At 44.6% G+C, this 72,089-nt stretch overlaps 1 protein-coding gene across 2 annotated transcripts; it reads left to right on the forward strand.

Annotated features, from left to right (window-relative positions):
• The first annotated feature begins 46,502 nt into the window (after positions 1–46,502).
• Positions 46,503–56,369, forward strand: LOC123399179 (WD repeat-containing protein 48). 2 transcript variants are annotated; one of them, XM_045093612.1, is made up of 18 exons: positions 46,503–46,937; positions 47,685–47,817; positions 47,929–48,087; positions 49,368–49,430; positions 49,658–49,747; positions 49,835–50,128; positions 50,225–50,322; positions 51,370–51,405; positions 51,611–51,731; positions 51,809–52,045; positions 53,248–53,343; positions 53,425–53,490; positions 53,670–53,708; positions 53,791–53,925; positions 54,177–54,529; positions 55,218–55,311; positions 55,684–55,860; positions 55,956–56,369. In XM_045093612.1, the coding sequence occupies exons 2-18, from the start codon at positions 47,719–47,721 to the stop codon at positions 56,055–56,057; spliced, it is 2,259 nt and encodes a 752-aa protein (XP_044949547.1). In that variant the 5' UTR covers positions 46,503–46,937; positions 47,685–47,718; the 3' UTR covers positions 56,058–56,369. The 2 variants fall into 2 exon arrangements, with proteins under 2 accessions (XP_044949547.1, XP_044949548.1); XM_045093613.1 differs by having other exon boundaries at positions 46,545–46,937; positions 55,959–56,369.
• Positions 56,370–72,089: the final 15,720 nt, after the last annotated feature.

Here is a 72,089-nt window from a genome sequence, read left to right on the forward strand (position 1 = left end):
ATGTGGTGGTGTATGGGCTTGTGTGTGTGCATGTGTAGGTGTAGGTGTTGCTACATATGCTTTATCCACATGTGATAATGTCTTATATGATCATATAGGATTCTAGGTTGTTCTTCAAGCTAGCTTTGTGCCTACCTGTTACATGCAAGTACCCATGTATTATATATGCTTTTGAGGTAGAATCATCCCAGGAATCCACTGGTGCAATCAGATTTCACTTTAGAGCAACTTCATAAACTGTCATTTTTCTATCATGATGCCATGTTTAGAGCTTAGTATTATATAGTGCTTTGACCCTATGAGGATGAACCCTTGATGTAGTAGTAGTGGGTGAACCCCTCTACAGCATGGGGTCTTTGTTTTGTTCATAGGAATTTGTATGGACCTTTTGTGCCTTGTCAAAGTTGACACTTGGCTGAAACTGACAGCTTTGTGAAAATCTGTGATTTTCAAGTCTGAGAATCTGCTGTTAGTTTCTTCCCTTGTTGTTTCGGTTGCAAAAGCTCATGTGTTGGGAATCAGCCCATGCAACAAACTAAAGTTTGTGTGATTTTGTGTTTTTCTAGCTCCATGTTAAATTTCATGCTTATTCACTTCTGTAGATATCATTTTCGAGGCTGCCAAAATGCTTCTGAGAATAAGCACCTGGTGAAAATCTGAGATTTTCACTAAGTCCAAGAATCTGTAATTTTTTGTCCATTTTAGTGCGTGTAGATCTGCTCATGTGTGACTCCTTTGTATTAACTTCTTGCACGGGGTTGTATAGATTTTGAATGGCTTTTGCCTAATATCTTGTTTGGCTCATTTGGGTGGATGTAGGTACTTTAAATGTTGTAGACAAACTGTTATGATGCTGTTAAAAACATATTGCATGTTTTAGTTGATTTGAAGCTTGTGTGGGCATTTTTGTTGGTGTGGTGTGTTTCCATGCACCACCCCAATTATAGTTGATTGTTTAATCATGTGGAAACCTCATAACACCAGGAGAGTGCCATTGGAGTGTGCTTGTGGTGGATTTGGACCGTAGGTCTCCATATCTTGTTTCGTAGTTTCCTGTTGATCCGTAGCTCTGTTCTCTATGTTCTTTATATGTTTTTGCATCGTTTTATTGTGATGCACATGTTCATGCCATCATCATGCATGTCAAGATAACTTAATATGAAGTTCTGTCCAGAATTCTATTAACCCAACTAATGCATATGAAAGTGACTAGAATAGTGATGCATGCTTCCTTCTCTACTCATGCATAATATTGTTTGTTGCATCATGTTGTGTTGGTGTTCATTGGCTGTTATTTTATCTTGGGTAGCATCGGGATCGGAGGGCGAGTACGTGGATTCTGGAGAGTACGTGCAGGAAGATCAAGAGCAGTTCCAAGCTGAAGAATTCACAGGCAAGATGACCGTGACCTTGATACCGTATCTATCCTTGTTATGCTTAGAATCACATTTCCTTCGATATATGCTCGTTGCCTACCACTTGATAAAAATGACACATGTCATTACCATGCAACCCAAACACTTTCCTCTCCTAGCTAATGTTGTTTGGCTAAGTAGGCTTTCTCAACCTCTAATGAGTAGCTTTGCTAGTTGCAGGTGCCTGCTGTCTCATGTGATAACATGAGTATTTTGGTATCATTGTGTTTAAACTGTTATTTAATTAATGCACCTATATACTTGGTAAATGACAGAAGGCCTAGCCTTTTGCTGGGTGATTTGTTCCGTTATTGTCGCCTTAGTTTCGGTTACTGGTGTTTGATTCCATAACTGATCGCTCCTAACACGTTCGGGGTTGTTATGGGGACCCCTTGATAAATCGTGTAGTGTTAAGGCTTGTCTGGCAGGACCCAACATTAGTTTTAATTTGCTAATCGCCTAATAATAATTTAAATAGGGAATAGCTACCTCGAGGATTTAATCAACAACCCGGGCCAGTGCTCCTCATGAGTGTTGGTCCAAACTAGAGTCGTGTACGGGGCCAACTCGGGAGATTTCTATCAAGCCACTGTAGGCTGCACTCATCCAACCTTTCCTGAGAATGAGATACGCGGCTCCTATCGGGTTCGTCGACACGTCGGGAGGTCTTGCCAGATTTGTCTTACCTTAGCGATATAGCTTGCGTATAGGAATCCCGGTGAAATTTGGGTCTCCTCAAAGTCGAGGTTTTCCTCTAAGGAATCCGACGAGATCACGAGATTCGTGATAGAGGATTACTTTGCGGCCCGTGGCAGTTTGTGATGGACTAGTTGGAGCACCCCTGCAGGGTTTAATCTTTCGGAAAGCTGTGCCCGCGGTTATGTGGCAAACATGGATAATTTGTTAACATCTTGTTCTAGACAACTTAAAGTAACTCTAATAAAACTGCCAACTGTGTGCGTAACCGTGACGGTCTCCTTCGAAGACCTATCTTCGGTCGGGAACACGGTGGGGTTATGTTTGACATAAGTATGTGTTCAGGATGACTTAGTGATCATCTAGTCTTCGACCGCTCGCGTAGACCACCATATCAATTACTCTGATCATCGTAAGTTAGCCACCATATATGCTTAGGTTGCTGCAAACCTATACACCAAACCTTCCTCACCGAATAACTTGACTAGATTCGATACCAAGGTCATCCGATTGCTGAGTCCCCGTGGCTCATAGTTTACTACAAAACCCCAACAGGTACAAGTACGCCCGACGCAGGAGATCCTGATAGCACCCAGCTGACGTGGCAGTACGATGAGGAGTCTGACCGACTGTATGAGAATGATCCGGAGGACTGAGGCCGTGGTCGTGATCGTGGGCCAGCATGCGGGATGTCATAGTTCTTTTACTTGTTTCATGTTGTCCGTAGCGGGGCTAAACTTTGCTCTGAATAATTGTGTGGATGTAAACCTTGTGTTATACTATGTCAGATGGCAAGTGTATGCCCTACTTGTCATTCTTCAGTTATGTAATGTTATGATTATCTCGCTTGTGAAACGTTTAGATGCGCCTCTTTCCCTTTTGGGGCATCGCCCCCAAAATAGGAAAGGGTCGCATCTTAGTCGTTACAAGTTGGTAATCAGAGCCTTACGACCATAGGATCCTTTGTGTGATCAAACTTGGCCGAGTCGAGTCTAGTAAAATGTTTTGAGTCTTTGTTATATCGGAGAGTAGGTTTCTTTTTTCTCCTCTTCTATGGTCTGGTGAGGTTCTTGACCTAGGAAATCTTAATTCTACTCCTCTTCTCGCTCAAAAAAAAATTAGGATCACGCGGGTATTTTGAAATCTATATGATATCGATGTGACGGAGTTCTGTCTTGGTGCCTCCTGTCTGACTTGATTTCTTCCGGGGAGTTGAGCTCCAGGGGATTCTTGTGCACATCGCCATCATTCAGATTTCTTAGTATCTTAGGTTGGAGGATGTCCGTAATTGCTTGAATACTAGTTGTGGAGAGAGGAGTCTGACTTCCCCAGTACTGGTGCAGAGAGTTCCGGACGTATCGCCACACTTTGTATCGTTGTGATCATGAGGGTTTGTAGTAGATGAAGGTCCGAGATTCTGGTTATGTGTTGACGGATGTGATACACTGGACGGGTTAGCATAGGAGTTGTGTGAAATATTACTCCTTGTATCCGTATACCAGATTGCATGACCAGATATTTCGGGAATTCATAGGTGGGATATCAAGTAGTGACTTATAGGACAATCTTCCTATAGATGCATGATGTGAGGTTGGGATTCGACATTCAGTGGGTACGTTTGTTCACGGTCGTCTTATAGCGGTTCTCGTTGTGTCTTAAAGTGTCCTTGTAGCTTGCTACGACTCGGGGATGCTTCATAAGTCGTGTGCACTGCCTTTCACAGGATGGCTACTATAAATTTGAGCCCGTGCGATCATATCCACGAACATATCGGATGGAATCTCTGTCATACATTTGTTTCGAGCAGTTCTAGCTCATACTTGGTTTGCAAGTGGTCTTTAATCAGATTTTGTCGACAATCACTTTGAGGAAGCATTCTTACTATTTCCTTCGAGTGCAATTGCTAATATTCTTGTTCAGATATTCCTGCCTTTTGATTCAGCTTTACCTTAAATTTTATTCTCTGGTCTAATGTGTTGTCCGTCTTCAGGATGGCTCCACCAACTCGTCAGAATCCGGGTCGTGAGGGTGCTGAAATTCCGCCAGCACCCCCTCCGCCTCCTCCTCCGCCGCCTCCTCCTCCTATAAAGGCTTGGCAAGCGGTGATGGCTGCAACAAATGCTAACACTCAGATGTTAATCCAGCTATTGCAAGAGAGGACAAATCAGCAGAAGGGCAATTTCAAGCATGGTGGTAATCAGTTTGCATCTTTGAGTCAATTCCTCGCAAACCAGCCGAAGACCTTCACATCGTGTGATCAGCCGTTTGACGTTGAGGACTCGATTCGGGACATGAACAAACACTTTGAGTGCAGAAATGTCCGTCCAGAGGACTTCATCAAGTTTGCAACCTTTCAGCTCAAGGGGCAGGCAGCAGTTTGGTGGCAGCAGTTGAAGGACTCCACGGGTGGCAGATTGATCAGTTGGGATGCGTTCTGCAGAGATTTCAGGTCCCACTATATCCCGTCTAGCTTTGTGGAGGAGATGCGTGAGAAGTTCAGACGCTTGAAGCAAGGTGGTTCCTCCGTGTACAAGTACAACGTCGAGTTCCACGAGCTGGCCCGATATGCCTTGTAGGACATTCCAGATCAGAAGAGCAAGATCTATCAGTTCAAAGGTGGTCTGAAAGAGGACTTGCAGCTGGCCCTCACCTTGCACGATCCTGATGAGTTTGATAAGTTCTATAACTTGGCTCTCAGGGCTGAGGCAGCTTTGCTCAAGGTGGACAATTCGAAGAAGCGTTTCACAGAGTCCAGTTCGTCTCCCTCAACTCAGGTGGTTCTGAAGCAGCAGAAATACTGGGTGTCTCCTCCTCCTCCTCGGCACACTGAGCAGTTCAAGCAAGCAGGTGGTCATGGTTCTTCCCACCCACCCAACCCAGCTTTTCAGCGGAGGTTTCAGCAGCAGAAGCAAGGGAATCCTCAGACGCAGTTCTGTCAGCCAGCAGATGTTACTTGTCACAAGTGCGGGCAGAAGGGTCACTATGCCAACAAGTGCACCTCTCAGCTGCGTCTTCCGCCTCCTCCTCCACGGAAGCCTCCAGGCAATGCTATAGCGAAGTTCAACCCCACGTCTGCGAGAGTCAATATGGTGAATGCAGCTGAAGCACACAACTCCTCAGACGTGATTATGGGTAATCTCCTCGTTAATGATTCTCCTGCAAAAGTCTTGTTTGATTCTGATGCTTCGCATTGCTTTATGTCAAAGTCATTTTTCGTCAAGCATGAGTTTGATTATCAAGATTTGCCTAAGCCAATGTCGGTGGTCTCTCCTGGTTTGATTTTGAATTCTAGTCGCATAGTCACTGATGTCTTTGTCAAGATGGGTAATTATGCTTTTCTGGCTTCTCCTATTGTCCTTGGCAACTCTGATATTGATTTGAACCTTGGGATGGATTGGTTGGCTATGAACAAGGCGTTTATTGATTGTGAAGCTAAAGAAGTGAAGCTAACTCATTCTTCGGAGGACGTGATTATCTTTTCAGCGTGTGATGACACGGTCCGTCTGTTTTCCTTGAATGAGAAGGGTGAGATCTCTCCAATTTCGCAAGTCCCAGTGGTCTGTGAATATGAAGATGTTTTTCCGGAAGAAATGCCAGGAATGCCTCCGCATCGAGCAGTTGAGTTCGTAATTGAGCTTGAACCGGGTACTGAGTCTGTGTGCAAATGGCCGTACAAACTGGGTCCAGAAGAGCTGAAGGAGCTGAAGAAACAACTTGATGAGCAAGAGCGTCTGGGCCTTATCAGACCAAGCTCATCTCCTTGGGGTTGTAGAGTTCTTTTTGTCAAGAAGAAGGATGGTACGGAACGACTCTGTGTCGATTACCGCCCATTGAATAAGAAGACGATTAAAAACAAGTATCCACTTCCTAACATCAATGAGTTGTTCGAGCAATTTAAAGGGGCTAAAATCTTCTCGAAGCTTGATCTCAGGATGGGTTATCATCAGATTCGCATTCGCGAAGAGGACATTCCAAAGACTGCTTTCAGAACAAGCTTTGGCTCGTATGAGTATACAGTGATGTCTTTCGGTCTGGCAAATGCTCCACTGACCTTCTGTCGTATGATGAATTATATATTCTCCCCATTCAAGAATGAATTCTTCTTGTTGTATCTGGATGATATTCTGGTCTTTTCGGAAACTGAGGAAGAGCATGAAGACCATCTCAGGCTTGTGCTTGATAAGCTAAGAGAGCATAAGTTCTATGCTAAGTTTTCCAAATGTGAGTTCTGGTTGAAAGAAGTTGTCTACTTGGGCACATCATCTCTGCCAAGGGCATCAAAGTTGATCTATCGAAGGTGCAGGCAATTGTTGAGTGGGAGCCTCCGCAAAATGTGAAGCAGCTTCGAAGCTTTCTCGGGCTTGCAAGCTATTGCAGAAGATTCGTTGAGAATTTCTCCAAGATTGCTAAACCTCTCTCAAGTCTTCTTCAGAAGGGTGTGAAGTATGTCTAGTCTCCAGAGTGTCAATTGTCTTTCGACACACTCAAAGAGAAGCTCACTTCTACTCCAGTCTTGGTTCCTCCTGATGACTCCAAACCTTATCAAGTGTTCTACGACGCCTCTCTTCAAGGTCTTGGTGCAGTGTTGATGCAAGACAAGAAAGTGGTAGCTTATACCTCGAGGCAGTTGAAGCCAAGTGAGAAGAATTACCCCACTCATGATCTTGATTGGAGGCAGTGGTACATGCTATGATGACTTGGAGACACCTCTTGTTGGAAAGAAAGGTTGAAGTGTTCACCGATCACAAGAGTCTCAAGTACATATTCACCCAGCCTAACCTCAATCTTTGGCAAACTCGTTGGGTGAAATGCTCCAAGATTTTAATCCGAGCGTTGAGTACACTCCAGGCAAAGCTAATGTCATGGCAGATGCTTTGAGCAGGAAGGCTTACTGCAACAGTCTCATTCTGAAGCCTCTCCAGCCTGACCTTTGTGAATCTTTCATAAAGCTCAACCTTCAGTTAGTACCTCAGGGATTTCTTGCTAATCTTCAGATTTCTCCTACCTTGGAAGACCAGGTCCGACAAGCTCAACTTCTTGATGCAATGGTGAAGAAATTTAAGATTGACTTGGCAAAGGGAGTTCCCAAATATAAGTGCTTCAGTGTTGATGCCAGAGATACATTATTCTTTGAGGATCGTCTTGTCGTTCCAAAAGGGGATCTCATAAAGGTTATCATGGAAGAAGCTCATAACTCTCTTCTCTCCATGCATCCAGGAAGTTCCAAGATGTATCAGGATTTGAAATAGACCTTCTGGTGGACTCGCATGAAGCGTGAGATTGCTAAGTTCGTAAATGAATGTGATGTATGTCGAAGGGTGAAAGCAGAGCATCAACGTCCAGCAGGTCTTTTGCATCCATTGCCCATTCCCAAGTGGAAGTTTGACCATATTGAGATGGATTTCGTCACCGGGTTTCCGAAGTCCAAGAAGGGTAACGATGCCATCTTCGTCGTCATCGACAAGTTGAGCAAAGTAGCTCATTTCCTTCCAGTCAAGGAGTCTATCTCGGCAGCTCAGCTTGCAGAGTTGTACACTTCGAGGATAGTCTCTTTGCATGGCGTTCCAATGCTGATTTCTTCGGATCGCGGAAGCATCTTCCCTTCCAAGTTCTGGGACTCATTTCAGTCTGTGATGGGTACTAAGAATCGATTAAGCACAACCTTTCATCCTCATACTTGTGGGCAAGTTGAGAGAGTCAATCAGGTCCTCGAGGATATGCTAAGAGCCTGTGTCATTTCCTTTGGCGTGAAGTGGGAAGACTGCCTACCTTTTGCTGAGTTTTCTTACAACAACACCTATCAGGCAAGTTCAGGCAAAGCTCCGTTTGAGATTCTCTATGGAAGGAAGTGTCGTACCCCGCTCAACTCGTCAGAGACTGGCGAGCGTCAGATTCTTGGGAATGACTTGATCGGAGAAGCAGAAGAGATGTGTCGTGTCATTCGGGATAATCTCAGAGCAGCGCAGTCCCGTCAGAAGAGCTACTATGATAGCAAGCAACGTGACATGTCTTATGAGCTCGATGACTTCGTCTATCTCAAAGTGTCTCCTATGAAGGGCACTCAGCATTTTGGCATCAAAGGCAAGCTTGCTCCTCATTTTGTTGGGCCTTTCAGAATTGTTGGCAAGAGAGGCAACCTTGCTTATCAACTAGAGCTCCCTTCAAACTTCGCAAATGTGCGTGACGTGTTCCATGTCTCTCAGCTCCGGAGATGCTTCAAGACTCCCGAGCGCATAGTTGATCTTCAGGATATCGACCTTCAACCCGACCTATCCTACCGTGAGCATCTAGTTGCAGTTCTTGAGACGACTGAGCGCAAGACCCGCAATAAGTCAATCAAGCTTCTCAAGGTGCAGTGGTCACATCATTCCGATAAAGAGGCCACTTGGGAGTGCGAGGATCACCTCCGTTTCGAATTTCCAGATTTCTTTCAGTCCTAGATCTCGGGTCGAGATCTTCTTGTAGTGTGGGAGAGTTTGTAATGCCCCAGATGTAACCCTTGCCCTATTTGGAACCCTTTCCTAATTTGGATCATGATTTCAATACTTTGGAGTTATCATTTCATGTGGTCATTTCATGTCATCACCTTTGCATCATGCCATTCATTGCATTCATGTTTTTTCCTTTGTGTTGTTTTTGTTGTTTGATCCATGAGGAGTGCAAGTGTGTTGTGTTGGTATGAGGATGTGGTGATTGCAAAACTTTGGTTTCAAACTATGATTGTTTTCAAACTAGGTTCCAAAAACCCCTTCTTCTTTATTTATTTGAGCTCATGTTTAACATGCTCAAAACCTGTTTTAAAAATCTTATTCATTTTGTAGTTTTACCTTGTGATTGAGGCGTATTGTGGTTGGGGTTTTAAAACTCAAACCATATTGTGTTTTATTAACAAAACATTATATTAATTCTGTTTTGGGATTTAATTTAAATACTCCAAAAATTAGTTTTATATTTTATTTAAGTAGGGCATAATTCTCTTATGCCCTAGGCATTTTTATTTTTGTTTTCTTCAAACCCCTGGGAGGCTGTGGTATTTTTTAATAGCAGGTGATATTTAAAAATGTGAAAACCCTTTTTTATTTTAGACATAGAAGCCACATGGGCTGGCTCCCTCCTTCCCCTCGCCCATCTTCTCTTTTCCTCGCGAGCGCAGCCCATCTCCCTATCCTCTCTTCTCCCTGACACCGTGGCTTTCTCCTCTTCCGTGAGTGTAGCTTCACAGAGAGAGTCGCGTCGATGCCGTGATTACACGGAAGCCGGGGGCTATCTAGCCTCGGCGTGCGTGCCCCTTACTCCTAGGGTTCCTCTCTTCCCTCTCCTCCGCCTCCAGCGCATTCTCCCCCTCCTTTCTTCCTCTCCTTAGGTAAGATTCAGAGAGAACACCGTCGGGTTCAGAGAGAGAGAGCGCCCCGTCGCCGGCGTCCCCTCCATCTCCTCGTTGCCGACAGCATCCCCCGCGGCGTCCGAGACGTCCGCGAGGATGCACGTGGAGCCCGTGTTCCGTTCCCGCTGCTAGGGAAGGCCGGGACCTTCCGTGGTGTCGCCTCCATCATCGTCGTCGTCGGTGCGGGAGCGCCCAGTTGCAGAGCCGCCCTGCTACTACAACAAAAGACCTTCCAACGGCGCCAGAAATAGGCACGTCGTGGGAGAATACTTGGCTTGATCTTTTTGGTGCGGCTACGCCTTAAGGGACTTCCTAAGCAAGTGTGCAAAGCATTTCCCCCGTGGCCTTAGAGCCTTGCGTTGGTGTTCCCTCGAAGCGGAAAGGGTGATGTAGCGTAGCGGTGGTAAGTATTTCCCTCATTTGAGAACCAAGGTATCAATCCAGTGGAGGAGTATCTCAAGATCCTGCACAAACACAAAAGCTTGCTCCCAACGCTATGAAGGGGTTGTCAATCCCTTATAGATTGGTTGCCAAGTGAGAACTGAAAGCAACAAAGTAACAAAGCAAAGTAAAAGCGGAGATGTAAACGATGGATGTGAATAGACCCGGGGGCCGTAGTGTTTACTAGTGGCTTCTCTCATGAAAGCAAGTAGACGGTGGGTGAACAAATTACTGTCGAGCAATTGATAGAACCGCGCAAAGTCGTGACGATATCTATGCAATTATTATTTCTATAGGCATCACGTCCAAAACAAGTAGACCGATACTGTCTGCATCTACTACTATTACTCCACACGTCGACCGCTATCCAGCATGCATCTAGTGTATTAAGTCCATAAGAACAGAGTAACGCCTTAAGCAAGATGACATGATGTAGAGGGGTAATCTCAAACCAATGATAAAAACCCCATCTTTTTACCCTTGATGGCAACTACTTGATGTGTGCCTTGCTGCCCCTACTGTCACTGGGAACGGTCACCACATGGCAGAACCCAAAACCAAGCACTTCTCCCATTGGAAGAATCATAGATCTAGTTGGCCAAACAAAACCCAAGACTCGGAGAGACTTACAAGGATATCAAATCATGCATATAAGAAATCAGCAAAGACTCAAATATATATCATAGATAATCTGATCACAAATACACAATTCATTGGATCTCGACAAACACACCGCCAAAAAAGATTACACCGGATAGATCTCCATGAAGATCATGGAGAACTTTGTATTGAAGATCCAAGAGAGAGAAGAAACCATCTAGCTACTAACTACGGACCCGTAGGTCTGAAGTGAACTACTCACGAGTCATTGGAGGGGCGATGATGATGATGATGAAGCACTCCAACTCCAAAGTCCCCTCCGGCAGGGCGCCGGGAAGGGTCTCCAGATGAGATCTCGCGAAAACGGAAGCTAGCGGCGGCGGAAAAGTATTTTAGAGGCTCCCCTGATTTTTTTGCGGAATATTTGGGAATTTATAGGCCAAAGATCTAGGTCAGGGGGCGGCCAGGGAGGCCACAAGCCTGCCCACCGCCACCTCCTCCCTGGTGGCGGAGTGGGGGCTTGTGGGCTCCCTGGAGCCCACCTGGCTTGGCCCAAAGGCCCCCTGATCTTCTTCCGTTCGGGAAAAAATCATTTCGGGGTTTTTCTTCCGTTTGGACTCCGTTCCAAAATCAGATCTGAAAAGAGTCAAAAACACGGAAAAAACAGGAACTCGCACTTGGCACTGAATTAATAAGTTAGTCCCAAAAAAAAGATATAAAAGGTACATAAAACAACCAAAGAAGACAAGATAACAGCGTGAAACCATCAAAAATTATAGATACGTTTGAGACGTATCAAGCATCCCCAATCTTAACTCCTGCTCGTCCTCGAGTAGGGAAGTGATAAGAATGAATTTTTTATGCTTTCATGCTACCTAGCATAGGTGTCCTTTGTAAGTCCTCTTATGTGACGTGAATGTTCAGATCCATTAGATTCAAAACAATAGTTTGCTATTGATGTGGAAACAATAATAATTCAAGCAAACTAGCAAAGTAATCATGAAATTTCAAAATAACAAGGCCAAAAGAAAGTTATCCCTACAAAAGCATATAGTCTGGCTATGCTATATCATCATTGCACAATGAATTTAAATCATGCACAACCCCGGTATTGGCCAAGTAATTGTTTCACACCTTTACTTTCTCAAACCTTTTCAACTCTGATGCAATACATGAGCATGAGCCATGGTTATAGCACTATAGATGGTGTGGAATGTAGTGGAGGTTGCAAGACAAAAAGGAGAAGATAGTCACATTAACTAGGCATATCAATGAGCTATGGAGATGCTCATCAATAGATATCAATGTGAATGAGTAGGGATTGCCATACAATTGATGCACTAGAGCTATGAGTATGTGAAAGCTCTTAAAGAAAACTAGTGGGTGTGCATCCAACTTGCTTGCTCACGAAGACCTAAGGCAATTTTGAGGAAGCCTATCATAGGAATATACAAGCCAAGTTATATAATGAAAATTTCCCAGTAGCTATATGTGACAGCCCGAGACCGACGTTCCAGAAGATTCCCCTCTCTTTCCGTTTTCGTTGTGTGTCTATTTTCTTTTGTTGCATCATCACCGCATCATGCGCATCATCAGCATTGCATCGGCATTCCGTTGCCGCCCGTTTTCAAAACATGCATCCATTAGTAGTTGCCGGATTTCGTCGTTGTCTTTTCTGAGCCCGATCTCACTCACACGCGCCCGCGGCATCGTTCGAAACCCTGTTTTTAAAGTGTGCGTAAAACTTTCTCTGATTGGGTTGAGATTTGACGTGCGGTGATATTTTAATATAGCCAGGCCGCCTATCGAATTTCGTCGCGATCGGAGACCGTCTGGTACCCGAACTGTCACGCCCAAGATGCGACCCTATCCTCAATTTGGCACGAGGGCCTCGTCAGGGATAGAAGCGCATCTCGTCGTGTCGCACGAATGGATATCGTTACAAGTACATGTACTGAAAAGAACAGATATATAAAGAGTTGGCTTACACTCGCCACAAGCTACATCAGAGTCACATCAGTACATTACATAATCATCAAGAGTAAGAGCAGGGTCCGACTACGGACGAAAACAAACGACAAAAGAAGAACGACGTCCATCCTTGCTATCCCAGGCTGTCGGCCTGGAACCCATCCTAGATCGATGAAGAAGAAGAAGAAGAAGCAACTCCAAATGAACAATCAACGAGCTCGCGTCAAGTAACCTTTACATGTACCTGCAACTGGTGTTGTAGTAATCTGTGAGCCACAGGGGACTCAGCAATCTCATTTCGAAAGGTATCAAGACTAGCAAAGCTTAATGGGTGAGGTATGGTTAAGTGGTGAGGTTGCAGCAGCGGTTAAGCATATTTGGTGGCTAACTTACGAGTACAAGAAATAAGAGGGGGAAGATCTACGCATTACGGACGTGAGCTACTGATGATCAAATGAATGATCCTGAACACCTACCTACGTCAGACATAACCCCACCGTGTCCTCGATCGGAGAAGGAACTCACGAAAGAGACAGTCACGGTTACGCACACAGTTGGCATGTTTTAATTAAGTTACTTCAAGTTATCTAGAACCAGTGTTAAACAAAGTTTCCACGTTGCCACATAACCGCGGGCACAGCTTTCCGAAAGATTTAACCCTGCAGGGGTGCTCCAACTGGTCCATCACAAATTACCACAAGCCACATAGAAATCCTCAATCACGAAGCTCGCGATCTCGTCGGATTCCCTAGTGGAAAACCTCAACTCTGAGATTACCCAAAGCATCACCGGAATCCCGATGCACAAGATATCTCGTCAAAGGTAAAACTAATCCAGCAAGGCCGCCGGACGTGTCGACGATCCCGATAGGAGTCGCGTACCTCGTTCTCAGGACACGGAGGATGAGCTAGACGTCGGGATCTCTAAACCTCCGGGTGACCAGAGGGGCGCCGGACATCGCTCACGTGGGACCAACACTCATGAGGAGCACTGGCCCGGGGGTTGATTAAATTATCCTCGGGGTCCGGAAAGTCCCTATGCAATTTTATTAGGTGATTAGGCAAATGTAGTACCAAAGTTGGGCCTTGCCAGACCAGCTTTAATCTAAAACGAATTATCAAGGGGGTCCCCATAACAACCCCGATCGTGTTAGGATCGCTCAATTATGGAACATAACACCGGTAGCCGAAACTAAGGGGGCAAAGGTGGAACAAAACACCAGGCTAGAAAGGCTGAGCCTTCCACATTTTACCAAGTATATAGGTGCATTAAATTAAATAGCATTAAGTATGGTGATAAGACAAGGAACCCATGTTATCACATGGAAGCATCTGCACCTGCAACTAGCAATGCTAACACAGGGTTAGGCAAGCGGTAACATAGCCAATCAGTGGTTTGCTAGGTTGAACAGGTTGAAGGTTATCATGGCAATGTTGAGAGGCTGATATTTAACATGTGGTAGGCAACGAGACATAACGATAGAAACGGTAAAACTGGCATGGCAATGATAGTAATGGTATCTGGGGAAATGATCATCTTGCCTGAGATCCCGCTTGGAAGAAGAATGCCTCCGTGAAGCAGACGAACCGACGTAGTCGAAAGGATCCTCACTTTTCGACACGCTTGCGGAACTCTATCGAGACGGAGGAAACCGGAAACACAAATCAACACACGGAATTCACCACACGATGCACAACACCAATGATGCATGAGCAGCTGAATACATGCAAGTCACGGCATGACAATTCACACAAACAGACACTACACATTAAGTGAAGTTCAGTATGCAACGAGTTGCATATTGACAAAACTCCACGTTAGTTATTTAGCTCTATCCCGATTAGGTACTCGGCAATATTAAAAGGTTGTTAACATGGCAAGGGGGTGAAGCACAAATTAATCTACCTAGCTAGGCATTTTAAATGAGGCCGGAAACGACATATAGCATCTCCGAAATGACCCCATGTGTTAAATTCTAATTCTGTCCAGATTTGTCCTAATCACATTTTAAGTTTGTTAAACAGCAAAACAAAGTGGTTCATGTGATGCTACACGACGTGCTGGTCCATTTGCATATATGGCACAACTCCAACGGAGCTACGGACAAATAGTTATCACCTAAATCGTTTTCAACACGTCGACACGCAAACCGATGTAAACAACATCTTGAACACTTCTAATTATGCATGAGAGTTGGAAATTATTACTCTACACAAAATTCTAGTCAAGCTACAAATTTAAATCACTCTGATCCGATGCACGGTTTAGAAACTACGCTCGTTTGAAAAACAAAGTTTTTCCTGAAATTAACAAAATCCGTGAGAATTGGAAAAATCACACGACGTTTTAAAAAAACATAATGGGCCGAATTGCACCATAGTGCAGTGGCCCAGGGCTGAAATCGGCCCAAGATAGCTATGTGCAAGAGAGAAAAAAATCACAGCCAGCAAAAGATTAAAGGCACTCATGGGATTTGATCCCACGACCTCCTGGACCAGGGAAAAATAGTCCAACCACTACGCTGTGTTGAGGCTTTGGGACAAGGTGGATATATAACTCATATACATCACAGCATCACAGCAAGGCTCTAATCTAAATAACACAAAACAAAAATAGGCTTGGCTCGAATTCGAACCCCAGACCTCATGGTCCAGGCGCGGATCGGCTACCAGCTAGGCTAGCAACAAGCTTGTGAAATAAAACAACACCGAGTCTTTCTATTAGTAATCCTTCGGACGTTCTACAGGAAACCCAAAAAATGCAGGAACAACCTGCAGAGACAGCACGATGCGGGGCTTCAGTTCGTGAGGAACGAGTTGGTGGCAGCGCGGGCGACTGGAGGGGCGGCTCTGACGGGGCTCTTCGCCGGCGGGTCGGGTAGATCCGGTCGAGGGGGTCCCATATTCGAGCTTGATGATGACTCCGGTCACCGGTAGCGGCACATCGAGGCACATGTTGAAGGACCTCGGTGCCTCCATGGCTGCTCCAGATTGCAACGGGGGAGAGAGAGATATTTAGACAAGTTGTAAGGAGGAGGAGGAAGGAAATGGAAGATGGGGAAGGAGGATGACCTGCTGGGCACCGGTGACGCGGGGGGTCCGGCGAAGGCGCGGCCTAGCCATGCCCCGTTGCGCTCCTGTAGCTGCAAAAACCAGAGAGAGAGAGACAGCTCTGAGAGGGGATAACAGGGGGAGAGGGAAACAAGGTGAAGGGGACCGGAGGGACGCGGGGTCCTGGCCTGCTGGAGATGGGGTCGAGGCCGAGGGGAAGGTCCCGTGCAGGGAGACGGGGCTCCATGGCAGGAGCTCGACGCTGGAGCTCATGGACGCGACGCGTCTACACAGCGGGGAGATGGGGAACTGGACACGTCTGGATGATGCTACGGCGAGCTAATCCACTATCCAAGAGGATGGAGTTGGTCGGCTGCGGGATTCGATCCCAAGGAAGGAGGAGACCATAAGTGGGTGGCGGCGCCGATTGGACAGGGGGGAATTTCTAGGGATTTGTCTAGGGTTAGACTAGGTGGTCAATATATAGCGAAACAGATTAGGGTTAGGATCCTTAGATTAAATTGGACGGTCGGGATAAATAGGTTAGGAAGTTCAATGGACAAACCGATGATGGTTTGCGGTAAAATGGGGTTGATCCGGACCCAACGGTCACGAGCACCCGGTTCGGGTTCCGAGAGGTTTTCGAACTAGGCTGCGCGTACGGTCGGTGCACTGTGTAGAGGGGCTCAGCAGGGATGAGAGGGAAAATGGGCGGCGCGGCAACGTGATTTAAAACACCAATATAACCGTCCGACGGTAGAACGAATACGGTGCCGCTATGGTCGACCGTTCGGGTACCAGACGGACTCCGATTGCGACGAAACTTGACAGGCGGCCTACCTATATTAAAATAACACCGCACGTCAAATCTCAACCCAATCAGAGAAAGTTTTACGCACACTTTTTAAACAGGGTTTCGACGGTGCTGCGGGGGCGTGCGTGTGTGAACGGGCTCAGAACGAACAACGATGAGAACCGGCAACTAACAACGGATGCAAGTTTTGAAAACTGGCGGCAACGGAGATGCCGATGCAATGCAGATGATGCGCATGATGCGATGAGGATGCGACAAATAAAAATAGACACACGACGAAAACGGAAAGAGAGGGGAATCTTCTGGAACGCCGGCATCAGGCTGTCACAACTCTCCTACACTACAAGAGGATCTCGCCCCGAGATCCAAGAATGAAAGGGGGGAGAGGATAAGAAGGACAAGAGGTAAAACTTCGTCGCTTCTTGACAAACGAGTGAAACCAACAATCCTTGAAGGTTGGAAAGAGATGAGGAATGATATGAGAAACAAGCAAGAATTCACGGAAAATTTCGGCAGCACTTCGGTAGGAAAATGGGACAAAAAATTCGATAAGATGGGGAAAATAGACAATATTCATAACAAACAACTAAATAGAGCAAGGGAACACCATGATCTTGGTAGAACAACATAATAGACCCAAAAGAGCAACATCACAATGCCTCCGGAACAATAGAATAGGAACTAGCTCATACGGAAGAAGAGAATGAAGGGAGAATGACAACTACTAACTCCAATGAACTTGGCAAGCATCCTTGCAAGGAGAATTGAACGGAGTTGTTGGAAAAACAACAATGAAAAGAACAAGACAGTAGTGGGCTTATGAAAATCATCTCAACATATATGAGGTGACAACCAACCACTAAAAGAAACAAGGATTGATTGGGAGAAACAAGATATGAACAATTTCTTACACCAAGAGGATACATTGAGAACTAGGATCAATGATAAGCACCATAATAGCAACATCCTTAGACAAGCTTTAGGTGAAATCTAAACCAAGATACCTCAATGAAGAAATCATGGGTTAAGAATATCTCACGATCATAGAATTGATGGATTTAATTATCTCATTCTTGAAAGGAAAACTCTTCGAGGCTCCTACACTAACAAGAATTATATAATACCACCTCAAAGGATAAAGGAAGAACAATTGCACATATAAATGCAGGAGAAATGATACTTGAGGTTCTCCAACAAGAATCTTGAAGAACACTTGAGAATGAATTGATATCATGACAAACCACCATGAAGGACCTCCGTATACAAATGAATGATGCAAAGATATGAAGGATGAAAGAATAAGATTGAAGCCTTGCAAAGTCTTCGATGAAGCTTCACGAAGAGAAACTTGGGAAAACTTGGAACTCCGGAAAAGAAAAGATAAGAACACTTGAGAAAAAAGGAATTGATATCATGAGCCACTCCGGACGAAGAATTCAGATTACTATGAACAAGAATAAGAATTATGTTATGCTTATCCTTCATCACGTTTAAATGATGACAGGCAACGGATTTAGCATACCACTTATTCTTCTTTAAATGATTAAGGAGAGATATGAGCACAACTAGAATAAATCTTGAAAGGGGCACCGGATAATCGAGAGACGAATGAAGAGACAACACTGGAGAAGAATTGAGGATGAAAGCTGAAAGCTGAGAACGAAGAATCTTCTGAAATGATGGCCTTCGGAGGAACGAGAATGAAAACAACTCAGAAATGCACCGGATAGCAAGAAATTAATCACTCATGATTGGAACAATTCCAGATGATAACACAGGCTGAAATGATGAATATCCAAGAGAATGAACCAAGATTCGAGAAAACACTCCTTCGAATTGCAAGCTGAGAATGATGTCGAGAGCAACACCAAGAATTAATGAGACACTCCGGAATAAAGAAGGATGCAAGGTTGAGCCAAATAAGAGAATTAATTCAAATAGAACTTGAAGAAGGGATATGACTGATGAAATTCATACTTACGTCATAGTTGAAAGAATTGGAGATCTCCGAGAAGGAATTAAAAGAGCCGGGAAAGATCCTGGGAAAGAACCTGTGGGTTATGGGCCCACTCAAAGAAACCACCGTTAAAAAAGATTGCTAGAAAGAGGGATATTGCACCAGTATGAAGAGAACTAGATGAGGTTGGGAACCTCGAAATAATTAAAACAATTGAAAACACGAAACTTCCGAGATATCTTCAACACTCCGGATAGAAAAGATATGAATGCATAACAGGATAAGCTGATAAGAATCTCCAACATAGGGAAGAATTACAAGGAAGAAAAGGATATGATGACAGGGGCAACTGAATTAAATTCACCGGGTAAGAGAGAAAGAACAGGCAGCGGAAGCACAATGAAAAGAAAACTCTTGGAAGAAAATTGAATCACTGAAGAAAAGGGTGGGAGGGCGGGGAAAAACAAAGACAAGTTGGGACAGATGAGATGAACTCTGGAATAACATGAGGGAATGATCTTGCAAAATTAAAGAGGATTGAATTCACTGAAGAGAAGCACACCAGATGAAAAGGAATTAACATGACGACTCCGGTTAACAAGAATTGACACGACAACTGATTAAGCAAAAGAATTGGCATTCACATAAAAATATGAGAACGCCTCTTGGAAAATATCTGAAATCACCACTTGACATCGAAGCAACTTGAATTACAAACAAAGGGTGTGGCTTACGAAACAAGCCAGAACAAACTCATGAGAAAGATTTCGTCCGATATTTTCGTGGACGGGATCGCACGGGCTCGATTTTACAGTAGCCATCAAGTGCAAGGCAGTGCACCCGACATACGAAGTGTCCCTGAGTCGTAGCAAGCTACAAGGACTCTTTAAGACACAACGTGTACCGCTGTAAGTCGATCGTGAACAAACGAATCCACTAGATGTCGAACCCCAACCTAACATCATGCATTTGTTGGAAGACTGTCCTATAAGCAACTACTTGAATTCCCACCTATGAATTCCCAAAATATCTGGTCATGCAATCTGGTACACGGATACAAGGAGTATTTCAAACAACTCCTAAACTAACCTGTCACCTGTATCACATCCGTCAACACACAACCAGAATCTCGGACCTTCATCTACAACAGACCCTCGTGATCACAACGATACAAAGTATGGCAGTACTCCCGAACAATCTGCACCAGTACTGGGGACATCGGGGTTATCTCGCCACTACTAGTATTGAAGCAATTATGAACGTCCTTCGTTCTGAGATATTAAGAAATCTGAATGATAACGATGTGCTCAAGAATCCCCTGGAGCTCAACTCCCCGGAAGAAAATCAAGTCAGACAGGAGGCACCAAGACAGAACTCCGTCACATCGTCATCATATAGATCCCAAGAATATCCGCGTGATCCTAAAATATTTTTGAGTGAGAAGAGGAGTAGAGTAAATTATTACGTCAAGATTCCTCACCAGAGCATAGAAGAGGAGAAAAAAGAATCCTACTCTCCGATATATAACTAGACTCAAAGAACTTTTTTTCACTAGACTCGACTCGGCCAAGTTCGATCAATCAAGGGGGCTCCTAGGTCGGTACTGCTCTGATACCAACTTGTCACGCCCAAGATGCGACCCTATCCTCAATATGGCACGAGGGCCTCGTCAGGGATAGAAGCACATCTCGTCGTGTCGCAAGAATGGATATCGTTACAAGTACATGTACTGAAAAGAAGAGATATATAAAGAGTTGGCTTACACTCGCCACAAGCTACATCAGAGTCACATCAGTACATTAAATAATCATCAAGAGTAAGAGCAGGGTCCGACTACGGACGAAAACAAACGACAAAAGAAGAACGACGTCCATCCTTGCTATCCTAGGCTGTCGGCCTGGAACCCATCCTAGATCGATGAAGAAGAAGAAGAAGCAACTCCAAATGAACAATCAACGAGCTCGCGTAAAGTAACCTTTACCTGTACCTGCAACTGGTGTTGTAGTAATCTGTGAGCGACAGGGGACTCAGCAATCTCATTTCCAAAGGTATCAAGACTAGCAAAGCTTAATGGGTGAGGTATGGTAAGTGGTGAGGTTGCAGCAGCGGCTAAGCATATTTGGTGGCTAACTTACGAGTACAAGAAATAAGAGGGGGAAGATCTACGCATTACGGACGTGAGCTACTGATGATCAAATGAATGATCCTGAACACCTACCTACGTCAGGCATAACCCCACCGTGTCCTCGATCGGAGAAGGAACTCACGAAAGAGACAGTCACGGTTACCCACACAGTTGGCATGTTTTAATTAAGTTACTTCAAGTTATCTAGAACCAGTGTTAAACAAGGTTTCCACGTTGCCACATAACCGCGGGCACGGCTTTCCGAAAGATTTAACCCTGCAGGGGTGCTCCAACTGGTCCATCACAAATTACCACAAGCCGCATAGAAATCCTCAATCACAAAGCTCGCGATCTCGTCGGATTCCCTAGTGGAAAACCTCAACTCTGAGATTACCCAAAGCATCACCGGAATCCCGATGCACAAGATATCTCGTCAAAGGTAAAACTAATCCAGCAAGGCCGCCCGACGTGTCGACGATCCCGATAGGAGTCGCGTACCTCGTTCTAAGGACACGGCGGATGAGCTAGACGTCGGGATCGCTAAACTTCCGGGTGACCAGAGGGGCGCCGGACATCGCTCAGGTGGGACCAACACTCATGAGGAGCACTGGCCCGGGGGTTGATTAAATTATCCTCGGGGTCCGGAAAGTCCCTATGCAATTTTATTAGGTGATTAGGCAAATGTAGTACCAAAGTTGGGCCTTGCCAGACCAGCTTTAATCTAAAACGAATTATCAAGGGGGTCCCCATAACAACCCCGATCGTGTTAGGAGCGCTCAATTATGGAACATAACACCGGTAGCCAAAACTAAGGGGGCAAAGGTGGAACAAAACACCAGGCTAGAAAGGCTGAGCCTTCCACCTTTTACCAAGTATATAGGTGCATTAAATTAAATAGAATTAAGTATGGTGATAAGACAAGGAACCCATGTTATCACATGGAAGCATCTGCAACTGCAACTAGCAACGCTAACACAGGGTTAAGCAAGCGGTAACATAGCCAATCAGTGGTTTGCTAGGTTGAACAGGTTGAAGGTTATCATGGCAATGTTGAGAGGCTGATATTTAACATGTGGTAGGCAACGAGACATAACGATAGAAACGGTAAAACTAGCATGGCCCGTTTTAAAATTCGTTGCCGCGCCGCCCGTTTTCCCTCTCGTCTCCGGATAATCACTCTTCACAGCCACTCGTCCGTCCCGCATTCGGAATTACTCGAATCCGACCCCCGCGGTTGGATCCGGGTCGAAATTTCGCTAAACCTAGCCCCCTTTCCTATTTAAACACACCTCCCCTTCCATTTTCGACAACCCCCTCTCCCCTGCCTCGAAAACCGTGCCAACCCTAGCCTCCCGCACCCTCTCTCTCCTCCCCTCGGTCTCTCAGCAGCCGCCAGGGCCGGCCGAGCCTAGATTGGGCCCGGGCAGGCCCGAAACCGCCGCCGCCCGTTCTACTCCCGTGCCCGTGCCTCTCGTGGCGAGCCCCTGGGCTGTCCGCGCCGCACCAGGCTCTCCAGGCCCCGCCGCCGGCTGTCCCTCACTGGAGAGCCCGAGCCGGCCGCTCCCGCCGACCGAGGCTGCCACAGCCGAAGACCTCCGATGCTCCCTCGCCTCGCCGGAGCACCATCGTCAAGCCACCGCTAGATCGAGCCGACCCGTCCGCGCCAGATCGAACCTCGTCGCCAGCCGCAGCCCCGCCTCGACGTGCCTCGCGTTCTGATCTGGGAACGTGAGCGAGCCCCGTTGACCGCTGCTCTCGGCCTCGCGTGCCGCAGCCCCAGCGACGGCCTTCCCTGCGCTTGGGCCGAGGCCCAGTCCTTCCGCTCTACCCGGCCTGCCTCGGCCTCCAGCGCCTCCTGTCGCCGAGTGGACCAGCCCCAGCGAGGCCCACCTCCATCGGCCCACTCCGCCAGCCCCTCCAGGCCGGCCCAGGTATGCAGTCCCCCAAGCCTCCTAAATTGCGCCCCTGCGCTGCTTAGCTATTTTGCGCCCCCTGTTCGGCCCAGTAGCAATTGAGGTTATTTTCGGATTAGTTGTATTTCACGATTAGCTTTATATTTTAACGGTCGTATCTTTTTAACCGTAAGTCGGAACGAGGTGTATTTTATATGGTTTTGGGGTAGTTTTGCGAGTAGAACACGATTTCATGACTTGCATAATTATTTGACGTAGTTTTACGTGTCGAACGCCTAGTTTAACGTGTTGTCCTATATTGTTTCGTCCCGTATTTATTTTTTCTTGCGGTCCGGATTGCCCGAGTGCCTTAGATAAATGTCCATGTTTTAGGAATCATTTTTTGCATGTATTTTAGAGCGGTCATTGGTATTTTTGCGTGTATGGTTTGCCGCTAGTTTATTTTCCCGTATTTAGGTTATTTCCTCGCATTTTCGTGTGGCATTATTTTATGTTGCAAACCCCACATATTTTATATGTTTCCGAGGTAGAAAAATCCATTGGATTTTTCTGTGCAATTAGTTTTAGCTTTTGAGTGAGTTAGTTTGCGAGATATTTTGCCGTGATGCCCTTTTGTTTAATTCGTAGGATTTATTCCGTGCTCCGTTTGATTAAGTTGTCAACTAGGAAGTTGTTCTTGGGTGTTTAGACTAGCCTCCGGTATTTTTGGTTGCCGTAGAAATGCATGTTTAGGTGTGGTTTGATTGCTATCAAGTTGCTAGAAATAGTGCTGATTTTGAGGAGCTGAAATATTTCTAAGTCTGGAATCTGTTATATTTTGTTGATGTCTTGTCTTGCTTCTATCTGTTGATCTGTAGCTGTTTTGAGGTTGGTCCAATGGAGTTAGTTGTAGCCCTTGTGTTTCTCTAGCATGCTGTGAATTTTCATGCCATTTGGAGACCTGTAGCTATAGGTTTTGTTGCTGTCAATATTGCTTCAGATCGAAAACTGCACTTTCATGAGGTGTATTTTCACTAAGTCTGAAATAGTGTGTGGGATGTCATTTTGTGTTTTCTTTCCCTAGTGATCCATGATGCCATGATAGTTGTTGTTAGTTGTTTGTAGTAGTGCTTATTCCCCTCTTTCGTGTCATGCCTTGCTTGAGTTTATCGGAGTTGTGTAGCCCGTAGTTGTGGGGCGTAGAAGATGCTATGTGGCTGATTTTGACAGATTGTAGTCATTTCTTGCTTTGCTCGTAGTTGTTGAACCGTAGTCCGATTTGACCGTGTACTACATGAAACTTGCTTAGAATCTCGTGTAGTTTCATTTTATCTTGCGGGATGTATGTTTTGAAGTGCCAGTGACCGTCGTTGCACACATATTGCATTCATGCCATCATATCTTGCGGTGCTTGTATCTTTTGATCCGTAGCTCCGTTGGAGATGTTCTTTATGTCTAGATTGCTTGCCATGACGCGTAGAATCATGTGAACCTATTTGTTTTGTTGTTTAACAACTAATTAAATGTGTTAGTTCAGATCTGGACAGAATTGTAAATTAACGTGTGAGGTCGTTTCGGAGGTGCTATATGTCATTTCTGACCTCATTTAAAATGCCTAGATAGGTAGATTAATTACGCTCCACCTCCTGCCAAGTTTAACCATATTTAATATTGCCGAGTACCTAATCGGGATAGAACTAAATAATTAACATGGAGTTTCGTCAATATGCAACTCGTTGCATATTGAACTTCACTTAATGTGTAGTGTTTGATTGTGTGATTTGTCATGTCGTGACTTGCATATATTCAGCTGCTCATGCATCATATGTGTTGTGCATCGTGTGGTGAATTCCGTGTGTTGATTTGTGTTTCCGGTTTCCCCGTCTCGATAGAGTTCCGCAAGCGTGTCGGATGTGAGGACCCGTTCGACTACGTCGGTTCGTGTGCTTCACGGAGGCATTCTTCTTCCAAGCGGGATCTCAGGCAAGATGATCATTTCCCCAGATACCATTACTATCATTGCCATGCTAGTTTTACCGTTGCTACCGTTTATGTATCGTTGCCTACCACATGTTAAATATCAGCCTCTCAACAATGTCATGATAACCTTCAACCTGTTCGACCTAGCAAACCACTGATTGGCTATGTTACTGCTTGCTTAACCCTGTTGATAGCGTTGCTAGTTGCAGGTGCAGATGCTTCCATGTGAAAGCATGGGTTCCTTGTTATATCACCATATTAATGCTATTTAATTTAATGCACCTATATACTTGGTAAAAGGTGGAAGGCTCGGCCTTTCTAGCCTGGTGTTTTGTTCCACCTTTGCCCCCGTAGTTTCCGGCTACCGGTGTTATGTTCCATAATTGAGCGCTCCTAACACGATCGGGGTTGTTATGGGGACCCCCTTGATAATTCGTTTTAGATTAAAGCTGGTCTGGCAAGGCCCAACATTGGTACTACATTTGCCTAATCACCTAATAAAATTGCATAGGGACTTTCCGGACCCCGAGGATAATTTAATCAACCCCCGGGCCAGTGCTCCTCATGAGTGTTGGTCCAAAATAGAGCAGCTTATTAACGCTACCCGGGGCAACTCCGCGTTTGGCGTGGTAACCATCGCTCATCCGTCGTGTCCTGATAACGAGGTACGCGACTCCTATCGGGATCGTCGACACGTCGGGCGGCCTTGCTGGATTAGTTTTACCTTTGACGAGATATCTTGTGCATCGGGATTCCGGTGATGCTTTGGGTAATCTCAGAGTTGAGGTTTTCCACTAGGGAATCCGACGAGATCGCGAGCTTCGTGATTGAGGATTTCTATGCGGCTTGTGGTAATTTGTGATGGACTAGTTGGAGCACCCCTGCAGGGTTAAATCTTTCGGAAAGCCATGCCCGCGGTTATGTGTCAACGTGGAAACTTTGTTTAACATTGGTTCTAGATAACTTGAAGTTAACTTAATTAAAATATGTCAACTGAGTGCGTAACCATGACTGTCTCTTTTGTGAGTTCCTTCTCCGATCGAGGACACGGTGGGGTTATGTCTGACGTAGGTAGGTGTTCAGGATCATTCATTTGATCATCAGTAGTTCACGTCCGTTATGCGTAGATCTTCCCCCTCTTATTTTCTTGTACTCGTAAGTTAGCCACCAAATATATGCTTAGCCGCTGCTGCAACCTCACCACTTAACCATCCCTCACCCATTAAGATTTGCTAGTCTTGATACCTTTGGAAATGAGATTGCTGAGTCCCCTGTGGCTCACAGATTACTACAACACCAGTTGCAGGTACAGGTAAAGATTACTTGACGTGAGCGCGTTGATTGATCATTTGCAGTTGCTTCTTCTTCTTCTTCTTCATCGATCTAGGATGGGTTCCAGGCCGGCAGCCTGGGATAGCAAGGATGGACGTCGTTCTTCTTTTCTCGTTTGATTTCGTCCGTAGTCGGACCCTGCTCTTACTCTTGATGATTATGCAATGTACTGATGTGACTCTGATGTAGCTTGTGGCGAGTGTAAGCCAACTTTGTATATATATATATCTCTTCTTTTCAGTACATGTACTTGTAACGATATCCATTCTTGCGACACGACGAGATGTGCTTCTATCCGTGACGAGGCTTTCGTGCCAAATTGAGGATAGGGTCGCATCTTGGGCGTGACACTATATGGTGGTGACAAAACGAGAGACTCTCTATCATGAACACCATGGTGCTTAATATGCACAAGTGTGGAAAAGTGGTAGCATTGTCCCTTCTCTCTTTTTCTCTCATTTTTATTTTTATTTTGGTGGGCTCTTTGACCTTTTTTTAATTTTGGTGGGCTTCTTTGGCCTCTTTTATTTCCTCACATGGGACAATGCTCCATTAATGATGATCATCACACTTTCAACTCAAAACTTAGAGTAACGATGACTCTATATGGAATGCCTTCGGTAGTGTACCGTGGCAATGATCTAGCATGGCATAGACATCAATGGAAACATCATGCTAGCTATCTTACGATCATGCAATGGCAATGTAGACGTGGTGGCACATCTCATGGTGGTAGTTTCATGGCAATATATCTCGGAATGACTTTGAAAAATCCATAGTAGGTAGGTATGGTGGCTGTTTTGAGGGAGGCTAATGGTGGGTTTTGTGCACCGGCGAAAGTTGCACGGCACTAAGAAGATAGTGATGGTGGAAGGTGAAAGTGCATCTAAACCATGGACTCATCATTAGTCATGAAGAACTCATATACTTGTTGCAAAAGTTTTATTAGTAATCGAAACAAAGCATTCAACGCATACTCCTAGGGGAAGGGTTGGTAGGTATAAACCATCGCGCGATCCCGACCGCCACGCAAAGGATGACAATCAATAGACTAATCATGCTCAGATTTCATCACATAGCGGTTCAACATACGTGCATGCTACGGGAATCACTAACTTCAACACAAGTATTTCTAGATCCATAACACCTTACTAGCATGACTTCAACATTACCATAACCACAACTCAAAACTAATTGAGATGAATCAAACTTCTCTAACTATTCAATGCACATGAAGGTGGAAGTTTCCGTATCCCTTTGGATAACTACCCCTTTTGAGACTACTTTAAAAGCATAGATCAACTACCAAGCCACGCACCGCTGTGCTCTAAAAGATATAAGTGAAGCACACAGAGCAAAAGTATCTAGCTCAAAAGATATAAGTGAAGCACATGTGAGCTGAATTGTCTACCAAAAGATATAAGTGAAGCTCGACAAAATCACGGTGTGTGCATGTCTCTCTCTCTAGGTGTGCAGCAAGGATGATTGTGACACAACAAAAATAAAAGACTCCTACGATACAAGACACTCCAAGAAAAAACACATAACATGTGGTGAATAAAAATATAGCCCCAAGTAACGTTACCGATGGATTGAAGACGAGAGAGGGGATGCCTTCCCGGGGCATCCCCAAGCTTAGGATTTTACGGCATCCTTGAATATCTTGGGGAGCCTTGGGAATCCCCAAGCTTGAGCTCTTGCCACTCTTTATCTCTTTGTCCATAAGAACTTCACCCAAAACTTGAAAACTTCACAACACGAAACTTAAACAGAAACTCGTGATAACATTAGTACAAGAAAGCAAACCACCACTTCCTTAGGTACTGTAGCAAACTTAAATTCTACTTGTGCTGATGTTGGGTTACTGTAATTTCAATCTTCCATGGCTAATAACCCCCGATACTATCCATAGTTTCATCAAAATAAGCAACCAACACAACAAAAACAGAATCTGTTAACAGGAGACCAGTCTGTAGCAATCTGTATATTTCGTATACCTCTGGTACTTAAAAACTTCTGAAATATTACGACAGTCTGAAAAATTTGCATAGAAATCAGCAGCAAAAAGAATCAACTCAAAAGCTCTTACAGAAAAAAAATGAAAATTCTTTTCATGAGCGGAAAGTTTCTATCTTTTCCAGGATGACCAAACGATCATCCCCAAGACTAATCATAACGGTTTTGCTTGGCACAAACGCAAAAAGAAACACAAAAAACACAATCATAACAGAATTATGAAAGTGTGGAAAACACAACACAGAAAGAAAAAGGATAAATTCGTTGGGTTGCCTCCCAACAAGCGCTTTTATTTAACGCCCTTAGCTAGGCATTCAATGACACTCTCACAAAAGACAAGAATTGAAGCACAACGAGAGCATCCTAAAGCATGTGAAAATCACATCTAAGTCTAACATACTTCCTATGCATAGGCATTTTATAGGAAAACAGATTGTCAAGACAACCAATAGTTACCATATGCAAGGAAGAAGAAAGAGACAATAGCAATCTCAACATCACGAGAGGTAATTTGGTAACATGAAAGTTTCTACCAAAATATTTTCCTCTCTCATAGCAATTACATGTGGGATCATATTCAAATTCAACAATATACCTATCCCATAGGATATTCTTTTCATGATCCACATGCATACAAAGTTGACGCTCTTCAAAAATAGTGGGATTATCATCAAATAAAGTCATGACTTCTCCAATCCCACTTTCAATATTGTTGCAAATATCATATTCATCATGAGGTTCGAACAAATTTTCAAGATCATAAGAAAGATCATCACCCCAATCGTGATTATTGCAACAAGTAGTGGACATAGCAAAACTAGCATCCCCAAGCTTAGGGTTTTGCATATTTTTAGCATGATTGTCACTAATAGGATTTATAGTGAAACCATTGCAATCATGCTTTTCATCCAAGGAGACCTCGTGAATCATTTCATAAATTTCTTCATCACGATTTTCAGATTCACGCATCTCAAGCAAAACTCCATAGAAATAGTCAATTGTCCTCAACTCACTAGCAATTCGTTCAACAATAGTGGGCCTCTTAAAGAGACTAGCTAGTGGATGAGGATCCATATCAATGGATTTTTAGCAAGCAAAGATGCAAGCTAAAAGAAGGCACATGGTAACACAAGAAAACAGAAAGCGAGCGGAAGAAGGGCGAACGGAAAAAGGCAAAGGAGAAAGGCAAATGAAAACGGCAAATGTGAAGTGGGGGAGAGGAAAACGAGAGGCAACTGGCAACAAAAGTAAATGCAAGAGAAGAGTTTGTGAGACCTACTTGGATAGATCTTGATTTCTCCTCCCCGGCAACGCCGCCAGAAATACTTCTGCTACTGCAACAAAAGACCTTCCAACGGCGCCAGAAATAGGCACGTCGACGGGAGAATACTTGGCTTGATCTTTCTGTTGCGGCTATGCCTTAAGGGACTTCCTAAGCAAGTGTGCAAAGGATTTCCCCCGTGGCCTTGGAGCCTTGCGTTGGTGTTCCCTCGAAGCGGAAAGGGTGATGTAGCGTAGCGGTGGTAAGTATTTCCCTCAGTTTGAGAACCAAGGTATCAATCCAGTGGAGGAGTATCTCAAGATCCTGCACAGACACAAAAGCTTGCTCCCAACGCTATGAAGGGGTTGTCAATCCCTTATAGATTGTTTGCATAGTGAGAACTGAAAGCAACAAAGTAACAAAGCAAAGTAAAAGCGGAGATGTAAACGATGGATGTGAATAGACCCGGGGGCCGTAGTGTTTACTAGTGGCTTCTCTCATGAAAGCAAGTAGACGGTGGGTGAACAAATTACTGTCGAGCAATTGATAGAACCACGCAAAGTCGTGACGATATCTATGCAATTATTATTTCTATAGGCATCACGTCCAAAACAAGTCGACCAATACTGTCTGCATCTACTACTATTACTCCACACATCGACCGCTATCCAGCATGCATCTAGTGTATTAAGTCCATATGAACAGAGTAACGCCTTAAGCAAGATGACATGATGTAGAGGGATAATCTCAAACCAATGATAAAACCCCCATCGTTTTACCCTTGATGGCAACTACTTGATGTGTGCCTTGCTGCCCCTATTGTCACTGGGAAAGGTCACCACATGGCAGAACCCAAAACCAAGCACTTCTCCCATTGCAAGAATCATAGATCTAGTTGGCCAAACAAAACCCAAGACTCGGAGAGACTTACAAGGATATCAAATCATGCATATAAGAAATCAGCAAAGACTCAAATATATATCATAGATAATCTGATCACAAATCCACAATTCATCGGATCTCGACAAACACACCGCCAAAGAAGATTACATCGGATAGATCTCCATGAAGATAATGGAGAACTTTGTATTGAAGACCCAAGAGAGAGAAGAAGCCATCTAGCTACTACCTACAGACCCGTAGGTCTAAAGTGAACTACTCATGAGTCACTGGAGGGGCGATGATGATGATGAAGAAGCCCTCCAACTCCAAATTCCCCTCCGGCAGGGCGCCGGGAAGGGTCTCCAGATGAGATCTCGCAGAAACGGAAGCTTGCAACGGCGGAAAAGTATTTTCGAGGCTCCCCTGATTTTTTCGCGAAATATTTGGGAATTTATAGGCCAAAGATCTAGGTCAGGGGGCGGCCAGGAAGGCCACAAGCCTGCCCACCGCCGCCTCCCCCCTCGTGGCGGAGTGGGGGCTTGTGGGCTCCCTGGAGCCCATCTGGCTTGGCCCAAAGGCCCCCTGATCTTCTTCCGTTTGGGAAAAAATCATTTCGGGGTTTTTCTTCCGTTTGGACTCTGTTCCAAAATCAGATCTGAAAAGTCAAAAACACGAAAAAAACAGGAACTGGCACTTGGCACTGAATTAATAAGTTAGTCCCAAAAAAAAGATAAGAGGTACATACAACAACCAAAGAAGACAAGATAACAGCGTGAAACCATCAGAAATTATAGATACGTTTGAGACGTATCACGCCCCGACCCTCTTCTTCCCCCTCGCGCCGCATCTTCGCCTTTGGGGCAGTTGGGGTGAGCAAGCACCATCTCTTCTCCTCTCCCGCATGCTCAATCTAGGTGTTGTGCGCGATGTCGCTGCCGATGCCATTCCACCATGGCCGGGATGCGCAAGCTCCTTGCGCTGCCAGTAGGGTCCCCCTCTTGCCGTGTTTGCGTCGGGAATGAGTTCCCCATAGGTCCTGCGTTCCTCGCCGGTGGTCAGCCCCTCCGTGGGTGGCCTGAGTCGTCACCGCCGTCCTCCCCTGTTTTGGCCGCCGGCATAGTAGGATAGTGGCAGAGGGATGCTCAAAAGAGCACCTTCCCCCTCCCTGTCAAGCCTCTGTTCGTAGCCCGTCTGGTTTGGTGTGTGGGCTTGGTGCCACAGGTCGCGGGTTTGAATCCCCGCCGACCCCCGTTTTGTTGTTTCTATTTATTTCAGTGTAGTGTCATCATGTGATAGCTTACCTGCTCTCTTGCTCCTAATAGAGCAGAAGCAGAATGCTATCAGGGTGGTAGCCGAAGGGTGGTGTTACCAGGGGGTCCTGGGTTCGAGTCCACAGACTCCCCTTTTTATTTTGTCCCTTGTTCATTTTTTCCCTATTACATTTCTTGGGCAGCAAGTATGCCTTTCTCCTTTTATCAAAACCAGTGGATTTTTTATCCTTCCAAAGCCTAGCTTATATGCATGGATGTGTGTGTGCATGTAGTGTGTGTATGCACTTGTATGTAAATGTCCTCATGAGTGTGTGTATGTGTATGGATGTGTGTGTGTGTGCACATGAGGGAGATGTGCACATATGTGAGTGTGTGTGTGTGCGCATGTGGTGTCACATGAATATGTGCAAGAGGGCAACCCCTCTTGATGCACCTCTTGTAGTGTGTGTGTGTCTGAGCACATATAATTGTGTGAATGTGTTCATGCATGTGTGTGTGTGTGGGCATGAGTGCACATATGCACTTGTGCATGAGGGCTAACCCCTCATTCTTGCCACTATGGTGTGATGTGGTGGTGTATGGGCTTGTGTGTGTGCATGTGTAGGTGTAGGTGTTGCTACATATGCTTTATTCACATGTGATAATGTCTTATATGATCATATAGGATTCTAGGTTGTTTTTCGAGCTAGCTTTGTGCCTACATGTTACATGCAAGTACCCATGTATTATATATGATTTTGGGCTAGAATCATCCCAGGAATCTACTGATGCAATCAGATTTCACTTTAGAGCAACTTCATAAACTGTCATTTTTCTGTCATGATGACATGTTTAGAGCTTAGTATTATGTAGTGATTTGACCCTATGAGGATGAATCCTTGATGTAGTAGTAGTGGGTGAACCCCTCTACAGCATGGGGTCTTTGGTTTGTTCATAGGAATTTGTATGCACCTTTTGTGCCTTGTCAAAGTTGACACTTGGCTGAAACAGACAGCTTTGTGAAAATCTGTGATTTTTACTAAGTCTGAGAATCTGCTGTTATTTTCTTCCCTTGTTGTTTTGGTTGCAAAAGCTCATGTGTTGGGAATCAGCCCATGCAACAAACTAAAGTGTGTGAGCTTTTGTGTTTGTCTAGCTCCCTGTTAAATTTCATGCTTATTCACTTCCTGTAGATATCATTTTGGAGGCTGCCAAAATGCTTCAGAGCATAAGCAGCTCGTGAAAATCTGAAATTTTCACTAAGTCCCAGAATTTGTAATTTTTTGTCCAGTTTAGTGCATGTAGATCTGCTCATGTGTGACTCCTTTGTATTAAATTCTTGCACGGGGTTTTAGAGCTTTTGAATTGTTTTTGCCTCATATCTTGTTTGGCTCATTGGGTGGCCGTAGGTACTTTAAATGTTGTAGACAAACTGCTATGATGTTGTTAAAAACAGATTGCATGTTTTAGTTGATTTGAAGCTTGTGTGGGCATTGTTGTTGGTGTGGTGTGTTTCCATGCACCACCCCACTTATAGTTGATTGTTTGATCATGTGGCAACCTGGTAACACCAGGAGAGTGCCATTGGAGTGTGCTTGTGGTGGATTTGAACCGTAGGTCTCCATATCTTGTTTCGTAGTTTCTGGTTGATCCGTAGCTCCGTTCTCTACGTTCTTTATATGTTTTTGCATCGTTTTCTCGTGATGCACATGTTCATGCCATCATCATGCATGTCAAGATAACTTAATATGAAGTTTTGTCCAGAATTCTATTAACCCAACTAATGCATATGAAAGTGACTAGAATAGTGATGCATGCTTCCTTCTTCACTCATGCATCATATTGTTTGTTGCATCCTGTTGTGTTGGTGTTCATTGGCTATTATTTTATCTTGGGTAGCATCGGGATCGGAGAGCAACTACATGGATTCTGGAGAGTACGTGCAGGAAGATCAAGAGCGGTTCCAAGCTGAAGAATTCACAGGCAAGATGACCGTGACCTTGATACCATATCTATCCTTGTTATGCTTAGAATCATGTTTCCTTCGATATATGCTCGTTTCCTACCACTTGATAAAAATGCCACATGTCATTGCCATCCAACCCAAACACCTTCCTCTCCTAGCTAATGTTGTTAGGCTAAGTAGGCTTGCTCAACCTCTAATGAGTAGCTTTGCTAGTTGTAGGTGCCAGTTGTCTCATGTGATAACATGAGTATTTTGATATCATTATGTTTAAACTATTATTTAATTAATGCACCTATATACTTGGTAAATGATGGAAGGCCTAGCCTTTTGCCGGGTGATTTGTTCCGTTAGTGCCGCCTTAGTTTTGGTTACCGGTGTTTGATTCCATAACTGATCGCTCCTAACACGTTCGGGGTTGTTATGGGGACCCCTTGATAAATCGTGTAGTGTTAAGGCTTGTCTGGCAGGACCCAACATTGGTTTTAATTTGCTAATCACCTAATAATAATTTGCATAGGGAATAGCTACCCTGAGGATTTAATCAACAACCCGGGCTAGTGCTCCTCATGAGTGTTGGTCCAAACTAGAGTAGTGTGCGGGGCCAACCCGAGGCAACTCGGGAGATTTCTATCAGGCCACTGTATGCTGCGCTCATCCGACCGTGTCTTGAGAATGAGATACGCGGCTCCTATCGGGTTCGTCGACACGTCGGGAGGTCTTGCCACATTTGTCCTACCTTAGCGATATATCTTGCGTATAGGAATCCCGGTGAAACTTCGCGTCTCCTCAAAGTTGAGGTTTTCCTCTAAGGAATCCGATGAGATCACGAGATTCGTGATAGAGGATTACTTTGCGGCCCGTGGCAGTTTGTGACTAGTTGGAGCACCCCTGCAGGGTTTAATCTTTCAGAAACTCGTGCCCCCGGTTATGTGGCAAACATGGATAATTTGTTAACATCAGGTTCTAGACAACTTAAAGTAACTCTAATAAAATTGTCAACTGTGTGCGTAACCGTGACGGTCTCCTTCGAAGACCTCTCTTCGATCGGGAACATGGGGGGGTATGTTTGACGTAAGTAGGTGTTCAGGATCACTTAGTGATCATCTAGTATTTGACCGCTCGCATAGACCACCATATAAATTACTCTGATCATCGTAAGTTAGCCACCATATATGCTTAGGTTGCTGCAGACCTATACACCAAACCTTCCTCACCTAATAACTTGACTAGACTCGATACCAAGGTCATCCGATTGTTGAGTCCCCGTGGCTCACAGTTTACTACAAAACCACAACAGGTACAGGTACGCCCGACGCACGAGATCCTGATGGCACCTAGCTGACGTGGCAGTACGACGAGGAGTCTCACCGACTGTACGTGAACTATCCGGAGGACTGAGGCCGTGGTCATGATCGTGGGCCAGCATGCGGGATGTCATAGTTCTTTACTTGTTTCATGTTGTCCGTAGCGGGACTAAACTTTGCTCTGAATAATTGTGTGGTTGTAAACCTTGTGTTATACTATGTCAGATGGCAAGTGTATGCCCTACTTGTCATTCTTCGATTATGTAATGTTATGATTATCTCGCTTGCGAAATGTTTAGATGCGCCTCTTTCCCTTTTGGGGCATCGCCCCCAAAATAGGAAAGGGTCGCATCTTAGTCGTTACATAAACCCAACCATAACATTAAACACCAAGTCCTCTTTACTCCCATACGCACACAACTCTCTTACTCGGGTGTAAGTTTCTATCACTCTCGCCACCCACTATAAGCGATTCATGAACATATTACAAAACCTCCGGCGTGTGTCCTTCACATGCGTGCCTCACGGAAGACACCTTAGGAGAACACCATATCAACACACAATTCATATCAATAACATCATATCACAACTAAACCGTAGGACAAAAGAAATCTACTAAAACATCATTGGTTAGCCACACATCATTGTTTAATAATATATAGCATTAAACACCATGTTCAAGTAGAGATTATAGCGGGGAAAAGAGTTGATGGTGATAGCGGCGAAATTGTTGGTGTAGATCGTTGTCACGATGGTTGCCCCGGCGGAGCTCCGGCGCCACCGGGAGAGAGAGCCCCCCTTCTTCTTCTTCCTTGGCCTCCTCCCTAGGTGGGAGGAGGGTTTGTCCTCTCGTCCATAGCCACCATGGCACCCGAAGGGCAGCGATCCCTCCGGGATTAGATCTCTCTTTCTCTTTGTTTCTCTCCCGTTTTCGCGACGTGTTTTCTCGCTCTTCACCGTTTCTTAAATATTTAGAGATTCGTAAATCCGATTGGGCTGAAATTTTGAGGGGAATTTTATCAAAAACTTACTTTTGCAGCCAAATTAGAGCTCCAACCTGTTGGGAACGTTGCATGGGAAACAAAAAAAATTCTACCCACACGAAGACCTATCATGGTGATGTCCATTTACGAGTGGAGATTAGATCTACGTACCCTTGTAGATCGCACATCGGGAAGCGTTAAGAAACGCGGTTGATGTAGTGGAACGTCTTCACGTCCCTCGAACCGTCCCACGATTCGTTCTGATCTAGCGCCGAACGGACGGCACCTCCGCGTTCAGCACACGCACAGCTCGACGATGATCTCAGCCTTCTTGATCCAGCAAGCAAGATGGAGAAGTAGATGAGTTCTCTGGCAGCGTGACAACACTCCAGTGGTGGTGATGATCTACTCATGTAGGGCTTCGCCCGGGCTCCGCAGAAATCCGATCTAGAGGTAAAACTGTGTGGTATAGGCTAGAGTTGCATGTGGCAAAGTTGTGTCTCAAAAATCCCTAAACCACCACTATATATAGGAGGGAGGGGGATGGGCTAGCCTTGAGGGACAAGTCCCTCAAGGTGCGCCAGCCGCCAGGAGGAGGAGGACTCCTCCTCTAATTCGGTTTGGGAAGGAGGAGTCCTCCTCTTCCTTCCCACCTCCCTCTTTCCTTTTTTTCTTTTCTTTTGGTATTTTCTTATGTGGCGCCATATAACTCTTGGGCTGAATCCACCAGCCCACTAAGGAATTGTGGCGCCACCCTAGGGCCTTGGGCTCACTCCCGGGTGGGTGGGCCCCTCCCGGTAAACACACGGAACCCATTCGTCACTCCCGGTACACTGCCGGAATTGCCCGAAACTTTCCGGTGACCAAATAAAACCATCCTATATATCAATCTTCATTTCCAGAACATTCCGGAAACCCTCGTGACATTTGTGATCTCATCTGGGACTCCAAACAACATTAGGTAACCACACATATAACTCAACTATACTAAAACATCATCGAACCTTAAGTGTGCAGACCCTGCGGGTTCGAGAACTATGCAGACATGACCCGAGGCACTCCTCAGTCAATATCCAATAGCGGGACCTGGATGCCCATATTGGATCCTACACATTCTCCGAAGATCTTATCGGTTGAACCTCAGTGCCAAGGATTCATATAATCCCGTATGTCATTCCCTTTGTCCTAGGTATTTCATTTGCCCGAGATTCGATCGTCGGTATCCGCATACCTATTTCAATCTCGTTACCGGCAAGTCTCTTTACTCATTCCATAATACAAGATCCTGTGACTTACACTTAGTCACATTGCTTGCAAGGCTTGTGTATGATGTTGTATAACCGAGTGGGCCCCGAGATACCTCTCCGTCACACAAAGTGACAAATCCTAGTCTTGATCCATACTAACTCAACGGACACCTTCGGACATACCTATAGAGCACCTTTATAGTCACCCAGTTACGTTGCGACGTTTGATGAACACAAGGTATTCCTCCGGTGCCAGTGAGTTATATGATCTCGTGGTCATAGGAATAAATACTTGACACGCAGAAAACAATAGCAATAAAATGGCACGATCAATATGCTAGGTTCATAGTTTGGGTCTAGTCCATCACACGATTCTCCTGATGATGTGATGCAGTTATCAAGCAACAACACTTGCACATAGTCAGAAAACCTTGACTATCCTTGATCAACTGGCTAGCCAACTAGAGGCTTGCTAGGGACATTGTTTTGTCTATGTATCCACACATGTATCTATGTTTTCATTCAATACAATTATAGCATCGATAATAAATGATTATCTTAAACAGGAAATATAATAATAAATATTTACCATTGCCTCTAGGGCATATTTCCAACAGTCTCCCACTTGCACTAGAGTCAATAATCTAGTCCTCACATCGCCATGCGATTTACATTGTAATAAATCTAACACCCATACAGTTCTGGTGTTGAACATGTTTTGCCCATGGAAGAGGTTTAGTCAGCGGGTCTGCTACATTCAGATCCGTGTGCACTTTGCAAATATTTACGTCCTCTCCTTCGACGTAGTCGCAGATGAGGTTGAAGCTTCATTTGATATGTCTGGTCTTCTTGTGAAACCATGGTTCCTTTGCTAAAGCAATGACACCAGTGTTGTCACAGAACAGACTCCTTAGTTGCTTCCGATGCAGCCATGTACTCTGCTTCACATGTAGAATCTGCTACGACGCTTTGCTTGGAACTGCACCAGCTTACCGCACCCCCATTAAGAATAAATACGTATCCGGTTTGAGACTTAGAGTCATCCAAATCAGTGTCAAAGCTTGCGTCGACGTAACCCTTTACGACGAGCTCTTCGTCACCTCCATAAACGAGAAACATTTCCTTAGTCCTTTTCAGGTACTTCAGAATATACTTGACCGCCGTCCAGTGATCCACTCCTGGATTACTTTGAAACCTGTGTGCCACACTTATGGCCAAGCTGACGTCTGGTCTAGTGCACAGCATTGCATACATGATAGAACCTATGGCTGAAGCATAGGGGACGTAACTCATTTGTTCTCTATCTTCCGCAGTTGCTGGGCACTGAGTCTTACTCAATTTTATACCTTGTAACACTGGCAAGAACCCTTTCTTGGACTGATCCATTTTGAACTTCTTCAAAACTTTATCGAGGTATGTGCTTTGTGAAAGTCCTATCAGGCGTCTCGATCTATCCCTATAGATCTTAATGCCTAGAATGTAAGTAGCTTCTCCTAGGTCCTTCATAGAGAAACTTTTATTCAAGTAATCCTTTACGCTCTCCAAAAACTCCACGTTGTTTCCAATCAACAATATGTCATCCACATATAATATTAGAAACGCCACACAGCTCCCACTCACTTTCTTGTAAATACAAGATTCTCCAACCACTTGTATAAACCCAAATGCTTTGATCACCTCATCAAAGCGCTTATTCCAACTCCGAGATGCTTGCACCAGTCCATAAATGGATCGCTGGAGCTTGCACACTTTGTTAGCATTTTTCGGATCGACAAAACCTTCGGGTTGCATCATATACAACTCTTCCTTAAGAAAACCATTAAGGAACGCCGTTTTGACATCCATCTGCGAGATTTCATAATCGAAAAATGCAGTTATTGCTAACATGATTCGGACGGGCTTAAGCATCGCTACCGGTGAAAATGTCTCATCGTAGTCAACTCCTTGAACTTGTGAAAAACCCTTTGCCACAAGTCGAGCTTTATAAATGGTGACATTACCGTCTGCACCCGTCTTCTTCTTAAAGATCATTTGTTCTGAATAGCCTTGCGACCTTCAGGTAGTACTTCTAAAGTCCACACTTTGTTCTCGTACATGGATCCTATATCAAACTTCATAGCCTCCAGCCATTTGTTGGAATCCGGACCCACCATTGCTTCTTCATAATTCATAGGTTCATTGTTGTCTAACAACATAATTGATAAGACAGGATTACCGTACCACTCAGGAGCAGTACGTGATCTTGCCGACCTGCGAGGTCCGATAGGAACTTGAGCCGAAGTTTCATGATCATCATCATCAACTTCCTTCTCAACCGGCGTCGCAATGACAGGGGTTTCCCCTTGCCCTGCGCCACCATCTAGAGGGATTAGAGGTTTGACAACCTCATCAAGTTCTATCTTCCTCCCACTCAATTCTTTCGAGATAAACTCCTTCTCAAGAAAAGCTCCATTTTTAGAAACAAACACTTTGCCCTCGGATTTGAGATAAAAGGTGTACCCAACTATCTCCTTTGGGTAACCTATGAAGACACACTTTTCCGCTTTGGGTTCCAGCTTTTCAGGCTGAAGCTTTTTGACATAAGCATCACATCCCCAAATTTAAGAAACGACAACTTTGGTCTTTTGCCATACCACAGTTCGTATGGTGTCGTATCAATGAACTTTGATGGTGCCCTATTTAAAGTGAATGCAGCTGTCTCTAATGCATAACCCCAAAACGATAATGGCAAATCGGTAAGAGACATCATAGATCGCACCATTTCTAACAAAGTACGATTACGATGTTCGGACACACCATTACGTTGTGGTGTTCCAGGTGGTGTCAACTGTGAAACAATTCCACATTGTTTTAAGTGAGCACCAAACTCGAAACTCAGATATTCACCCCCACGATTAGACCGTAGGAACTTGATCTTCTTGTTACGATGATTTTCAACTTCAATCTGAAATTGCTTGAATTTCCCAAACGTTTCAGACTTGTGCTTCATCAAGTATGCATAACCATATCTACTCAAATCGTCAGTGAAGGTGAGAAAATAACGATATTCGTTGCGCGCCTCCACACTCATCGGACCACACACATCGGTATATATGATTTCCAACAAGTCACTTGCACACTCCATTGTTCCGGAGAACGGAGTCTTATTCATCTTGCCCATGAGGCATGGTTCGCGCGTGTCAAGTGAATCAAAGTCAAGTGACTCCAAAAGTCCATCGGAATGGAGTTTCTTCATGCGCTTTACACCAACATGACCTAAGCGGCAGTGCCACAAAAACATGGCGCTATCATTGTTAACTCTAACTCTTTTGGTCTCAATGTTATGTATATGTGTATTATCGCTGTCAAGATTCAATATGAACAATCCTCTCACATTGAGTGCATGACAATAAAAGATATTACTCATATAAATAGAAGAACCATTATTCTCTGACTTAAACGAGTAACCGTCTCGCAATAAACAAGATCCAGATATAATGTTCATGCTTAACGCAGGCACTAAATAACAATTATTTAAGTTCATAACTAATCCTGGTGGTAACTGAAGTGAAACTGTCCCGACGGTGATTGCATCAACCTTGGAACCATTTCCCACGCGCATCGTCACTTCATGCTTCGCTAGCCTTCATTTATTCCGCAGTACCTGTTTCGAGTTGCAAATATGAGCAACAGAACCGGTATCGAATACCCAGGCACTACTACGAGAGCTGGTTAAGTACACATCAATAACATGTATATCGAATATACCTGATTTTTCCTTGGCCGCCTTCTTATCAGCCAAATACTTGGGGAAGTTGCGCTTCGAGTGACCCAGTCCCTTGCAATAACAATACTCTGTTTCAGGCTTAGGTCCAGCCTTTGGTTTCTTCATCGGATTGGCAACAGGCTTGCTGCTCTTCTTGGAGTTACCCTTCTCGCCTTTGCCGTTTCTCTTGAAACTAGTGGTCTTATTGACCATCAACACTTGATGCTCTTTCCGGAGTTCTGACTCTACGACTTTCAGCATCGCGAATAACTCGTCGGGTGACTTGTTCATCCCTTGCATGTTATAGTTCAACACAAAGCTCTTGTAGCTTGGTGGCAGTGATTGAAGAATTCTGTCAGTGATGGCTTCTTGCGGGAGTTCAATCCCCAGCTCAGCTAGACGGTTTGAGTACCCAGACATTTTGAGCACATGGTCACTAACAGACGAATTCTCCTCCATCTTGCAAGCATAGAATTTATCGGAGGTCTCATACCTCTCGATCCAGGCGTTCTTCTAAAAGATAAACTTCAACTCCTGGAACATCTCATATGCTCCATGACGCTCAAAGCGACGTTGAAGTCCCGGCTCTAAGCCATACAAGACTGCACATTGAACTACTGAGTAGTCCTCCTTACGTGTTAACCAAGCGTTCTTAACATCTTGGTCAGCTGTAGCGGGTGGTTCATATCCTAGCGCATCATTAAGGACATAATCCTTCTTCCCAACTTGCAGGAGCAACTTAAGATTACGAGCCCGGTATACAAAGTTGCTTCCATCATCTTTCAACTTAGCTTTTTGTAGGAACGTATTAAAATTTAGGGTGACTGTCGCGTGAGCCATTGATCTACAACACAAATATTTGAAAGTGGACTTAGACTATGTTCAAGATAATTAGAGTTTAACTAATCAAATTACTTGCTAAACCCCCACTCAAAAAGTACATGTCTCTAGTCATTTGAGTGGTACATGATCCAAATTCACTAACTCAAGTCTGATCATCACGTGAGTTTAGAATAGTTTCAGTGGTAAGCATCCCTATGCTAATCATATCAACTATACGATTCATGCTAGACCTTTCTGTCTCATGTGTTCCGAGGCCATGTATGCACATGCTAGGCTCGTCAAGTTTAACCCGAGTGTTCCGCGTGTGCAACTGTTTTGCAACCATTTTATGTGAACGTTGAGTCTATCACACCCGATCATCACGTGGTGTCTCGAAATGACGAACTATCGCAACGGTGCACAGTCGAGGAGAACACAATTTCGTCTTGAAATTTTAGTGATAGATCACCTTATAATGCTACCGTCGTTCTAAGCAAAATAAGGTGCATAAAAGGATTAACATCACATGCAATTCATAAGTGACATGATATGGCCATCATCTTGTGTTTCTTGATCTCCATCACTCAAGCACTGGCATGATCTTCTTGTCATCGGTGCCACACCATGATCTCCATGAACGTGTCGCCATCGAGGTTGTCGTGCTATCTATGCTATTACTACTAAAGCTACGACCTAGCAATATAGTAAACACATCTGCAAACATAAACGTTAGTTTAAAGACAACCCTATGGCTCTTGCCGGTTGCCGTAGCATCGACGTGCAAGTCGATATTAACTATTACAACGTGATCATCTCATACATCCAATATATTATATATCACATCACGTCATTGGCCATATCATATCACAATCATACCCTGCAAAAACAATTTAGACGTCCTCTAATTTGTTGTTGCATGTTTTACGTGGCTGCTATGGGTATCTAGTATGATCGCATCTTACTTACGCAAAAACCACAATGAAGATGTGCAAATTGCTATTTAACCTCTCCAACGACCGCCTCGGTCAAAACCAATTCAACTAAAGTTGAAGAAACAGGCACCCGCCAGTCATCTTTATGCAACGAGGTCGGATGTCAATCGATGAAACCAGTCTCTCGTAAGCGTACGAGTTATGTCGGTCCGGGCCGCTTCAATCCAACAATACCGCTGAATCGAGAAAAGATTAAGGAGGGCAGCAAATCGAACATCACTGTCCACAAAACCTTTTGTGTTCTAGTCGAGATAACATCTACACATGAACCTAGCTCATGATGCCACTATTGGGGAACGTTGCATGGGGAACAAAATTTTTCTTACACACACGAAGACCTATCATGGTGATGTCCATCTACGAGTGGAGATTAGATCTACGTACCCTTGTAGATTGCACAACGGGAAGCGTTAAGAAACGCGGTTGATGTAGTGGGACGTCTTCACATCCCTCGAACCGTCCCACGAACCGTCCCGCAATCCGTCCCACGATCCGTTCCGATCTAGCGCCGAACGGACGACACCTCCGCGTTCAGCACACTTACAGCTCGACGATGATCTCGGCCTTCTTGATCTAGCAAGAAAGGCGGGGAAGTAGATGAGTTCTCCGACAGCGTGACGACGCTCCAGTAGTGGTGATGATCTACTCTTGCAGGGCTCCGCCCGAGCTCCGCAGAAATCCGATCTAGAGGTTAAACTGTGTGGTATAGGCTAGAGTTGCACGTGGGCAAGTTGTGTCTCAAAAAGCCCTAAACCACCACTATATATAGGAGGGAGGGGTAGGGGCTAGCCTTGAGGGACAAGTCCCTCAAGGTGCGCTGGCCGTTAGGAGGAGGAGGACTCCTCCTCCAATTCGGTTTGGGAAGGAGGAGTCCTCCTCTTCCTTCCCACCCCCTCTTTCCTTTTTTTTCTTTTGGTATTTTCTTATGTGGCGCCATAGCCCTCTTGGGCTGACTTCACCAGCCCACTAAGGACTTGTGGCGCCACCCTAGGGCCTTGGGCTCACTCCCGGGTGGGTGGGCCCCTCCCGGTAAACACACGGAACCCATTCGTCACTCCCGGTACACTGCCGGAATTGCCCGAAACTTTCTGGTGACGAAATGAAACCATCCTATATATCAATCTTCGTTTCCGGAGCCCTCGTGACGTCCGTGATCTTATCCGGGACTCCGAACAACATTTGGTAACCACACATATAACTCAACTATACTAGAACATCATCGAACCTTAAGTGTGCAGACCTTGCGGGTTCGAGAACTATGCAGACATGACCCGAGGCACTCCTCGGTCAATATCCAATAGCAGGACCTAGATGCCCATATTGGATCCTACATATTCTCCGAAGATCTTATCGGTTGAACCTCAGTGCCAAGGATTCATATAATCCCGTATGTCATTCCCTTTGTCCTTCGGTATGTTACTTGCCCGAGATTCGATCGTCGGTATCCGCATACCTGTTTAAATCCCCTTACCGACAAGTCTCTTTACTCGTTTCGTAATACAATATCCCGTGACTTACACTTAGTCACATTGCTTGCAAGGCTTGTGTGTGATGTTGTATTACCGAGTGGGCCCCGAGATACCTCTCCGTCACACGTAGTGACAAATCCTATTCTTGATCCATACTAACTCAACGGACACCTTCGGAGATACGTGTAGAGCACCTTTATAGTCACCCAGTTACGTTGCGACGTTTGATGCACACAAGGTATTCCTCCGGTGCCAGTGAGTTATATGATCTCATGGTCATAGGAATAAATACTTGACACGCATAAAACAATAGCAATAAAATGACACGATCAATATGCTACGTTCATAGTTTGGGTCTAGTCCATCACATGATTCTCCTAATGATGTGATCCAATTATCAAGCAACAACACTTGCACATAGTCAGAAAACCTTGACTATCCTTGATCAACTCGCTAGCCAACTAGAGGCTTGCTAGGGACATTGTTTTGTCTTTAAACATGAAATATAATAATAACTATTTATCATCGCCTCTAGGGCATATTTCCAACACAACCGACTTAAGGGATGGGCACAAGCCATTAGGGCGCGACCCCGTGGGCTGCGACATGTTCGCTTGTGCCTCCCTCGGGCACCGTGTTGCGTTGATTCCAACTCCCAAAGTTCACATATATTCCCAAAAAAATCCTCATAAATATTTATCATGTTTGGAGTCTGTTTGATATGGATTTTCCACGAAACAAACACACACAAAAAACAAGAGCTGACACTAGGCACTAGGTCAATAGGTTAGTACTCAAAAAGCATATAAATTGATAAATAATTACTCAAAAAGTATCCTAGAATGGCAATATAATAGTATGAAAGAATAAAAAAATATAGATACGTTGGAGACGTATCCCTGCACCATACCCACAAGGCCCACGCGGCAAAGGGAGGGGAACACTAATGGGGGAGGCGTCCCAAGGCTTGGAGGCGTAGCCCCCCCTTGGCTGCCGACCCTAGGCTTGGAGGGGGGTTGTTATCCGCATTCCCTTACCCCCTATATAAAGAGAGGGAGGGGCTGGGCGCAACCATCCCTGACACTGGCCGTTGCACCCCCTCTCTCCCTCCACCTCTTCCTCCACAACAGTTTGGTGAAGCTCTACATGAATTCCTCCACCACCACCACGTCGTTGTGCTGGCCTAGATCCCATCTACCTCTCCCTCTCCATTGCTGGATTAAGAAGAAGGGGACACCACCGAGCCGTACTTGTGCACTTCTCAAAGGTGTCGTTCGTGCGATGCTGGATCAGATTGAATCATGAAGGAAGTACGACTACGCCAACCACGTTCGTTGGAACGTTTCCAATTTCGGTCTGCAAGGGTATGTAGATTTTCCCACTCGTTGCCATCATCTAGTAGATTAGATCTTGGGTGAATCCGTATGATTTCTTTTGTCTTCCATGCAACGATATTCACACTGAGCACTCAATAACCCTTGATCGGCCCCTTGAAATTTAGAACACGCTCTTTCGCTTGCTCCGCATCTGCAAGAACCGCATGCGTCATTACTGTTTCATCTGTGTAATCCTCTGCGTGTGACGACTTAAGGTAGTGCTCGTATATGTACTCCATGCACGAATCAATTGCTTGAAAGAGAGACACAAAATTCAGCACATGCATTCATCGAAAACATGCCCGATGTGGTGAGTATCGTTGGGAAGGATGGTACCTGCACGGGGACAGACGAACAAGAGGTGTGGACCGGCGACAGAGGACGAGCGACATTGAGGTGGGAGATGTCGCAAAGTGGGTTGACAAGCGACCGAGGCGGTAGAGCGGCGACATCGATGAAACAAAAAGCGAATGAAGTGAAAGAGGAAAGGAACTCTAGTGCGGCTAAAGTAATTGTTGTTTTGGTAAGGACCGAGTATACACAACTCGATACACTAACTAAACGGTGTGGGCGACCATGATGGCGTGGGCGCTCGAGAACAATAAGATGTGGGAAGCCGTCAACCCTGACGATGACGTGTACGTGAAAAATGGTGTTCTGTATTGAAAGGGTCCTCAAGTGATCACGCTTGCGAGTCGTTTACGGATCAGCTTTGAAGATGCCTTTTATCGCGCGTGTGATAACATTTCCGTCCATTTCCGGCCCATTAAACCTATTCATGTTCTAGGACCCTAGAATATTTCACATTATATTCAACCAACCTACAGACTAGGTGTAAACCAACCCGTGGTTGGATGGTTAGGAGGTGTGGTATCCCTTGTCCACCAGAATTCAAGTACGAGACTTGACGTTGGTGCTTGCATTTTCCTGGTTTTATTTCAGGTCTTCTGACGATGTGCTTTCAGTGGGAGGAGACGTTTCCGTCGACAACGAAGGCGTCTGTGGCGACTTCGTCAATCTCAAGATGATGTGCCTGCTTAGTCTCTCGAAGGTGCTCATAGGGGTAGGGTGTGCGTGCGTGCGTTCATAGGGATGAGTGTACGCTCGTGTATGTGAGCGACTTTGATTGTACTCTGCTAAAAAAACCCTATAGACTAGGCTCTACTCCCTCCTCCGTCCGCGAATAAGTGTGCGTATAGAAATTTTAAGACAGATTATAGAGTGAAGTAAAAAACTGTATTGAAAAGATGCAAGTTATCATCCCTCTCATCTTTAATTACTCCACATCCAACGAGATAAACGCATGTAAAAAGTAAGGAAACCATGTGTTAAATGTTATTGGTCTTGATTACCGTGTGATGAAAGAGAAACATTTTTTCTCTACTTTATAGTGCATTAAAAAGATAGATGTACATTTTTTTTATGGACAAATTTTAAAGCTAAATGTAGACTTATTCGTGGACGAAGGGAGTATAAAAAAGAAAAAGAAAAAAAAAGGGTACTGACTAGGAGGACCTGCCCTGCCCTGCCCTGCACAGCCCAGTCCAGCCCGGATCGGCCCGGCCTTTGCAAACAGAAGCACACGACACCTCTATTGACCCACCTGCCTCCTCGTCCTCGCCCTCCTCCTCGCTCCGCCCCCCGTCGGGCCCTCACCTCGCCGCGACAACCGCTACCGCCGCCGCGCAAAACCCCGCCCACTCCTCAGCGCCGCAATCCATATCCACCCCAACCAGATCGATCGGCGGCACCTTCTGCTCCAAATCCCGCGGCATCGCCCCTGAGTCTCCCACCGCTGAAACCCACACCCGAGTTCCTCCTCCTCCTCCTAATCTGCCGCTGCCGTCTCCTCCCGCTCAAGGACGCATGCTACGAGGCTCGGTTCTCGTGTGATCTTTCTCCGCTGATCTCGTCTGCTGCCCTTGGACTGGCGCGGGCATCCGGAAGGGACGCGATCCCTTTTGCTGGTAAGGAAGCCCTAGCTTGCTCAGATTATCGTGTGTTTCGCTCTTCGCGCAGTGAGCAATTGAATCCAATCAGATCCCTTTCTTCAAGATCGGTCTCAGTTGACCCTATTCTCATCGCTAGGACTTTCAAGGTGCGGGTGCATCCCCCATCGTCCATGTATTTCGGCACCTGAACTAATACCAGCACCAGTTTATTCTCCCCATGCCCTGTGCCGGTGTGGGGGGTTGGGGGGGTCGTTTATCGGTGTTCTAAGAGGCGGATGCCTAGGCGTGGGCACCACCCTCCTGCCTAGTTGCCTATTGCTGGTATTTTGCCTGACTAGCGACGTGGTGAACAAGGGTACTTTGTCCAGCTTGTTTTGCTACATGTGGGATCATTAATATTTCAGTTCAAAACTTATAGGAAGTATTTAGTTTCGATTGGGAAAAGTAGGGGTCAGCGTCAGTTATCCTTCTGAACCAGTAACCGAAAGGAACTCTATGTGTTTGCGATTTTTATAGCAGTAAATCCAGTGAATTGATTTGAGTAACTTCGAGATTTTGCAACTCAATTCTAACTGTTGCTAGATGCTGCATTTTCTTTTGCTCCAAAATTGCCCAATGTTTCCATGGTTATGTCAACCTGTCCTGTCAGGAAGCTTTACTAGCATACTGGAGATTATGCAATCTCAAATTCTTTATCAAATATCCAGCATTGATTCATCTATGCTTAAATTGAAATGATTCATTGCTGGTTTTGTATGTTAGGCTACTCCAATTTTTGATACATATCCACCTTTCAATGCATCGTGTCGGGAGTGCTGGAAACACGGCCGGTTCAAGTCGACCGAGAAAGGAGAAACGCTTCACATATGTGCTCAATGATGCTGATAATAAAAAGGTCAGCCCCGCTTCAGTATGAACTAGTTGTTCTTAGGTATCGCAAGTTAGCTTAAAACAATTCTTGCTACACCCAAAAGTCCTCATGCATTGCCTTCTGTTTGTTTTTCAGCATTGTGCTGGAATCAACTGCTTGTCATACCTGAATGCTTCTGCTTCTGGTACAAGTGATTATCTTTTTACTGGGAGTCGTGATGGTACCTTGAAGAGATGGGAATACCAAAACGGGGATGCAAACTTTTCAGCAACCTTTGAGTCACATGTTGATTGGGTATGTTTTTCTATGTACTCCTGCTCCAGATGATTTTATATTTTGAAACCATGGTATTGTCTCTATGGGCGTGTTTGGTAGCCTGCATGGAGAGTGTATGAGCCCAAAAGTTCCCTCCCCGACCCACTTTTCGCTGTTTGGTAGGGTGTATGGGCTGAGGAGAGCATGCATCAACTGATGCAAAAAAGGGCCTCAGCATAGCTGAGCCCAGCACCCCCGCAGAGGCGAGCTATGCTGAGCCCATGCACCCTGTCGCCCCGTCGCCCCGTCGCTCACCCCCTGCGCCTCGCCCCGTCGCCCCGTCGCTCCCCCCTGCGCCTCGCCCCGTCGCCCCGTCGCTCCCCCCTGCGCCTCGCCCCGTCGCCCCGAGCTCCGGCGGCCCCCCCTCCCCCCCTGCGCCGAGCCCGAGCTCCGGCGGCCCCCCTCCCCCACTGCGCCGAGCCCGAGCTCCAGCGGCCCCCCTCCCCCCCTGCGCCGAGCCCGAGCTCCGGCGGCCCCCCTCCCCCCCTGCGCCGAGCCCGAGCTCCGGCGGCCCCCCTCCCCCCCTGCGTCGAGCCCGAGTGCACCTCCCTCCTCTTCCTCCCTCGCAGTGCACCTCTTCCTCCTCCCTCTTCCTAACAAACACAGTCTCATCCAAACATGTCACAACACATGCATGACCACCAAACAACTGAAGATGAATGTATTCATCATGTCTGTACTTAGCATGCATCAACAGGGAACAACTATGCTAGGGTGAGAACAGCTGCCAAACACACCCTATTTGAATTGCTATTGGATCATTATCAAGGGTGTTTTATGTTTTAGATTTCAACATCAAATCAAGGGTGTTTGTCATTACATTTTGTTAACATATTTATATTCTGGTACAATCAATTCATTTCGGTTGTTCTTTCATCTTTACCTTTTTTGCATATATTTCTTAATTGTGATGTTCAAGTCTGAAATTTTGTGTATCCTTTGTAAATGGGTGGGAGGCCATCCGGAGTTCTGGACAATAGTTGGGAGCAGGGCCAATCCCTGTAACCTTTGCCATATTTGCTAAATTCTTTGTTACTTTTATTTGCTGCATGGAACAAGATGGGCTGGATGGAAAATTCTTCTAGTCCTACATAGTTTTATCTGTCCAATTATGAAAGTTAGGCAGTAGATTCTGTCAGTGGATGGAGAAATAAATCCGTCAGGACTTGAACTGATACTTACTTCCTGCTTACATTTGGTTGACTTGTATCACTGCTGAAGTATTGTTTTGTTTTACAAGCAGCTATCTTATTGTGCAGATTAACGATGCCATTATTGTTGGCCAAAATCTTGTTTCCTGTTCCTCAGACACCACATTAAAGGTTTGTTGTTTCAGTGGTCCCTGTTTTTAGATATTTTTTGTCTTGTCTGCATGCTTTTTAGACTGCATTTGTCATTGAGGTGAATTATAATAATCCAGCTTTTGTCTATTTTTTTGTTGCCTAGCCAATATATGTTTGTGTGGCTATTTTTTCACAGCGTTATAAAATAAGTTTGGCAGGCATGTTTCAGAAACCCCAAACTAAGCCCCAGTATCTATTTTTTACAGGTGTGGAATTGCTTAGCAGATGGTGCTTGTACCAAGACTCTTCGTCAGCACTCTGATTATGTGATATGTCTTGCTGCTGCTGAAAAGAATGTATATATTGCCAGACCTATGACTATGTGGAAGTATTAGTTCTATATCTACTATATTTTATATGCTTTTTGTGCCTTTGTACTGTAGAGCAATATTGTAGCCTCCGGTGGCCTTGGTGGTGAGGTCTTCATATGGGATCTTGATGCTGCTATTGCTCCTATAGCCAAATCTGTAGATGCAAAAGAGGATGAGGTTCCTAATGGAAACTCTGGACCTGCTTTGTCAACCTTGTGCAATGTAAGTTCTAGTGGCAACATTGTTTCTACCAACGGAAAATCACATGGGTACAGTCCTATTGCTGCCAAAGGTCACAAGGATTCAGTTTATGCATTGGATATGAATGATACAGGGACGTTGCTTGTGTCTGGTGGTACTGAAAAGGTATTGCACTATCCATCTTCAGGAGCAAGTATGTGATCCTTTAACTGCTATTTTATTTGGACCTTTTCTTATAGACTTCCTACTGGTTTGATATAGGTTGTTCGTGTTTGGGATCCCAGGACAGGTTCTAAGAACATGAAATTGAGAGGGCACACTGACAATATCAGGGCTTTGCTTATTGATTCTACTGGAAGGTTTGTGTTTAGGCATAATCAAAGTTCTCTCATAGATTCATCTAAGACATACCATTCCTTTCTCTTAACAAGATACTGTAGAAGTTGATTTGCCCTTCCTATTCTTGTGGCACTTCATACTGTCATCCGAATCTATCATAGCTTCTTGTGCTAACTACTGCCATAATAATGCATAGCTAATGTTCTAGTTTTCTGCAGTTACTGCTGAGTGCTGTTATAGTTATTATCTGTAAGTTGACATGTGCTTCAGTTGGCAGATTTTATTTATTTCATATGGTAGTACCTGGCTTACCAACTTACTGTGCAGTTTTCTGTCATCCTACATTTGTCATAAATGAAAGAGCTGTGGGTCAGTGGCACTACTATTTTTATTTAGACTTGCCCCATTGCAAAATCTTGTTATATAATGCATTTTCTGCAAATTAGTGGTTATGATGACATTAGATATTTCAAAAGTGAACTATAGAACAGTCCAGACAATATTGCCCATTTGTGTGTTCCATATATACAACTTCATAGACCATAAATTATCATCTATACATGTTCCTGGCCTAGCATGTTTAGTTTCCTATAGTTGCAGTCAACAACAAGCCCTTTATAATTTGGAGAAAGGTTATTGCTGAATCATTCTCTTCTGCAAATAATCATCCACTATCCTTTAAGTTGCATTAGTCACGTGATCATTAGTTCAAAAGCAGCAACTTCACCACTTAAATCGCTTTATTGCCCGAAGGGGACATTAATTGGCATGGTCATCATGCTGGTTGCCATCCTAGTCAGGCAATGGTCAACGTCAGACATGGAAATAACTCACATGGCAGAAAAACTTAGTAGGATGCGAATGTTTGTTCGTGGGAGCTGATGTGTCATATTTAAGAGGAACATGTGGTTTTCGATGATTAAATTACCGATTTTGGCTGCAAGGGTTAAAAAATGGTGTTGATCAACACAAAATAATGTTGACAGGCTTTGTGGAACTTTGTTGAATCCCATCTATTTTCATTAGAAGTTTGAAACTTGTTAACACTGTATAACATATTTTTACAGGTATTGTCTATCAGGCTCATCTGACTCAATGATAAGGTAAATACACAGTTGATAAACGCCTGCATGAAGATTATTAACACATCACACTTATTAGAGTAACAGTGGATTAACTAATTTCTGGCATCGTGGACAGTCGCTACGACACGGTCATGTTAGCCTGCATGCCTAAAGCCAAGTAACATGGCATATAGATGCTGCAAATATTTTTTGCATCTTGTCTAAATATGTTCATACTTCGCAGACTATGGGATCTAGGACAGCAGCGCTGTGTGCATTCTTATGCCGTTCACACTGATTCGGTTTGGGCGCTTGCAAGCACCCCTTCATTTGGTCATGTTTATAGCGGTGGAAGAGATCAGTCCGTGAGTAAAATATCTCATTTTGTTGAATAATTTCTACAGTTATAAGTTCTGAACTTCTCTGTTTTCCGTTGGTACAGGTGTACCTGACAGACCTCTCCACACGAGAGAGTGTCTTACTATGCACAAATGAACACCCAATTCTACAGTTGTCCTTGCAAGATGATACAATATGGGTTGCAACAACTGATTCTTCTGTTTATGGATGGCCAGCTGAAGGGCAATCCCCACAAAAGGTTTTTCAAAAGGGTGGCTCATTCTTAGCTGGGAATTTGTCATTCTCAAGAGCAAGAGCTTCTTTAGAAGGATCAGCACCTGTAAGCATGACACTTGCCATCTTTTCATCTGTTACGTTACTTTATTCTACACATTATGTTCTGGCTTCCGAGCAACGACGTCACATTTTTGAGATGCGCTATAATACCGAGACATGCATTCTGTGATGATAGTTTCATCTCCTATAGCTGACTAGTAACCGTGTACATGCAACACACGTTGCTTATTAGGTCGAATATTGGTTGCACGTTGATACTAGGTAGGATATTAATTGCGCTTTAGTTTCGTTATTAGCACTCCCCTAGATATTATGTATGATATTAATTGCATGCTAAACATGTTGAGTGCTCAACATTGAAGTAATCTAGGTCGTTTGATTGGCATGGTTTGATGGTCGAGATTAATTGGATCTGCCCCTTTTGAATCTTCTTATATTGGTATAGATGGGGGACTTGTTTAAATAAAAAACTATTTACATGTCTGTTAACTTTGGGGCAAAGAGAGGCGATTTCCTATGCATGGTGGTAGCTACACACCCTCTGGCATAAGTGCCTTTCTTAATATGTAAGGTGTCGGGTTTCAATGGCATTGGCACAAGTGCATGTTTGTTGTATAGAAATGAAATTTTCTCACTTCTCTTTGTCTTTTTTATTTACCTTTTTGACACAAGTGTCTTTTCATTGTGTAGAAATGACGTTTCTCACTTCTCTCAGTCTTTTTGCTTGCCTTTTTGGCATAATTGCTTGTTTGCTTGCTTGATGGTCCAAAGTCATGATATTTTCGTTATAGAATTATTTTTCATAGTCCAAAATAATTTACCAAAATAATTAGAGATAAAAATTTATGCCGTGTGTAGCTACCACCCTGGGTAGCAAATTATTCTGGATCTATGGGATTGTGCAATGCAAGCCATGCAATATTAACTCGAGGTCTTGTTTTTCCCATGTTAACCAGCTATCTATTTTTTTCTCAGAGATGATGGCAAATAAACATTGATATTTTTTTTTGATATGTAATTTCTATGTTTATATACTACTTTCGTCACTATTCAAAATTGATGCCAGATACAGCTGAATTTCCTTTTTTGCCTTTTGTCTTCTGTTATGTGCTCATGATATTCATGTTTCATTGATCTACTCAACTCTATACATGTTTTTGTCGACTGATTGGCAACAGTCATTTTTACTTGGTCATCTTGCACAGGTGTACATGTTAATAACTTCTATTTTCTAAACCACTCTAGGTGCCTGTATACAAAGAGCCATCTTTCACTATTCCTGGAGTTCCAGCTATAGTTCAACATGAGATCATGAATAATAGAAGGCATGTCCTGACAAAGGTGATTATAAGATATCTTCAAATGTCTTTGCTGTTACCAAATGCAACAAGTGGCATCATCCACCTTCATCCTATTTTACAGGATACTGTTGGTTCTGTCAAATTATGGGAGATTACTCGAGGAGCTGTTATTGAAGATTTTGGCAAGGTTCGTATTCCCTCTCGTTGTGTTGAATGCACTTTTCCTCATGGATAATATAAAAACGTTAAGAGCTAGCAGCATTGCTTGGTTCTTTCCAAATTTGAGAAGCTCACAGTTCATATGCATCTCTTTTGAATAAATTGGAAGGTTTGCTAGAATGTTAAGACACTTCATTTTGCTTGCAGGTTTCGTTTGATGATAAGAAAAAGGAGTTGTTTGAGATGGTATAACTGCCAAACCATGATATTTTTGTTTATGTTTAAAAATGATCTGCATATTGCTATGTCACATGCTTCTCTATTTTAGGTTAGCATACCTGCATGGTTCACCATGGACGCTCGATTGGGGTGCCTGTCTGTTCACCTGGATACTCCACAATGCTTTTCTGCAGAAATATATGCGGTTGATTTGAATGTTACTGGAGCACAGGAAGATCTTAAGGTTTGCACAAAAACATATCATAATGCGGGCTATGGTTATTTTTTCTTTTAAGCTTACTCATTGTTCAGATATTAGTTGGATCAATAGTTCATCTATATTCTTGAGTTGTAAAGGAAATAGCTTGTTATTTATATTGGTTACTTCATTCTTACTGTAAACCTTTCTTGACACCTGTTAAAGAAATTTACTTTGCCAAAGTATGGTTGCCACTAGCAAGTCATCTTCTGAACAGTTGTTCAAAAATTGTGCAGATTAATTTGGCTCATGAGACTCTTCGTGGTTTGTTAGTTCATTGGAGTAAACGAAGGCCAAAACCAGGCCCACACAGCTTGTCCAATGGTGATTCTTCAATAGGGAAAGATGTATCATTGAAAAATTTACCCCATCCAAGATCCGACGTTGATGATGGAAGCGAAAACCATGCAAATAATGTACTTCCGTCGTTTGAGTTCTCCACGGTTTCACCTCCATCAATTATCACGGAAAGTTCTAGTGGAGGGCCTTGGAGAAAGAGAATTACCGATTTGGATGGAACCGAGGATGATTTGCCATGGTGGTGTGTAGACTGTGCTGAGAACGGTCGATTTCCAAAAGAGAACACAAAGTAATTTATCATCTCAACATCTTTTTATCTTGAGATATTTTTCTTTGATATCTTTGAAACATGTTTCCCGTCCTTGGATATAGCTACCTTCCTAATTGGAGTAGCAAAGCATTTTAGAAGGCGAAAAACTATTGCAGTAGTTTGTAAGCCCATATTGTTGTGATGATGCTTAACTTTTAAATCATCTCAAGTTTTTTGTTCTGGCCATTTTCTTATGACTTTCGAAGTCACCCAGTTAGTCATGGTATGTTTCCGTACATATATTTTTCATTTAGCAGTGACAATGAATTTCGGAACTCCAAAGATGATACTCCCTCCGACCCATATTACTTGTCGCTCATACGGATGTATCTAGCACCGAAATACATCTAGATGCATCTGTTTGAGCGACAAGTAACGGAGGGAGTATAGGATTTTGGTGTGGAGTGAGTATCCATCCTTGAGCTCAATATGCTATGATTTTACTGTTTATTTATCCTTGAACTTTTCTGAAGCTCTATTACCTTCCCCAGACCCCACCTGGTGTGGGAGCTTCTAGCACTGGGCCTGTCCCTTTTTTCATTACCTTCAGTTAATGATGCGATTATTTGTTCTACAATATACCCTTATTGGGGGAACCACTTGCAGACTGAAAACTCGAGGTCTCAGTAAATATGTTCCTGACACTGCTTCTCCTCTTGAAATGTAGGTGTGGCTTTTATTTGCATCCGGCCGAAGGCTCACCTGCACCAAATATAACACAAGGGAAACTCAGTGCTCCACGGATATTGCGAGTTCTCAAAGTAAGGTGTTACTGAAATCAGTTATCTAGAACAAAGTTAAAGATTTAAGTTGCAAAGGGTGAATTCCTCTCGACAAAAAAAGTGACATACGATGAAGGATATAAGCAGCTAAGGACTGTATGGCAATGAGCTACATACATGGGAAGAAGCGTGGAGATAGCTAACTAACTAGTTTTTTTCTTTCTTATCTACCTTTGTTTTTTGAGCAGCTAACTACCTCGACAATGTGTCTAACTGGCTATTTTCCAGTACCCTAGCTGAATCATACAAATATTGTTAATATGATGCAGCCACATATTATGAACAGTTTTTTCTTTTGGTATATATATCATCTCATTTTATGTTATCTATTAAATTTGTTTCTGTTTACAGGTTGCTAACTATGTGGTTGAGAAGCTTGTTCTTGAGAAACCATTGGATGGGAGTCCGGACAGCGCATTTGCCATGGGCTTGACCTCTGGCACATCAGCTCTAGATAGTTCTTCACGGCTTGGACTAAAGCCATGGCAAAAGCTGAAACCTTCAGTTGAGATATTGTGCAACAACCAGGCAAGTATTTATAAGGCATAATGGAAGCCCACATTACATTTTGTGGTTTGGGAGCAACTTATTTGTGCAGTTGTGTTAAAGAATACTTGATGCAGCAGGTTCTGTCACCTGAGATGAGTTTGGCAACGGTGCGGACATATATTTGGAAGAAGCCGGAGGATTTGATTCTTAATTACAGAGTGGTCCAATCAAGATAATTGCAACCTAAAATACATCTGCTCGTTTGGTTCACCATAGGTGCTGAGCATTTCTGCATTGCAGACGGCAGCTTTGAAGATAACCATATGACCTATAGGATGCAAGTGTTCCACTCTTGTGCTGCTCTTTGGTGCCGTTCCCAGAACTACAGCAACTTAATTCCTCCTCTGTAAAGTTTTTCTATGAATCTTGTATCTCCAGGCTTCTAGTGAGATTGTATCATAGCACAGGTGTAATGCTCAGCTGGCTACCAGGCTTGTATATCTAGAGATTTGGATTTCTCAATAAAGCAAATGGGATAAAAGAAATTATTTCTCCCGTCTCCACATACGAAATGATTTGATTGTAAAAACATTTTCCCCTGATCCTGGACTTAACCCTGTTTCCATCCTCTTGGAATGAGGTGTAAGAGAATAAAATTACTCCCAAGGGAACTATTTTGCAATGTTGACGTGAAAGTCTGCATTGCTGTGTGATAGGGCTCAAAGTATTCAGGGCTAGAGTGTTGCGTTGTGTTTGGCATTGGGACAGATTATTATGTTAATTGAGTATGGTTGAATCATTTTAGGCCCTCTTTCCTTCAAATAAATTATATCGGAATCAGGATTTGAACTTTCTGTATGACTTGTTTCACTGTAGTATTTGGATGCACATTTCTTCTATAGTCTACTTTGCATGTATTTTTTTTTTTGAAATACTACGAGTTTAATCTCAATTTTTTATGATAATCATCACATTCTTTAGAAAAGTTACTTTGTTGTAAGGCCACCTAAAATGCATTGCCCGATTTAGGTTAGAGCATCTCTAACAACCCCTTAAAACCATACACTGTAAAACTAAGGGTAAAAATATATTTTAAGGGTCTACTTTAGCTATGATTGAAAAAATACTACTGTAAAAACAAACTGTAAAACTGGGATAAGAGCCCCTTCCCTTAGTCGTTCGTGTCCCGTCGGTACACCCTGTCGCCCACCACTTGCGCCCTGCTTCGTTGCTGGTCGTGTTGGTCGAGCCGTGCCCCTTTGACAGTCGTGTCGGGAGGATTCTTGCGGCTAGGTTGAGGTCACGGAAGGCCACGGCGAGGTCGAGCTCGTCCAATTTGAACCGGCGACGATCGATTCCGACGTCTAGTGGCCTTCTCCGGTATGCGGTGATGAATTCCAGCGAGTTTCGAGCGGATATTGACAAATTCCGTGGCGACATGTTTGCTCCGACGAGGTTTGACCGGTATACGAGACACCCTCGATTCGACCTTCCAACCTTCAAATATAAGGGCCTCGGGTGTTGATTTTCGACGTCCTTTAAAAAAATTACGGCTCAGACCACTTTTACGTTTTTTGTTCTCGACATTCTTTTGACCAAAACCTTAAAATGCAAAAAATATAAGGGTTTGACCACTTTTAAGGGGCCTCCTAGAGATGCTCTTAAGCACCTAAAGGAATGTATAGCAAAGAACCTTTTTAGGGAAGACACAAATGACCTTTGCGTTTCTTTGCGTGGGAAAGATAAGGGCTCAGTTACAAGGGTGCGAGGATGTAGCCAAGATTGTGGGAACACAAGCCGAAGACCAGTTGCACCGGTTACTACCCAAGAGCAAGCCTCGTCCTTGATCCTATCGAACAACGTATGTAGGGAGGGCCTCACATTGTCAAAAACAACAACAAAACTATTTCTATGCTTCTAGCTCATCCAAGGCACGAGTAGCGCGATGGATTTTAGAGCTTTGCACAGGATCTATGGCATGTTTCCCTTGGCGTGCAACCACTAGTCCATGAGCCTATGCTCCTGGTTGGGCGTCGGTACCGGGATGAGCAACCAGGCAAGGACTACATGCCATGCTTGTCGGGCGAAGGGTTGGTCCAACGACAGGTGTTGGAGCGTTTCCGACGCTTGGTCACACACGAGACGATGTGGGTGGTGTTGCACGCCGTGGCGAGCCAGCCTCTCGGGGGTCCTGGTTGGTCAACTAGTGAAAGAATTTGACCCATGGCGGTGCCCAACTCTTCCAAATTAGTTTCAATGAGTAGAAGATCATAGTTCCATGGAACATTATCGTATAACATGGCTGTGGGAGTAGGTGCCACTCACGAACCATTTCCAGATGAACCGGTCCGAGGCACCAGAGAACTCATTGCGATGCATGATCCGCTAGAGTTGCAGATACTACCCAATCTAATGGAGGCTAAGCATGTCGTGGATGTCGCGTGCCCACGTGTTGCGAGCCCTTCCGCTACGGTTCTCATCTTGCATTGTCGCTTGGGGATGCAACAATATAGCTTGGGTAGGAGCTCTCGAATGAATTGCCCGACGATCTAACGATCCTCACAACAAGGCGGGCAATCCATTCCCAATGGCCATGGTGAAAGAGCATGGTGCCCCCATGTGTGGTTTTGGTAATTGATGACATTCTCTATGGACTAATGATTGTCTTGAGTTATATTCGAAGGATTTTTCCATAGGCCCTTCTCGAAGTCCATTTGTTGGTTTCAAGGAGTTTATGTGATGACCAAGGTGGTATTGAAGGATTTATCCAAAGATTGGTCATGCGAGAGTTGAACTTATTGCAAGTATGTCTTAAAGAAGAAGATTGTGTGAACATTCATGTTTACCTTCAAGACATCTTTATGAAGAGATAATATAAGATACAAGGTTTATCAAGACTATGGCAAAGAGTGATTCAAGTTGATCAACACACAAAGCGTAGAAAATGTACCAAGTGGGATCAAGTGATCTCATGGTATGGTAAGTATTATCTATTACGCTTTGTGTACTAACCCATGATCTTTGTGAGTGATCTTTGTGGGTTTAGGTATGTTTCCATGGGCATACATCAAACGAAAGATCCCATACAACCCATGAAGGATGATATCAAGTGGTGATCGTCATCAAAGTTGCGGTGTGCAAGTTCAAGTGAAGCATCACAAAGAAATCACATGCTTGAAGCTTGCCCTCCATTATTGTAATAATGGACATGTGAAGATGCACCGAAGAGAGGCTCATCCATAGTGGACTATGGGGGAGCAATCTACTAGTGAAAGGATTGATATGGTTGACTAGAGGGGGGGGGGTGAATAGGCAACTAACAATATTTAATATTTTCTTTAAATAAATTGGGTTTAGCAACAAATAGGTTGTCTAGATATGCAACTAAGTGAGCAACCAATATGATGCTAACAACAACAATAGTAAGCAAGAAGTAAATACAAGTAAAGGTAAGAAATAACCACAAGTGGAACCGATGAAGACGAGGATGTGTTTCCGAAGTTCTTTCCCTTTGAGGGGAAGTACGTCTCCGTTGGAGCGGTGTGGAGGCACAATGCTCCCCAAGATGCCACTAAGGCCACCGTATTCTCCTCACGCCCTCACACAATGCGAGGTGCCGTGATTCCACTAAGTGGTGCCCTTGAAGGCGGCGACCGAACCTTTACAAATAAGGTTGGGGCAATCTCCACAATTTAATTGGAGGCTCCCAACAAGACCACGAAGCTTCACCATAATGGAATATAGCTTCGAGGTGACCTCAACAGTCTAGGGTGCTCAAACACCCAAGAGTAACAAGATCTGCGAGGGATTAGTGGGGGGAATCAAATTTCTCTTGGTGGAAGTGTAGATCAAGGCACTCTCAACCAATCCCTAGAATATCAACAAGTTTTGTTGGCTAGGGAGAGAGACCGGGCTAAAATGTAGCTTGGAGTAACAATGGAGCTTTGGGGGGCAAAAGGTGAAGTTCTCAGGGAAGAAGAACCCCTTTATATAGCGGGGGAAAGAATCTGCCCGTTACCCACCCCCTCAGCACGAGCCAGAGCGGTACTACCGCTCCTGGGAGCGGCACTACCGATGATAAGAGGTAGAGCGGTACTACCGCTCAGGCAGAGGGAGGCCAAACACAGAGGGGGCAGGGCCGAAAGTACCGCCGGGAGCGGTAGTACCACCCTATGGGCGGTACTACCGCCCAGTACTACCGCAAAGTACGACCAGGAAAAGGAGTCGAACTTATGGGCAGCAGTACTGGCAGCGGTACCAGCAGGATCACTACCGCCTTGAGCGGTACAACTGCCGGCCTGGGCGGTACTACTGATGATAAGAGGTAGTACCGCTCCAGGGGGCGATACTACCGCTTGGAACTTTCAGGACAAAAATTTTGGCAGAGAGAAAACTCCATTGAAGCAGAAAATAGGGTGAGAGGAAAGTGTACGTGATGATTCCACCCAGAATTTTCCGTAACGGATCCCCTCTTAATAGTATGACTTCTCCTACGACTCAAGTCCACCGGCAACGAAACATAAGGGAGAAAACCGTCCCCATATCAATACACCGAGGGGCATGAATCGTCTTTGTGCAAATAGAGGAAGTACCTGAAAGGCTTATCACACACGATTAGTCTGCAAATGTATTGCCATCAATCACCAAAACTACTCGGGTAGAAATATGCCCTTACAACTAGGACGCGTTTGGTAGGCTACATTAGGTCAGGCCAGGCCCGCGCGGGAAGAATTTGGATGTTTGGTTGCCCGCATGGACTGGTTAGCCTGCATACATGAACCTTAAAGCACCAGTGGCCCCGCATCTAAGGTAACAGTCAAATCGACCTTTTTGTGGAGCGAGGCTCGAGCGATGCAACCCTAGGCATGTGGGCGTGGGCGGTTGCATTTGTGGAAGCAGTCTCAAGAAGTCGTGTTGTTTCTTGAAGCACCGTCATAAATTACACTCACCCCCCTTTCCCCACCGCTCTCTCCCCTCTTCCCCACCCACACCGGGGGCAGTGACCACCAGAGGGCCAGCATCAGGATCTATGACGGCAGCGACAACCGCAACAACTTCACATATCTACCGGAGCGCATTAGCAATGGTGGCAAGTTTCTTTGACCTCTCTAGAGTAACTCTGTCGAGGACGTGCTAGATTTAGTTGAGCAAACGTGACGTGAGTGAGCGAGGGGATTGAACAGATTGAGAGTGGGGGGATCGAACACATCTTCAGTTTATGCCTAATCGGTCGATTACATCGGGGGTGGGGATTGGGTTACTCGATCGATTACATCAGGGGTGGGGACTGGGGTACTAGCTGCGACGACCCTCGAGTCGCGTCGAGCAGTGGTGGGGCATAGGCTTATTTTCTTCCTTGACGTCACTTCTTCCTGTTGGTCTTCTTCCTCATCGTCACTGCAAGAACGACGGGTCTTGCACGGTCGTGTGCCGCCGGCGCCCTGGCCCTGACCACCATGTGCACCTCGTCGTCTTCCTACACCAGATCCACCACAGTCCGTTTCATCCAATACATCATGACACAGTCGTCATTGGGATGGTTGTACTCCTTGTACTTGGCCCACTCGGCCCTCTGTCGAGCATCGCCAGAGTTGGCCCGATTCATGACCCATCGAAGGATGTCAACTAACATAGCGCCCTTAGCTGGTTCAGGAATCAACGTTTTCAACTCCTTCACCGTCACCTTCTTCACCACATCATTGAAAGTGCGTTATATCGACTAGAGAGGGGGGGGGGGGGTGAATAGGCGATTTTTATAAATTTGTCACTAAGGAATTACTACTTGAGGAATTTTCTAAGTCACGATTTACTTGCAGCAGAATAAGTACTTAGATGTAAGCATAACATAGCAGTACCATAGTCGTCATGATGAAATGAAACATATAGAGAGCACGAGTAGCATGTAAACAAGCTAAGCAGGTGAAGAACAATGTGACTGAAGAATTTGAGATGAGGAAATTGAGAAAGTCTTCAGTCAAAGTCTTCAAACAGTAAAAATCAATTTCATCAACAAGTAACCGAGGAAATGAAAGGGTTGAGGAAATAGAACGAGGAGCTCGGTGAAGACAATGTTTTGATGACCCAGTTCCAAGTGCTGTGACAGTTGTACACTGGTTTGGAGCGGCTTGGTATTTAAAGCAAAGGACATACATTCCTTACCATATTCTGCTTGAGCTAAGGTCACGCAGACCTTGTCCAACACTTGTGGCAAGTCTTCAGGGCAGACTTCCAAACCCTCACGAACTCGGTCACCCGACAATCCACAATTTCCTCTTGGATGCTCTAGATCATGACGCCTATCCGCCTAGAAGATACACAATCTTCAAAGGTAAAAAGCGTTGATTCCACACATGAACAATCTCTTCAGTGATGCTCAATCACTATGGGTTTTAGGTTTTTGGGTTTTGGGTTTTTCTCAATGATGATTTTCTCTCAAAGTCCTCGGAGGATGGGTTGCTCTCAAATGACACTTGTCAAGTTCTTTCTCGGAGCAGCCAACCAACTATTGGTTATGGGGGGGGGGATATTTATAGCCAGGGTGCAACCCTACATGATATGACATAAATGCCCCCAATAATATAACTGTTATGTGGATAGTATCTTAGGGACAGCTGGCGCGAAGCACAACAAGGTCGGGACTTTGAACTATGAAAGTCCTCAAATTTATCATGTTTTTTACTTGTAGGCAATTCGCACTAGCGAAATCCTAACTCCTCAGTCAGACCAATTTCCTCACACACTAGAAGAACATCGTCTGTGTCGCTGAAGAATTTGATTGAACTGTAAGAGATTTCCAAAGGCTTCACTTGAAGGATTGGTTATGTGTAGGATTGGAGATGGGCATCACTTGGAAATTTTTCCTTAGTATTACCTCGACCCCCTTTAATAGTATGGTGTTCCTATGACTCAAAATAAAGGAAATGAAACTATGAAAACAAAAGTCTTCACGGTTCATAATACCCACATCAATTTCCTCAAGGACACACCAATTTCCTCACTTTCAAAGTCTCCAGGAAAATACCAAAGTCTCCAGTTGAAGACATTCATTTTCAGGGGTCTACGTTCTTCAAATATATCAAACTCCTCAATGACTTATAGAGCCTGTCTACACTTACAAACATATTAGTCCCTTAACCTATAGGCCTTCAATACACTAAAATCACAAAGGGACACTAGATGCACTTACAAGCATCGACCTCCTTGTGCACTTCTTCCATGTTGGTCAAGCTCAAGCACACTTTCATTGTGTTCTCGAACTTAGCACAATCAATGAGAGAGCACTCGAGGAATAATGCCCTCCATCCCATGCCCCAGGGGAAATGGTTGGGGTTCGAGTTCATGGTGAGGGAGAGGTGTTGAAAAAGAGAGATTGGAGAAGAGAGGGGGTTAAAATGAGAGAGGATTTGAGTGCGGTGCTGGGTAATAAGTGTGGGTAAATATAGGAGCATTAGGCTAGGAGGATTGAATGCTGACCTTTAAATTGCGCGTTGCTGATAATTCAGATGGACAAGGGCAAGGAGGACGTGCCACCATTAGTGGAGGCGCCAGTGCAGGACCACCCTAACGCCAAGAGAAGGAACTACGTGCACTACCATGAGGAGGGAGGACCAACCCACTTCTGCTAGGCGATCTTTGCTCCAAAGCTGGAGGCTATGCCTTTGCCTCTAGAGTTCACCAAGCACTTCCTTGCCGTGCCTACAGAGTTCACTCTAAATACGAACACCGGCTCCTAATGGAGGGTCACGGTGAAGGTGGTCGACGGCAGGGTCACCCTTGAACATGGTTGGGCCACCTTCGGCGCCGTTCACCACATGAGGATCGGGTACATGCTGACTTTCAAGCTGCTCACTCCGAACACCATGAAGGTGACTATCTTCAATAACAATGGCTTGGAGGTGGTCACCAAGTGCAAGAAGCACAACGAGGACTTTGCCTTGATCGCGTAAATGACCTCTCCTTCCTAGTGAAATTGTTGGTTGTTGTTTTAAGACTATGTGGTGCGGTTAAAATATCGTACTATACTTAACTTTTGTGTGCGGTTAAGCTTTGATGTGTGATTAAGTTTGTTCTGTTCTGGTTGCTCCATTTTTGTGCCTATGGTAACCTCACCACATCGAAGAGGAGGTTACCGCACTATTGTCGTGGATGTAACCAAACAACCGGACTCGTGTTTCTCCTCAAACCAGGCCACAACCAAACAACATGCTTTCTGTTTTGGCACATGCAGTCTAGAGGGGATGCACGCAACTAATGACGAGATGATGTATATACTTCTCGCTCCTCATTGGTTACCCCAAGTAGAAGGTTGAGATGTAGTCAGCAGCAAGTTTTCCCTTACACGGACACTGTAAGGTTTATCGAACCAGGAGGACTCCTAGGACCAACAAGTAGGTGTCTCCCACCATAGCGCTAGCAGAAGACGTGGACCCGCGCACATAACAAATAACTTTGCTCCCAACGAGTACAGAGAGGTTGTCAATCTCTCCGGACTTGTAGTTTGCAAAGGATCAAAACACAAGCGGGAAAAGTAATAGTGATTGCAACGGAAAAGTAAATGAAAACGGTAAATGATGGAGGTGTAAACAATGATGGTGATATGGACCGGAGTCACGTGATGTTCACTAGTGATGTCTCTCTCCCAAAAGACGATAAACAACTATGCTTGGGTAAACAAATTACAGTTGGGCAATTGACATAATTATGAACGCACCGCAATGCTAATTATGCTACTTGATAGTTAGATGTTCAATAGTAATGGGCAGTACGCCAAGACAAGTAGACCATTTATTCATCAAAATCTACTTACTAATCATCCACCTTGAGATATCGATCCACAACATGTCGCCAGTATTAAGTTGCGAGCCCTACCCAAAGTGTAAACTCAAAGCAACGGACAACTGCATTAACGAACTATGCGTAAGCTAAACAATCTTTGCAACCGTGGTCACAAGCACCGTTGTTTTATCCCTGGTGGCAACAACACATCTCCTAGTCTCATGTTTCTGTCACTCAAGCTAGACATCGAGGGGCATGAACCAACAATCATGCATAATGCTCCCTCTTGGAGTTACAATCTACTACTCGGCCAAAGCAATAAATAGCAATGGAGAACATGCATGAATCACTAAGGAACATAATATAAAAGGATAATAAAATATATAACTCATAACAATCTGAACATAATCTCATAATCCATCGGATCCCAACAAACCGAGCATAGCAATAGCAAGAGAATTACATAGATGCCTTGATCATGTAGGGCAGCTCACAAGGACTAACCATTAAGGCACAAGATTGGAGAGAAGACAGCACATAGCTACTGGCCATGGACTCATGGTCCAAGGAGGACTACTCACGACATGTCCGGGAAGCGTCCATGGCGTTGGAGAAGCTCCTGGAGGTCAATTCTCCCTCCGGCAGGGTGCCGGGAAGAGGTCTCCTAACGCTCCCGATCTCGAAAGCGCTGCGGCCGCGGAACGATGGACAAATTCACGATTTTGGACATTGTGGAAGGATTTTCTCTCGGAGGAGTAAATATAGGCCGAAGGAGGGCACCGGAGGAGGTGGGACCCACCCAGACGGCCTCTTGGCGCGACTAGGGGGTAGGCCGCGCCCACAGGTCGCTTGGGCGGCCCCTGGCCCCCTCTGGCCCATCTTCGGTGATCTCGAAGCTTCCGGTATGCTGATTTTATATATATTTTTCTCGGTATTTTTCGGCCTTCAGAAAATTGGGTAAAAGCCCCCTGCAAAATAGACATCAGCAGACAGAAACTGACACTGGGTGCACTGAGTTAGTAGGTTAGTCCAAATATGTGCAAAATGATATAAAAGTGTAGCAAAACATATAACAATGTCACCCAAAAGATCATGGAACAAGCAGAAATTATAGATATGTTTTGGACGTATCAACATCCCCAAGCTTAATTTCTGCTTGTCCTCGAGTAGATAAATGATAACACAACAATTTCTATGGTGATATGCTAACATACATATAATGACTTCAAAGTAGAGCAAGTGAGATATGCAATTCAAGTCAAGACAATAACAAGCAAGATTCTATATCTAGTATTGAATTTAGCAAAGTAAGAACATAAAGGTGCAAGAGCTCTCGCTGTCCGTGACTCGAATGTCTCCAAATGGTGTTTGCATGGAAGAAGTGGGAGATGGGTTGAGAGCATAAAATATTTTTTTTAAATGAGAACTCAATCGACTAAAACTCACACTTGGTCTCCTTCGAAATCTTATTTTGACTTATCCCCAGACCACTAATCAGGCACAAGTGAATATGATCCTCTCCCTTTCGACTTTGAGCACTCATGCAATGGATGAGCGTAAGCAAGATATGTTGACACTTAGGATGGCAAACAGAATAATGATGGGGAAGGAAGACAAAAAGGTGTGAAAGTCTCACATCAATGAGGACAACCATAGGCGAGAGAAAGCCAAATGATAGATATGATGTGAGGAGTAGGGATTGCCATGTAACGGATGCACATATGAGCTAAGGTAAGCTCTCCAATGGAACTAGTGGGGGTGCATCCAACTTATTTGCTCATGAAGACCTAGAGCTCATTTGAGGAGGCTCGTCATTGGAATATGCAAACCAAGTGCTATAGTGTAAGGGTACCCATGTAGTTGTTGGAATTATGCCCTAGAGGCAATGATAAATAAGTTATTATTATAATTCCTGTATCAAGATAATCATTTATTATCCATGCTATAATTGTATTGAATGAAGTCTTAGATACATGTGTGGATACATAGACAAAACACTGTCCCTAGCAAGCCTCTAGTTGGCTAGCCAGTTGATCAAGGATAGTAAGGGTCTTCTGACTATGTACAAGGTGTTGTTGCTTGATAACTGGATCACATCATTAGGTGAATCATGTGATGGACTAGACCCAAACTGATGAACGTAGCATGTTGATCGTGTCATTTTGTTGCTACTGTTTTGTGCGTGTCAAGTATTTATTCCTATGACCATGAGATCATATAACTCACTGGCACCAGAGGAATGCCTTGTGTGTATCAAACGTCACAACGTAACTGGGTGACTATAAAGATGCTCTACAGGTATCTCCGAAGGTGCCCGTTGAGTTAGTATGGATCAAGACTGGGATTTGTCACTCCGTGTGACGGAGAGGTATCTCGGGGCCCACTCGGTAATACAACATCACACACAAGCCTTGCAAGCTATGTGACTTAGTGTAAGTCACGGGCTTGTATTACAGAACGAGTAAAGAGACTTGACGGTAAACGAGATTGAAATATGTATGCGGATACTGACGATCGAATCTCGGGCAAGTAACATACCGAATGACAAAGGGAATGACATACGGGATTATATGAATCCTTGGCACTGAGGTTCAATCGATAAGATCTTCGTAGAATATGTATGATCCAATATGGGCATCCAGGTCCCGCTATTGGATATTGACCGAGGAGTCCCTCGGGTGATGTCTACATAGTTCTCGAACCCGCACGGTCTGCACACTTAAGGTTCGGCGTTGTTTTATGCGTATTTGAGTTATATGATTGGTTACCGAATGTTGTTCGGAGTCCCGGATGAGATCACAGACGTCACGAGGGTTTCCGGAATGGTCCGGAAATGAAGATTGATATAGAGGATGAACTCATTTGATTACCGGAAAGTTTTCGGCATTACCGGGAATGTACCGAGAGTGACGAATGGGTTCCAGATGTTCACCGGGGGGGGGGGGGGGGCAGCCCACCCGGGGGAATCCCATAGGCCTTAGGGGTGCTGCACCAACCCTTAGTGGGCTGGTGGGCAAGCCCAACAGGGCCCTTGCGCAGGTGATAAAGAAAATCGAAGAGAAAAAAGAAGAAGGGGGAAGTGGGAAGTTAGGGAAGGACTCCACCTTCCAATCCTAGTTGGACTAGGATTGGAGGAGGACTCCTCCTCCCCCCCTTCGTCCGACCCCTTGGGTCTCTCTTGAGCCTCAAGGCAGGTCCCTCCCCCTCCCTTCTATATATACTGAGGTATTAGGGCTGATTTGAGACAACTTGGCCACGACAGCCCGACCACATACCTCCACGGTTTTTCCTCTAGATTGTATTTCTGCGGAGCTCGGGCGGAGCCCTGCTGAGATAGATCATCACCAACCTCCGGAGCGCCGTCACGCTGCCGGATAACTCATCTAGCTCTCCTTCTCTCTTGCTGGATCAAGAAGGCCGAGATCATCGTCGAGCTGTACGTGTGCCGAACGCGGAGGTGCCGTCCGTTCGACACTAGATCGGAGCGGATCGTGGGACGGATCGCGGGACGGTTCGTGGGACGGTTCGCGGGGCGGATCGAGGGACGTGAGGACGTTCCACTACATCAACCGCGTTTCTTAACGCTTCCTGCTGTGCGATCTACAAGGGTACGTAGATCCAAATCCCCTCTCGTAGATGGACATCACCATGATAGGTCTTCGTGCGCGTAGGAATTTTTTTGTTTCCCATGCGACGTTCCCCAACAGTGGTATGAGACCTAGGTTCATGCATAGATGTCATCTCGAGTAGAACACAAAAGTTTTTGTGGGTGGTGATGTGCGATTTGCTGCCCTCCTTAGTCTTTTCTTGATTCCGCGGTATTGTTGGATCGAAGCGGCTCGGACCGACATTACTCGTACGCTTACGAGAGACTGGTTTCATCGCTACGAGCAACCCCGTTGCTCAAAGATGACTGGCGAGTGTCTGTTTCTCCAACTTTAGTTGAATCGGATTTGACCGAGGAGGTCCTTGGAGAGAGGTTAAATAGCAATTCATACATCTCCGTTGTGATGTTTGCGTAAGTAAGATGCAATCCTACTAGATACCCATGGTCACCACGTAAAACATGCAACAACAATTAGAGGACGTCTAACTTGTTTTTGCAGGGTATGCTTGTGATGTGATATGGCCGACGATGTGATGTGATATATTGGATGTATGAGATGATCATGTTGTAATAGTTAATATCGACTTGCACGTCGATGGTACGGCAACCGGCAGGAGCCATAGGGTTGTCTTTAAACTAATGTTTGTGCTTGCAGATGCGTTTACTATATTGCTAGGACGTAGCTTTAGTAGTAATAGCATGAGTAGCACGACAACCCCGATGGAGACACGTTGATGGAGATCATGGTGTGGCGCCGGTGACAAGAAGATCGTGCCGGTGCTTTGGTGATGGAGATCAAGAAGCACATGATGATGGCCATATCATGTCACTTATGAATTGCATGTGATGTTAATCCTTTTATGCACCTTATTTTGCTTAGAACGAGGATTGCATTATGAGGTGATCCCTCACTAAAATTTCAAGACGAAATTGTGTTCTCCCCGACTGTGCACCGTTGCTGCAGTTCATAATTTCGAGACACCACGTGATGATCGGGTGTGATAGACTCAACGTTCACATACAACGGGTGCAAACCAGTTGCACACGCAGAACACTCGAGTTAAGCTTGACGAGCCTAGCATGTGCAGACATGGCCTCGGAACACATGAGACCGAAAGGTCGATCATGAATCATATAGTTGATATGATTAGCATAGGGATGCTTACCACTGAAACTATCCTCAACTCACGTGATGATCGGACTTGAGCTAGTGGAATTGGATCATGAACCACTCAAATGACTAGAGAGATGTACTTTTTGAGTGGGAGTTTAGCAAGTAATTTGATTAAGTTAAACTCTAATTATCTTGAAGATAGTCTAAGTCCACTTTGAAAATATTTGTGTTGTAGATCAATGGCTCACGCGACAGTCACCCTGAATTTTAATACGTTCCTAGAGAAAGCTAAGTTGAAAGATGATGGAAGCAACTTTGTAGACTGGGCTCGTAATCTTAAGTTGCTCCTGCAAGCTGGGAAGAAGGATTATGTCCTTAATGCTGCGCTAGGAGATGAACCACCCACCGCGGCTGACCAAGATGCTAAGAACGCTTGGTTAGCACGCAAGGAGGACTACTCAGTAGTTCAATGTGCAGTCTTGTATGGCTTAGAGCTGGGACTTCAATGTCGCTTTGAGCATCATGGAGCATATGAGATGTTCCAGGAGTTGAAGTTTATCTTTCAGAAGAACGCCCTGATCGAGAGGTATGAGACCTCCGATAAATTCTATGCTTGCGAGATGGAGGAGAATTCGTCTGTCAGTGAACACGTGCTCAACATGTCTGGGTACTCAAACCGTCTAGCTGAGCTGGGGATTGAACTCTCGCAAGAGGCTATCACTCACAGAATTCTTCAATCACTGCCACCAAGCTATAAGGGCTTTGTGTTGAACTATAACATGAAGGGATGAACAAGTCACCCGACGAGTTATTCGCGATGCTGAAAGTCGCAGAGTCATTACTCCGTAAAGAGCATCAAGCGTTGATGGTGAATAAGACCACTAGTTTCAAGAGAAACGGCAAAGCCTGTTGCCAATCCGACGAAAAAACCCAAAGTTGGACCTAAGCCTGAAACGGAGTGCTATTATTGCAAGGGTAAGGGTCACTGGAAGCGCAACTGCCCCAAGTATCTGGCTGATAAGAAGGCGGCCAAAGAAAAATCAGGTATATTCGATATACATGTTATTGATGTGTACTTAACCAGCTCTCGTAGTAGTGCCTGGGTACTCGATACCGGTTCTGTTGCTCATATTTGCAACTCGAAACAGGAACTGCGGAATAAGCCAAGGCTGGCGAAGGATGAAGTGATGATGCGCGTGGGAAATGGTTCCAAGGTTGATGCAATCGCCGTCGGCACAGTTTCACTTCAGTTACCATCAGGATTAGTTATGAACTTAAATAAATGTTATTTGGTGCCTGCGTTAAGCATGAACATTATATCTGGATCTTGTTTATTGCGAGACGGTTACTCGTTTAAGTCAGAGAATAATGGTTGTTCTATTTCTATGAGTAATATCTTTTATGGTCATGCACCCAATGTGAGAGGATTGTTCATATTGAATCTTGATAGTGATAATACACATATACATAGCATTGAGACCGAAAGAGTTAGAGTTAACAATGATAGGGCCATGTTTTTATGGCACTGCCACTTAGGTCATATTGGTGTAAAGCGCATGAAGAAACTCCATACTGATGGACTTTTGGAGTCACTTGACTTTGATTCACTTGACACGTGCGAACCATGCCTCATGGGCAAGATGACTAAAACTCCGTTCTCCGGAACAATGGAGCGTGCAAGTGACTTGTTAGAAATCATACATACCGATGTGTGTGGTCCGATGAGTGTGGAGGCACGCGGCGGATATCGTTATTTTCTCACCTTCACTGACGATTTGAGTAGATATGGTTATGTCTACTTGATGAAGCACAAGTGTGAAACATTTGAAAAGTTCAAGCAATTTCAGAGTGAAGTCGAAAATCATCGTAACAAGAAGATCAAGTTCCTACGGTCTGATCGTGGGGTGAATATGTGAGTTTCGAGTTTGGTGCTCACTTAAGACAATGTGGAATTGTTTCACACTTGACACCGCCTGGAATACCACAGTGTAATGGTGTGTCTGAACGTCGTAATTGTACTTTATTAGAGATGGTGCGATCTATGATGTCTCTTACCGATTTGCCGTTATTGTTTTGGGGTTATGCATTAGAAACAACTGCACTCACTTTAAATAGGGCACCATCGAAATCCATTGGGGCAACACCATATCATGTGTGGTATGGCAAAAGACCAAAATTGTCATTTCTTAAAGTTTGGGGATGTGATGCTTATGTCAAAAAGCTTCAGCCTGAAAAGCTGGAACCCAAAGCGGAAAAGTGCGTCTTCATAGGATATCCAAAAGAGATAGTTGGGTATACCTTCTATCTCAAATCTGAGGGCTAAGTGTTTGTTGCTAAGAACAAAGCTTTTCTCGAGAAGGAGTTTCTCTCGAGAGAATTGAGTGGGAGGAAGATAGAACTTGATGAGGTTGTCGAACCTCTCATCCCTCTGGATGGTGGCGCAGGGCAAGGGGAAACCCCTGTCGTTGCGACGCCGGTTGAGGAGGAAGTTGGTGATGATGATCATGAAACTCCGGATCAAGTTCCTGTCGAACCTCGCAGGTCGACGAGACCGCGTACTACTCCAGAGTGGTATGGTAATCCCGTCTTATCAATTATGTTGTTGGACAACAATGAGCCTGCGAATTATGAAGAAGCAATGGTGGGCCCAGATTCCAACAAATGGCTGGAGGCCATGAAGTCCGAGATAGGATCTATGTATGAAAACAAAGTGTGGACTTTGGAAGTACTACCTGAAGGACGCGAGGCTATTCAGAACAAATGGATCTTTAA

Source organism: Hordeum vulgare, chromosome 5H (assembly GCF_904849725.1).
Source record: "Hordeum vulgare subsp. vulgare chromosome 5H, MorexV3_pseudomolecules_assembly, whole genome shotgun sequence".
In the NCBI taxonomy this organism is placed as follows: Eukaryota; Viridiplantae; Streptophyta; class Magnoliopsida; order Poales; family Poaceae; genus Hordeum; species Hordeum vulgare.

Coding starts and splice junctions, on each gene's coding strand:
- LOC123399179 (XM_045093612.1), top strand. CDS start 47,719: ATGCATCGTGTCGGGAGTGCTGGAAACACGGCCGGTTCAAGTCGACCG. Junction 47,818..47,928: donor ATGATGCTGATAATAAAAAG/GTCAGCCCCGCT, acceptor TTTGTTTTTCAG/CATTGTGCTGGAATCAACTG. Junction 51,406..51,610: donor TCATCTGACTCAATGATAAG/GTAAATACACAG, acceptor CATACTTCGCAG/ACTATGGGATCTAGGACAGC.